The sequence below is a fragment of the Petromyzon marinus genome, chromosome 21, assembly GCF_048934315.1.
Source record: "Petromyzon marinus isolate PM22_M1 ecotype Great Lakes invasive population chromosome 21, UKy_Petmar_22M1.pri1.0, whole genome shotgun sequence".
Taxonomy (NCBI): Eukaryota; Metazoa; Chordata; class Hyperoartia; order Petromyzontiformes; family Petromyzontidae; genus Petromyzon; species Petromyzon marinus.
The window spans coordinates 5087898-5148845 of NC_133687.1; the positions used below are offsets into that span (position 1 = coordinate 5087898).

General features: G+C 54.8%; 3 protein-coding genes and 1 non-coding gene across 6 annotated transcripts; 3 read left to right on the forward strand and 1 right to left on the reverse strand.

The window, feature by feature from the left end:
• Nucleotides 1-6043: 6043 nt before the first annotated feature.
• LOC116944485 (uncharacterized) lies at nt 6044-19075 on the forward strand. 2 transcript variants are annotated; one of them, XM_032958125.2, is made up of 2 exons: nt 6044-6403; nt 15659-19075. In XM_032958125.2, the coding sequence occupies exons 1-2, from the start codon at nt 6401-6403 to the stop codon at nt 18209-18211; spliced, it is 2556 nt and encodes an 851-aa protein (XP_032814016.2). In that variant the 5' UTR covers nt 6044-6400; the 3' UTR covers nt 18212-19075. The 2 variants fall into 2 exon arrangements, with proteins under 2 accessions (XP_032814016.2, XP_075924561.1); XM_076068446.1 differs by lacking the exon at nt 6044-6403 and adding an exon at nt 14679-14717.
• A 3713-nt stretch (nt 19076-22788) lies between these two features.
• Nucleotides 22789-37437, forward strand: LOC116944513 (uncharacterized). The gene is made up of 5 exons (XR_004403114.2): nt 22789-22855; nt 22990-23224; nt 24222-24357; nt 36743-36777; nt 37044-37437. It is a non-coding gene; the product is annotated as an uncharacterized LOC116944513 (transcript).
• On the reverse strand, nt 37288-52727 carry FAM187A (family with sequence similarity 187 member A). Of its 2 annotated transcripts, XM_032958150.2 has the most exons (10): nt 52238-52727; nt 50186-50327; nt 49166-49227; nt 48831-48905; nt 46489-46553; nt 42409-42484; nt 41011-41170; nt 40575-40693; nt 40064-40196; nt 37288-38759 (listed from the first exon to the last, which is right to left on the reverse strand). In XM_032958150.2, the coding sequence occupies exons 1-10, from the start codon at nt 52460-52462 to the stop codon at nt 38464-38466; spliced, it is 1353 nt and encodes a 450-aa protein (XP_032814041.2). In that variant the 5' UTR covers nt 52463-52727; the 3' UTR covers nt 37288-38463. The 2 variants fall into 2 exon arrangements, with proteins under 2 accessions (XP_032814041.2, XP_075924563.1); XM_076068448.1 differs by lacking the exon at nt 52238-52727 and having other exon boundaries at nt 50186-51369.
• Nucleotides 52728-52901: 174 nt separating this feature from the next.
• SPR (sepiapterin reductase) lies at nt 52902-60329 on the forward strand. The gene is made up of 5 exons (XM_076068449.1): nt 52902-53040; nt 55937-56353; nt 57357-57551; nt 57983-58138; nt 58701-60329. Exons 1-5 carry the CDS (start codon nt 53004-53006, stop codon nt 58967-58969), a joined length of 1074 nt encoding a protein of 357 aa, XP_075924564.1. The 5' UTR covers nt 52902-53003; the 3' UTR covers nt 58970-60329.
• The last annotated feature ends 619 nt before the right edge of the window (nt 60330-60948 follow it).

A 60948-nucleotide genomic window follows, 5' to 3' on the forward strand; every position in this document is an offset into this window, starting at 1 on the left:
CCATCACCACCACGATCATCACCACCACTACTATCACCACTACCACCACTACTATCATCACCACCGCTACCAGCACCATCACCACCACTACCAGCACCATCACCACCACGATCATCGCCACCACTACCAGCACCATCACCACCACTACCAGCACCATCACCACCACGATCATCGCCACCACTACCAGCACCATCACCATCACTACCATCACCACCACTATCATCGCCACCACCACCACCATTATCGCCACTATCATCACAATCATAATTAACACCATTATTATCACCACTTTCTTAAACATAGATTCTCCATATAGCCGTTAATCGACTATTAGGGCACGTTATGTTAATGAAGGCCGGCATGACACACTAGGGGGTGGGTGGCCAACACCACGGCCGACCGCCTTTGTCTCCCTAGAGGCGATGTTTACTACACTACACCGCACCAGGTACTCATTTGAGGTTGAGTCGACCTCGACGGGGCCCAGGACAGGTTCAGTTAATCGCCACTGGGTGTTGTGCGTGAACGAAAATCCAACTCGGGTCGCCGGGGTTCGTAGTGCAGCGCGCTAACCACTGCGCCACCGCTCCCCATCACTATCATCAACCACTATCAACCACCATCATCTCCATCAACAATACCAAAGATCCCCCGTGTAGCCTTAACAGACTGTAGGAGCAAGTGCTCCTACCAACTCCATCACCCACCCCGCAACCAGCAGTCGTGGGTGCTATGGGGGGCGTGCGAGTGAGTGCCGCGTTGCATGGCCGCGTCTCGCTCCCCCAGTTCCATTGATATGTTAATGAGCCCCCCCTCCCATACCACCCCCCACACACACCACACACACACCATACACCACCCCACACACACCATGAACCACCCCACACGACATACACCACCCCACACACACCATACACCACCCACACACCACCCCACACACACCATGACCCACCACACACGACATACACCACCCCACACACACCATACACCATCCCACACCATGATCTACCACACACCATGACCCACCCCACATGACATACACCACCCCACACACACCATACACCACCCCACACACACCACACACCACCCCACACACTCCCACCCCTCCACCCCCCCACACTACCCCACACACACCATACACCACCACACACACACACCATACACCACCCCACACCACCACCCTCCCACACTACCCCTCACACCCCCCCCACACCACACACAGAACCCGCACAACCCCCACACCACCCCCCAAACCGCCCCCCACACCACATCATCACCCCCACACACACCCCACACCCACCCCACACCCACCACCTCCACACACACCGCACACCACGCCACACCCCTACACACACCCCACACCTCCACACACTCCCCACACCACCACCCACACACCCCTACACACACCCCACACCTCCACACACACCCCACACCACACCCCCACACCCCCCCACACCACACTCCCACACCTCCACACCCCACCACACCACCACCCCACCACACCACCACCCCACCACACCCCCACACACACCCCACACCACACCCCGCCACACCTCCACACCCCAACACCACCACCCCACCACACCCTCCACACACACCCCACACCGCCCCCCACCCGCCCCCCACACAATGCGAGACGCGTACAGACAAAGGTCCTCCCCCCGTGTAGCGCACGCGGACTGTCGGGGCAAGTGCTGTTTAGAGAGCGAGGAGCAGCCACTGAAGGCCGCCACGACACCGCCGATGAGGGGGGTAGCCTGGCCGCTGTTGCCTCCCCAGTGATGATGATGAGCTGATGATCATGATCATGATGATGATCATCATGATGATGAGCTGATGATTATGATGATGATGAGCTGATGATCATGATGATGATCATGATGATGATCATCATGATGAGCTGATGATCATGCTGATGATCATGATGATGTTCATGATGATGATGAGCTGATGATCATGACGATGATCATGACGATGAGGGTACTAATTACGAGGCTTTTAATGATGAGAGTGAAGACCGTGGTGGTGATGATGATAATGAGCCGATGATGCCGAAATAATGATCATGATGATGGTATTAATTACGAAGCTGATCATGATGACAACGAGGATAATAATAATAACCTGTTGACGATTTCGTAGCTGATGATAACAGCAGATGATAATAATTGATCGATCATGAATATGCCGAGATGACGATGATCTGATTAATAACGATGAGTTGGTGATAATTAGCAATTGATGCGGTGATGATCGGTTGATGGTAAAGCGATGAGAGTCTGATGATGAAACTCTGGCGATGATGAGGACAGTGTGGTAATGATGAGCTTCATGATAATGAAGTGAGGGAGTCTGATGATGAAACTGGTGATGGTGATGATGATGAGGACGGTGTGATGATGATGAGCTTCATGATAATGAGGTGAGGGAGTCTGATGATGAAACTCTGGTGATGATGATGAGGACAGTGTGGTAATGAGCTTCATGATGAGGTGAGGGAGTCTGATGATGACAGTGTGATAATGATGAGCTTCATGATAATGAGGTGAGATAGTGTAATGATGAGGACAATGTGGTAATGATGAGCTTCATGATAATGAGGTGAGAGAGTCTGATGATGAGGACAGTGTGGTAATGATGAGCTTTATGATGAGGTGAGGGAGTCTGATGATGAAACTGGTGATAGTGATGATGATGATGACAGTGTGGTAATGACGAGCTTCATGATAATGAGGTGAGAGAGTCTGATGGTGAAACTCTGACGATGATGGTGATGATGAGGACAATGTGATAATGATGAGCTTCATGATAATGAGATGAGAGAGTCTGATGATGAGGACAGTGTGATAATGATGAGCTTCATGATAATGAGGTGAGGGAGTTTGATGATGAAACTCTGGTGATGATGGTGATGACAGTGTGGTAATGATGAGCTTTATGATAATGAGGTGACAGAGTCTGATGATTAAACTCTGACGATGATGATGATGACAGTGTGATAATGATGATGAGGACAGTGTGATAATGACGAGCTTCGTGATAATGAGGTGAGGGAGTCTGATGATGAGGACAGTGTGATAATGATGATGAGGACAGTGTGGTCATGATGAGCTTCACGATAATGAGGTGAGAGAGTCTGATGATGAGAACGGTGTGGTAATGATGAGCTTCATGATAATGAGGTGAGGGAGTCTGATGATGAAGCTCTGGTGATGATGATGAGGACAGTGTGGTAATGATGAACTTCATGATAATGAGGTGAGAGAGTCTGATGATGACAGTGTGGTGATGATGGTGATGATGATGACAGTGTGGTAATGATGAGCTTTATGATGAAGTGAGAGAGTCTGATGATGAAACTCTGGTGATGATGATGATGACAGTGTGATCATGATGAGCTTTATAATGAGGTGAGAGAGTCTGATGATGAGGACAGTGTGATGATGATAGTGTGATAATGATGAGCTTCATGATCATGAGGTGAGGGAGTCTGATAATGAGGACAGTGTGATAATGATGAGCTTCATGATGAGGTGAGGGAGTCTGATGATGAAACTGGCGATGATGATGATAGTGTGGTAATGATGAACTTCATGATAATGAGGTGAGAGAGTCTGATGGTGAAACTGGTGATGATGATAACAGTGTGGTAATGATGAGCTTCATGATCATGAGGTGAGACAGTCTGATGATGAAACTCTGGTGATGATGATGACAGTGTGATCATGATGGGCTTTATAATGAGTTGAGAGAGTCTGATGATGAGGACAGTGTGATGATGATGAGAGTGTGATAATGATGAGCTTCATGATCATGAGGTGAGGGAGTCTGATGATGAGGACGGTGTGGTAATGATGAGCTTCACGATAATGAGGTGAGAAAGTCTGATGATGAGGACAGTGTGATAATGATGATGAGGACAGTGTGGTAATGACGAGCTTCATGATAATGAGGTGAGAGAGTCTGATGATGAGGACAGTGTGGTAATGATGAGCTTCATGATAATGAGGTGAGAGAGTCTGATGATGAAACTGGTGATGGTGATGAGGACAGTGTGATAATGACGAGCTTCACGATAATGAGGTGAGAGAGTCTGATGATGAGGACAGTGTGGTAATGATGATGAGGACAGTGTCATAATGATGAGCTTCATGATAATGAGGTCCTCACCTCAGTCTGATGATGAAACTCTGGTGATGATGGTGATGATGAGGACAGTGTGATAATGATGAGGACAGTGTGATAATGATGAGCTTCATGATAATGAGGTGAGAGAGTCTGATGATGACAGTGTGGTGATGATGGTGATGATGATGACAGTGTCGTAATGATGAGCTTTATGATAATGAGGTGAGAGAGTCTGATGATTAAACTCTGGTGATGATGATGAGGACAGTGTGATAATGATGATGAGGACAGTGTGGTAATGACGAGCTTCGTGATAATGAGGTGAGGGAGTCTGACGATGAGGACAGTGTGATAATGATGATGAGGACAGTGTGGTCATGATGAGCTTCACGATAATGAGGTGAGAGAGTCTGATAATGAGGACAGTGTGATAATGATGAGCTTCATGATGAGGTGAGGGAGTCTGATGATGAAACTCTGGCGATGATGATGACAGTGTGGTAATGATGAACTTCATGATAATGAGGTGAGAGAGTCTGATGGTGAAACTGGTGATGGTGATGATGACAGTGTGGTAATGATGAGCTTCATGATCATGAGGTGAGAGAGTCTGATGATGAAACTCTGGTGATGATGATGAGGACAGTGTGATCATGATGAGCTTTATAATGAGGTGAGAGTCTGATGATGAGGACAGTGTGATGATGATGATGATGACAGTGTGATAATGATGAGCTTCATGATCATGAGGTGAGAGAGTCTGATGATGAGGACAGTGTGGTAATGATGAGCTTCACGATAATGAGGTGAGAGAGTCTGATGGTGAAACTCTGGTGATGATGATGCCAGTGTGGTAATGATGAGCTTCATGATAATGAGGTGAGGGAGTCTGATGATGAAACTCTGGTGATGATGATGAGGACAGTGTGGTAATGATGAACTTCATGATAATGAGGTGAGAGAGTCTGATGATGACAGTGTGGTGATGATGGTGATGATGATGACAGTGTGGTAATGATGAACTTCATGATAATGAGGTGAGAGAGTCTGATGGTGAAACTGGTGATGATGATGATAGTGTGGCAATGATGAGCTTCATGATCATGAGGTGAGAGAGTCTGATGATGAAACTCTGGTGATGATGATGAGGACAGTGTGATCATGATGAGCTTTATAATGAGGTGAGAGAGTCTGATGATGAGGACAGTGTGATGATGATGACAGTGTGATAATGATGAGCGTCATGATAATGAGGTGAGAGAGTCTGATGGTGAAACTCTGGTGATGATGATGAGGACAGTGTGGTAATGATGAACTTCATGATAATGAGGTGAGAGAGTCTGATGGTGAAACTGGTGATGGTGATGATGATGAGGAGTGTGGTAATGATGAGCTTCATGATCACGAGGTGAGAGAGTCTGATGATGAAACTCTGGTGATGATGATGACAGTGTGATCATGATGAGCTTTATAATGAGGTGAGAGAGTCTGATGATGATGACAGTGTGATAATGGTGATGAGGACAGTGTGGTAATGACGAGCTTCATGATAATGAAGTGAGAGAGTCTGATGATGACGACAGTGTGATAATGATGAGCTTCATGATGAGGTGAGAGAGTCTGATGATGAGGACAGTGTGGTAATGATGAGCTTCATGATAATGAGGTGAGAGAGTCTGATGATGAGGACAGTGTGGTAATGATGAGCTTCATGATAATGAGGTGAGAGAGTCTGATGATGAGGACAGTGTGGTAATGATTATGAGGACAATGTGATAATGATGATGAGAGTGTGATGATGATGAGCTTTATGATAATGAGGAGGAGGAGGAGACTGTTTTCCCGCCAACGTCGAATGGGCGCCGCAGTGACGCCGCGAGGCCCCGCCCCGCCCCGCCCGCCCGGGCTGCTCGAGGAGACAACGCGGGGAGACAACGGCGGGGAGACACCACGGGGGACACCACGGGAGACAACGCCGGGGAGATACCACGGGGGACACCACGGGAGACACCGCGAGGAGACACGGCGGGGAGACACCACGGGAGAGACCACGGGGGGACACCGCGGGAGACAACGCCGGGGAGACACCGCGGGAGACACCGCGAGGAGACACGGCGGGGGACACCACGGGAGACACGGCGGGGAAGACGCACGGCGGCGAGACCACGGAGAAGAGAGATCGCGCCGCTTGCTCCCCGCGAATCGGTGAAGGCGGCGCCATGAGCTCGCCGAGCTCCGGGGGGAGGAGACGGCACGGGGGGATGGTGATGATATGGTGAGATGATGGTGAGGTGATGGTGTGGTGATGGTGAGGTGATGGTGAGGTGATGGGGGATGGTGAGGTGATGGGGTGGTGATGATATGGTGAGGTGATGGGTGATGGTGAGGTGATGGTGTGGTGATGGTGAGGTGATGGTGTGGTGATGGTGAGGTGATGGTGTGGTGATGGTGAGGTGATGGGGGATGGTGAGGTGATGGGGTGGTGATGATATGGTGAAGTGATGGGTGATGGTGAGGTGATGGTGTGGTGATGGTGAGGTGATTGGGGATGGTGAGGTGATGGGGTGGTGATGATATGGTGAGGTGATGGTGAGGTGATGGTGTGGTGATGGTGAGGTGATTGGGGATGGTGAGGTGATGGGGTGGTGATGATATGGTGAGGTGATGGTGTGGTGATGGTGAGGTGATGGTGTGGTGATGGTGAGGTAATGGTGTGGGGATGGTGAGGTGATGGGGTGGTGATGATATGGTGAGGTGATGGGTGATGGTGAGGTGATGGGGGGTGGTGATGGTGAGGTGATGGTGAGGTACGGGGTGGTGATGATCGGGTGAGGTGATGGTGATGGTGAGGTGATGGGGTGGTGATGGTATGGTGATGGTGAGGTGATGGTGAGGTGATGGTGAGGTGATGGTGAGGTGATGGTGAGGTGATGGGGGATGGTGAGGTGATGGGGTGGTGATGATCGGGTGAGGTGATGGGGGATGGTGATGGTGAGGTGATGGTGAGGTGATGGTGAGGTGATGGTGAGGTGATGGTGAGGTGATGGTGGGGGGATGGTGATGGGTGGTGACGATGGGGAACGGTGAGGCGATGTGGGTGACGTGATGGGGGAGTGGTGTGATGGGCTGAGGTAACGGGGTGGGGTGATGGGTATGAGGTGATGGGTGAGGTGATGGTGATGCGGTGAGGTTATGGGGGTGATGTGGTGAGGTTATGGTCGGTGATGAGGTGAGGTGATGGTGGTGATGCGGTGAGGTTATGGGGGTGATGAGGTGATGCTGTAGATGTGGTGGTGATGAGGTGTGATGGGAATGTTTGTGATGCTGTTGATGAGGTGGTGATTTTTTGATGGGGGGGGGGGGGTGCAGTTGAGGTTATCGGGAAGAGGTGATGGTGGTGCAAATTAAGTAGTGGTGTGATGAGGAACGAGTTGAAGTGACTATACATGGGGATGACGAGGAGGTGGTGGTGGTGATGTAGCTGATGAGGTTATGGAGTTGTGGGAGATCATTGATTAGAGTAAATCTTGTGATGCGGCTGATGCATGTGTGTTTGTGATGAGGTGATGTGATGCACGTGTGATGATTCTGCAGATGAGGAGCTGATGGTAGTGATGTAATTTAAGTACGGGAGGGAGGGTGGTGATGATTTAATGGGTTGATGCTATGGCGTGATGGGTATAATGTTGGATATGATGTTGGTGATATGATGGGGAAGTGGTGGTGGAATTGCATGTGACTGCATATAATTATGGTATGGTAATGGTGAGATTCGGCACCACCATCACCATCATAAGCCCTTCTCACGCCTTGTGAGGGGCGTTACCATGGTAACGCGCGCGTGATTGGACGAGGCGAGCTCCAGAGACCACGTGATATGTAGTGTGTGTGTGGTTGTGCGGTGTGTGTGCGTGGTTGTGTGGGTGTGATTGTGCGGTGTGTGTGCGTGGTTGTGTGGTGTGTGATTGTGCGGTGTGTGTGCGTGGTTGTGTGGTGTGTGATTGTGCGGTGTGTGTGCGTGGTTGTGTGGTGTGTGATTGTGCGGTGTGTTTGTGCGCGGTTGTGCGGTGTGTGCGTGCGCGGTTGTGCGGTGTGTGTGCGTGGTTTGGTGTGTGTACCTGGTTGTGCGGTGTGTTTGCGCGGTTGTGCGGTGTGTGTTTGTGCGGTGTGTGTTTGCGCGTTTGTGCGGTGTGTGTGCCTGGTTGTGCGGTGTGTGCGTGGTTGTCCGGTGTGTGTTTGCGTGGTTGTACGTTGTGTGCGCGGTTGTGCGATGTGTATTTGCGCGGTTGTGTGGTGTGTGTGTGTAATTGTGCGGTGTGTGTTTGCGTGGTTGTGTGGTGCGTGGTTGTGCGGTGTGTGTTTGCGCGGTTGTGTGGTGTGTGTGATTGTGCGGTGTGTGTTTGCGTGGTTGTGCGGTGTGTGTTTGCGCGGTTGTGTGGTGTGCGCGCACGGTTGTGCGGTGTGTGCGTGTGGTTGTGCGGTGTGTGTTTGCGTGGTTGTGCGGTGTGTGTGCGTGGTTGTGCGGTGTGTGTGCGCGGTTATGCGATGTGTGTGCGCGCGCGGTTGCGCCGTGTGTGCGGTTATGCGGTGTGTGTGTGGTTGAGCGGTGTTTGTGGTTGTGCGGTGGATGTGTGGTTGTGCGGTGGGTGTGTGGTTGTGCGGTGGGTGTTTGCGCTGGTGTGCGGTGTGTGTGCGCGCAGTTGTGCGGTGTGTGTTTGCGCTAGTGTGCGGTGTGTGTTTGCGCTGGTGTGCAGTGTGTGTTTGCGCTGGTGTGCGGTGTGTGGTTGCGCGGGTGTGCGGTGTGTGTGCGCGGTTGAGCGGTGTGTGTGCGCGGTTGAGCGGTGTGTGTGCATTTATACGGTGTGTGCTGTTGTGTGGTGTGTGTGGTTGTGCGGTGTGTGTGGTTGAGCGAATGTTTGGTTGTGCGGTGGGTGTGTGGTTTTGCGGTGGTTGTGCGGTGTGTGTTTGTGCGGTTGTGCAGTGTGTGCACGCGCGGTTGTGCGGTGTGTTTGCGTGGTTGAGCGGTGTGTGTGCGTGGTTGTTTGGTGTGTGTGCCTGGTTATGCGGTGTGTGCATGCGCAGTTATGCGGTGTGTGTGCAGTTATGCGGTGTGTGTGTGCAGTGTTTGTGCGCGCGGTTTTGCGGTGTGTGTTTGCGCGGTTGTGCGGTGTGTGTGCGCGCGCGGTTGCGCCGTGTGTGCGGTTATCCGGTTTGTGTGTGGTGTGTGTGGTTGTGCGGTGGGTGTGTGGTTGTGCGGTGGGTGTTTGCGCTGGTGTGCGGTGTGTGTGCGCGCGGTTGTGCGGTGTGTGTGCGGTTGAGCGGTGTGTGTGTGTGGTTGTGCGGTGTGTGTGCGGTTGAGCGGTGTGTGTGTGCGGTTGAGCAGTGTGTGTGCGGTTATACGGTGTGTGTGCGGTTGTGTGGTGTGTGTGGTTGTGCGGTGTGTGTGTGTGGTTGTGCGGTGGGTGTGTGGTTGTGCGGTGGGTGTGTGGTTGTGCGGTGGGTGTGTGGTTGTGCGGGGTGTGTATGCGCGCGGTTGGGAGGTGTGTGTGTGCCGTTGAGCGGTGTGTGTGCGCGCGTGGTTGAGCAGTATGTGTGTGTGTGTGCGTGGCTGAGCGGTGTGTGTGCGTGGCTGAGCGATGTGTGCGCGTGGTTGAGCGGTGTGTGTGCATCATTGAGCGGTGTGTGTTCGTCGTTGAGCGGTGTGTGTGTGCGTCGTTGAGTGGTGTGCGTGCGTCGTTGAGCGGGGTGTGTGTGTGTGTGCGCGTGGTTGAGCGGTGTGTGTGCCTGGTTGTGCGGTGTGTTGGCGTGGTTGTCTGGTGTGTGTTTGCGTGGTTGTACGTTGTGTGCGCGGTTATGCGGTGTGTGCTCGTGCAGTTATGCGGTGTGTGTGCGCAGTGTTTGTGCGGTGTGTGTGCGGTTATGCGGTTTGTGTGTGGTGTGTGTGGTTGTGCGGTGTGTGTGTGGTTGAGCGGTGGGTGTGTGGTTGTGCGGTGGGTGTTTGCGCTGGTGTGCGGTGTGTGTGCGCGCGGTTGTGCGGTGTGTGTGTGGTTGAGCGGTGTGTGTGTGCGGTTGAGCGGTGTGTGTGTGCGGTTGAGCGGTGTGTGTGCGGTTGAGCGGTGTGTGTGCGGTTATACGGTGTGTGTGCGGTTGTGTGGTGTGTGTGGTTGTGCGGTGTGTGTGTGGTTGTGCGGTGGGTGTGTGGTTGTTCGGTGGGTGTGTGGTTGTGCGGTGGGTGTGTGGTTGTGCGGTGGGTGTGTGGTTGTGCGGTGGGTGTGTGCGCGCGGTTGTGCGGTGTGTGTGTGTGGTTGTGCGGTGTGTGTGTGGTTGTGCGGTGTGTGTGTGGTTGTGCGGTGTGTGTGTGCGGCTGTGCGGTGTGTGCGCGCGGTTGTGCGGTGTGTGTGTGCGCGCGGTTGGGAGGTGTGTGTGTGCCGTTGAGCGGTGTGTGCGCGCGTGGTTGAGCAGTATGTGTGTGTGTGCGTGGCTGAGCGGTGTGTGTGCGTGGTTGAGCGGTGTGTGTGTGTGCGTGGCTGAGCGATGTGTGCGCGTGGTTGAGCAGTGTGTGTGTGTGTGCGCGTGGTTGAGCGGTGTGTGTGTGTGGTTAAGCGGTGTGTGTGCATCGTTGAGCGGTGTGTGTGCGTCGTTGAGTGGTGTGTGTGCGTCGTTGAGCGTTGTGTGTGTGCAGTGTTTGTGCGCGCGGTTGTGCGGTGTGTGGTTGCGCCGTGTGTGTGCGGTTATGCGGTGTGGTTATGCGGTGTGTGTGGTTATGCGGTGTGTGTGTGGTTGTGCGGTGGGTGTGTGGTTGTGCGGTGGGTGTTTGCGCTGGTGTGCGGTGTGTGGTTGGGCGGGTGTGCGGTGTGTGGTTGGGCGGGTGTGCGGTGTGTGGTTGGGCGGGAGTGCGGTGTGTGCGCGCGGTTGAGCGGTGTGTGTGCGGTTGAGCGGTGTGTGTGCGGTAATACGGTGTGTGTGCGGTTATACGGTGTGTGTGCGGTTGTGTGGTGTGTGTGGTTGTGCTGTGTGGGTGGGTTGTGCGGTGGGTGTGTGGTTGTGCGGTGGGTGTGTGGTTGTGCGGTGGGTGTGTGATTGTGCGGTGGGTGTGTGGTTGTGCGGTGGGTGTGTGGTTGTGCGGTGGGTGTGTGGTTGTGCGGTGGGTGTGTGGTTGTGCGGTGTGTGTTTGCGCGGGTGTGCGGTGTGTGGTTGGGCGGGTGTGCGGTGTGTGCACGTGGTTGAGCGGTGTGTGTGTGTGTGTGGTTGAGCGGTGTGTGTGCGGTTATACGGTGTGTGTGCGGTTGTGTGGTGTGTGTGGTTGTGCGGTGTGTGTGTGTGGTTGTGCGGTGGGTGCGTGGTTGGGCGGTGGGTGTGTGTGCGGTTGTGCGGTGGGTGTGTGCGCGGTTGTGCGGTGGGTGTGCGCGCGGTTGTGCGGTGTGTGTTTGCGCGGGTGTGCGGTGTGTGCGCGCGGCTGTGCGGTGTGTGTATGCGCGCGGTCGGGAGGTGTGTGTGTGCCGTTGAGCGGTGTGTGTGCGCGCGTGGTTGAGCAGTATGTGTGTGTGTGCGTGGTTGAGCGATGTGTGTGTGTGCGCATGGTTGAGCGGTGTGTGTGCCTGGTTGTGCGGTGTGTTGGCGTGGTTGTCTGGTGTGTGTTTGCGTGGTTGCACGTTGTGTGCGCGGTTATGCGGTGTGTGCTCGTGCAGTTATGCGGTGTGTGTGCGCAGTGTTTGTGAGCGCGGTTGTGCGGTGTGTGTGCGGTTATGCGGTTTGTGTGTGGTGTGTGTGGTTGTGCGGAGTGTGTGTGGTTGAGCGGTGGGTGTGTGGTTGTGCGGTGGGTGTTTGCGCTGGTGTGCGGTGTGTGTGCGCGCGCGGTTGTGTGGTGTGTGTGCGCATGCGGTTGTGCGGTGTGTGTGCGTGGTTGTTTGGTGTGTGTGCCTGGTTGTGCGGTGTGTTGGCGTGTTTGTCCGGTGTGTGTTTGCGTGGTTGTACGTTGTGTGCGCGGTTATGCGGTGTGTGCACGCGCAGTTATGCGGTGTGTGTGCGCGCGCGGTTGCGCCGTGTGTGCGGTTATGCGGTTTGTGTGTGGTGTGTGTGGTGTGTGTGGTGTGTGTGGTTGAGCGGTGTGTGTGCGGTTATACGGTGTGTGTGCGGTTGTGTGGTGTGTGTGTGGTTGTGCGGTGTGTGTGTGTGGTTGTGCGGTGGGTGTGTGGTTGTGCGGTGGGTGTGTGCGCGCGGTTGTGCAGTGTGTGCGCGCGCGGTTGTGCGGTGGGTGTGTGCGCGCGGTTGTGCGGTGTGTGTGTGTGCGCGCGCGGTTGTGCGGTGGGTGTGTGCGCGCGGTTGTGCGGTGTGTGTTTGCGCTGGTGTGCGGTGTATGCGCGCGGTTGGGAGGTGTGTGTGTGCCGTTGAGCGGTGTGTGTGCGTGCATGGTTGAGCGGTATGTGTGCGTGGTTAAGCGGTGTGTATGCATTGTTGAGCGGTGTGTGTGCGTGGTTGAGCGTTGTGTGTGTGCAGTGTTTGTGCGCGCGGTTGTGCGGTGTGTGGTTGCGCCGTGTGTGTGCGGTTATGCGGTGTGGTTATGCGGTGTGTGTGGTTATGCGGTGTGTGTGTGGTTGTGCGGTGTGTGTTTGCGCGGGTGTGCGGTGTGTGCGCGCGGTTGAGCGGTGTGTGTGTGGTTGTGCGGTGGGTGTGTGGTTGTGCGGTGGGTGGGTGGTTGTGCGGTGGGTGTGTGGTTGTGCGGTGGGTGTGTGGTTGTGCGGTGGGTGTGTGGTTGAGCGGTGTGGGTGTGTGGTTGAGCGGTGTGTGTGTGTGGTTGAGCGGTGTGTGTGCGGTTATACGGTGTGTGTGCGGTTGTGTGGTGTGTGTGGTTGTGCGGTGTGTGTGTGTGGTTGTGCGGTGGGTGCGTGGTTGGGCGGTGGGTGTGTGCGCGGTTGTGCGGTGGGTGTGTGCGCGGTTGTGCGGTGGGTGTGTGGTTGTGCGGTGGGTGTGTGCGTGCAGTTGTGCGGTGGGTGTGTTTGCGCGGGTGTGCGGTGTTTGTTTGCGCGCGGTTGGGAGGTGTGTGTGTGCCGTTGAGCGGTGTGTGTGCGCGCGTGGTTGAGCAGTATGTGTGTGTGCGTGGCTGAGCGGTGTGTGTGCGTGGCTGAGCGGTGTGTGTGTGTGTGTGCGTGGCTGAGCGGTGTGTGTGCGTGGTTGAGCGGTGTGTGTGCGCGTGGTTGAGCAGTGTGTGTGTGTATGCGTGGTTGAGCAGTGTGTGTGTGCGCATGGTTGAGCGGTGTGTGTGTGTGTGCGCATGGTTGAGCGGTGTGTGTGCATCATTGAGCGGTGTGTGTTCGTCGTTGAGCGGTGTGTGTGTGCGTCGTTGAGTGGTGTGTGTGCATCTTTGAGTGGTGTGTGTGCGTCGTTGAGCGGTGTGTGTGCGTGGTTGAGCGGTGTGTGTGCCTGGTTGTGCGGTGTGTGTGCCTGGTTGTGCGGTGTGTTGGCGTGGTTGTCTGGTGTGTGTTTGCGTGGTTGCACGTTGTGTGCGCGGTTATGCGGTGTGTCCTCGTGCAGTTATGCGGGGTGTGTGTGCGTCGTTGAGCGTTGTGTGTGTGCAGTGTTTGTGCGCGCGGTTGTGTGGTGTGTGTTTGCGCGGTTGCGCGGTGTGTGCGGGCGGTTGCGCCGTGTGTGTGCGGTTATGCGGTTTGTGTGTGGTGTGTGTGGTTGTGCGGTGTGTGTGTGTGGTTGAGTGGTGGGTGTGTGGTTGTGCGGTGGGTGTTTGCGCTGGTGTGCGGTGTGTGTGCGCGCGCGGTTGTGCGGTGTGTGTGCGCATGCGGTTGTGCGGTGTGTGTGCGCATGCGGTTGTGCGGTGTGTGTGCGCGCGTGGTTGTGCGGTGTGTGTTTGCGCTGATGTGCGGTGTGTGCGCATGCGGTTGTGCGGTGTGTGCATGCGCGGTTGCGCGGTGTGTGTATGCGCGCGGTTGAGAGGTGTGTGTGCAGTTGAGCGGTGTGTGTGTGCGCGTGGTTGAGCAGTATGTGTGTGTGTGTGTGTGCGTGGCTGAGCAGTGTGTGTGCATGGTTGAGCGGTGTGTGTGTGTGCGCATGGTTGAGCAGTGTGTGTGTGTGCACGTGGTTGAGCGGTGTGTGTGCGTTGTTGTTTGGTGTGTGTGCGTGGTTGTTTGGTGTGTGTGCCTGGTTGTGCGTGCGTGGTTGTCCGGTGTGTGTTTGCGTGGTTGTACGTTGTGTGTGTGGTTATGCGGTGTGTGCGCGCGCGGTTATGCGGTGCGTGTGAGCCGTGTTTGTGCGCGCGTTTGCGCGGTTGCGCGGTGTGTGTGCGCGCGCGGTTGCGCCATGTGTGTGCGGTTATACGGTGTGTGTGGTTATGCGGTGTACGTGGTTGTGCGGTGTGTGTGTGGTTGTGCGGTGGGTGTGTGGTTGTGCCGTGGTTGTGCGGTGTGTTTGCGTGGGTGTGTGGTTGCGCGGATGTGCGTTGCGTGGTTGAGCGGTGTGTGTGTGCGCGTGGTTGAGCGGTGTGTGTGTGGGTGAGCGGTGTGTGTGTGTGCTACGATGTGTAAACATCGCCACTGTGGAGACAAAGGCGGCCGGGCATGGTCCTGGCCACCAACCCCCTGGTGTGCCATCCCAGCCTTCATCGTTGCTCGCTGACAGCACTTGCCCCAACAGTCTGTTAGGGCTATAGTGGGGATCTTTGTCTTTGCATGTTTGTGTGTCCAGTGATGTCCTGTGTGTTGTCCGATTCTGTTTACATAGTGCTGTGTTGGTGTGCTGTGTGTGATCCTGCACATGTTAATGTTTTTTCGTGATAAGTGTGTATATTGGTGCATGTGTGGCTGTGGGCGCATGCTAGAACTCAAGCAAGAATATCTACTGAACTCTTGTGGCTAGACGGCAAATGAGAGCCCATCTTCTTGACACCAGGACTTACAGTGGAGCTGATCTGTCCACTGACCATCGGCTTGTCATCTGTAAGATGCACCTGCTGTTCTTCCACTGTGGACTGGCAATCCACGTCTCATCATGTTCAAACCAGAAATAGCCCCGTCTGGACTCGCTGTTGAAAGTTGCAAGCGAGAATCTGATCATCGCTTGCGGCTGGGGTTGGCATCGTAACCCCCCCACCTCCTCCTGAAGCCGAGGGGCAATGGGTGAGGTTCAGGACTGTGGCTCATGCAGCTGCTCTGGCTTAATTGGGCACGTGGTCGAGACCGCCCCACAAACCCTGGTTAACGGAGGTGTTCCAGCGAGCTGAGAGACAGCGACAGGCCCACTCTCACTGCTTATAACTTCCCACAAGGAGGCTCATTGCTGCCTCCTCTTGAAGGTTCGGAGAGTTATGTGGCATTGCAAGGATGAGTGGTGGTCACAGGGTTGCTTTAAATGGTTGCAAGTGAGAATTTGATCGCGTTTGTGTGGTGTCTGTCTGTGATGGTGTGGTGACTGTGCATTACCGTGTATTATGATGTGGTGGCTATGCGCGATTGTATTTGACCGTGTGTGTCGTTGGCTGTGTGTGACACTGTGTGATGCTGTGCCGTGTGTGCGTGTACACCAGGCCCCTGCGTTCGCTTCTTCGACAATGAGTGTAGTAGTAGAGGCAACTTCTATCCTTACGGGGGAGAACGGTGCGGTCCCTGGAGGTGGTGACGCCACTCACGTATCAACTCGCACCCCCACTCACCCCGTGGCCACTTGTGAAACCACCGAACCCCCCGAGCACCCGGGGGGTAGCACGGGGGGTGGGTCCGCATTGCATGGAGACACAGGACACGGGGCAGACACTGGACATGGCGGAGATACAGGACAGGGAGATACGAAACTCGGGGGGCATGATGGAGATGAGGGCGATGCGGTCCTCGCCGTCCTCACCGGGGATCCGTCTGGAGACCCCGTCGGGGACCTTGTCATCGATTCTGAGACAACGGGGGTACCCTCCTCCTCCCTGGTCCCCACTGCCCCCGTGATCCACGGCCTGCCGCCCCCCCCGTGTCTCCTCGGCGCGGACCCCGACGGCCGCGGCGAGTTGGAGGCCGCGGCCGTCCCCCGCTCCTCCTCCCCAGGGGAGCCGGCGTCCGCCTCGCTCCCGTGCCCCCCCATGTCCCCGTCCCCGCCTCCAAGTTCCCCCGCACCCCCCACAGCAAAGCCCCGGGGGGGCGCCCTGCAGCAGGGGCTGGCGTTCCTGCGCCGATCGCTGCGGCTTGACCGGGCGTTCCAGCGCTCCAGCAAGCACAAGCACGGCGCCGGGGGCGGCGGAGGCGGCCTGCTCACCTACGCGGCTCAGTTCCCCCCGGAATGGTGGCCCATGCTGGGGGAGCTGCCCACCACGCAGCACCAGCTTCAGCAGCAACAGCAGCTTCTAGGGCAGCAGCTGCACAACGCAAACCAGCTGCGCAGCGTGTCCCTGCTGCGTCTGGCGGTGGTGGGGGAGGGCAGCAGCGGCGGTGGCGATCCCGCTGCGGCGCTGGTGCTGGTGGTGCCGCGTGCCGTGGAGCTGGAGATCGTGCGGCGAATCAACCCGCGGCTCACGGAGGAGAACGTGGCGGCACACGCACGCGCGCTGGCGCTCGCCCACGCGGCGCAGCCTTTGCCGCCAGCCACCAACGCCAATCACCGAGAGCAGCATGGCGCCGCCACCGCCGGCGACGGCGGAGGCGGCCGCCCCGGTGGAGCCACCGACAATGACCCCCCACCCGCCGGGGAGCTCCACTCCGACCTCAACGCCAATGGCGAGGCCGGCGCGGACGGCGAGTGGGGGCACTACCGGCGCTACCAGGAGCGGTGGCGGGGGACCGGTCGGCGCTGGCGGGGGTCCCTGCGGGGCGGCTGGACGGACAAGTCGAGCCTGGGCCCCGGCGTGTCCGACGCCCAGACTTGCGCCACCCGCGCCAGCGGCACGCGGGGGCCCGACGATGACGACGACAATGACGATGTAGGAGGAGGAGTGTTCCACGGGGGCGGCCACGCAGACGAGGTGTCCTCCACCACCTCGTCATCATCCTCTCTGTCTGATTACGAGCGATACCACCGCCACCACCACCACCACCATGAGGGGCGGCACCATCGGCGGCAACAGCAGCAGCAGCAGCAGCTGGGTCCAAGCCACCACCAGCATCAGAAGCAGAAACACGAACAGCATCAACACCACCATCACCACCATCACCACCATCGGCAGCAGCAGCAGCAGCTGCTGACACCTTCGCAGGGACGCGCGTCTCCTCCTCCCCGCGTGCGCCCACGGGAGGCGGCAGCGGCTCCGCCGTGCCCCTCTGTGGCAACCCCCCACCACGCGGGGCCTCCCCCACCCCCGTCGCGAGCGCCGCCGCTGCCGCCCATCGCAGGAAGCCCCGGGCCCCCGTGCCGTCCCCGCCCACCCTCGCGCGACGCCAGGTCGGAGGGCCGCTCCCACGGGAGGTCGCGCGACAAGCGGGCTCGCGGGGACCGGGCCCACGACCCCGGCCCCGAGTGGCCAAGTGGTGGGGCCGCCACCGGCGGGTCACGTGACCCGGAGCGCAGGTCACGTGATCCGGCGACGGTTGGGGCTGTGGTAGAAGAGAGGAGGTCGAGGGGTCACGGATCACGGGAGGAGGGGTCGCGGGGTCACACGAGGTCGCACGGACGCAGGTCAGCTGATGACAGGTCGCGCGACGAGCGGCACCATGCTCACGGGCGGTCGCGTGACGTACGCGACGACGCGGCGCACAGACGTAGGTCGCACGGGCGCAGTTCGGCCGATCAGAGGTCGCAGGGTCAGAGGTCGAGGGACGAGCGATCCCAGGGTCAGAGGTCGAGGGACGAGCGATCGCAAGGTCAGAGGTCGAGGGACGAGCGACCGCAGGGTCAGAGGTCGAGGGACGAGCGACCGCAGGGTCAGAAGTCGAGGGACGAGCGACCGCAGGGTCAGAAGTCGAGGGACGAGCGACCGCAGGGCCAGAGGTCGAGGGACGAGAGGTCGCAAGGTCAGAGGTCGAGGGACGAGAGGTCGCAGGGTCAGAGGTCAAGAGACGAAAGATCGCAAGGTCAGAGGTCACATTCCTTGGCCCGGAGACGGAGCGGGGGGGAGGAGAGGTTCACTCTGCCCCGACCCGGAGAGTTTAGTGTGATCCTGTGATGCTCGCCCGTGCTTCAGCACCACCATGTGTTGTACCGCACCACACACCGTACGCACAGCACCACGCATTGTGGTCGGTGTATGTGGGAGATGCTATGGAGCAGGGTTTCCCAAACTTTAGTCCTCGCGATCCACCATGATACGTCTTTCCAATGTACCCCCCCCCCACCTCAAATCAACTTGTTCCACGCCCTACGCGCCTGATGATGGTTAAACACGACCTAAGTGACTCGCTAAGCAATTAACGCTGTCTGCGTCACAGAACACGTTAACACGTGAACATACACACACACACACACACGGAACATCTGTACATACGCGCACGAGATTGCGATCTTAATTTTAATACTCTATTAACCGCGGACAGCGTTCATTGTTTAGCGCGTCACGTGGGACATTCAACAATCATCGGACGCGTGCAGCGTGGAACGAGTTAATTTAAATTTGGAGTAAATTGGTTAACGCGGAAAGACGTAGCGCGGTTGGGGGTCGCGAGGACTGAAGTTTGGAAACCACGTAGTGGATGTACGGGAAGGTGACTGAGGTCACCAAACGTGTTTTTTACATCTGGACTTTGCTCAAAGGTTTAAAACCTCGCCTCAACAACAACCACCTTGATGACGTGCCAATGCCCGGGGCTACCCGAGGTGGAGTTCGATGCTGTAGGTATAGGTTGGAGATGCTATAGAGGATGGGCTGTAGGTAGCTAGAGGATGTAGGTATAGGTGGGAGGTGCTGTAGATTTTATGGAGGAGAAGGCGCTGGGTACACCCAGACTGAGCAGTATTCATTCCTCGACTGACGTCACCGCACGCGTTGTTGCTTTTCGTGACGATTTCTGCCAATAAAACTGAACTCGCGGTACACGCGGCGTGCGGGTGTCTGCGAAGGTGTCTGTGACGGTGTCTCTGTGGGTAGGTGTGGTGTTAGCCTGGGTTTAACCAGGCTGGCTTGTGTGGGTAGCTCACAAATTATTGATGAAGGCTCTGGACACATTCCCATCGGTGAGCTCCTCTGGCAGGCAAGGCTGCGTTGGCTTTCGTCATGTAGCCCGCACGCTCGAGCAGCTTCTGTTTGACCGCATCGAGGGAGCTACACGGGCACTACACGGGCTAGAGAAGAGACGGAGTGATGCGGTACAGGAGGACGTGGAGCTGAGTGGACTTGCCGATGACTGGTACCAGCGGTGTCAAGATCGGCCTCTGTGGAGGAGGCTCGTGAAGGACGCTGCTGCTACTGGACAGTTGGAGGCAGTCGCCCTCCAGCAACAACGGAGGGCAGAGGAGCGACGCTCGCAAACAACGAGCAGAGCGCCGTGTCGTTAAAACGCAGCAAGTTGCCACAGTACGGGCATTGCTGGCACAGGTGGGGCGCCACGGTCACGAGATGTTAACTACCTCGCCGGGTATACAGGAGGTCGTGCGCTCGATCCCGACCATGACGCCTGCTGTATATTTGGCGTTTGCATCTCAGTCGGCCAACCCGTGTCACCTGGGTCTGTCCCGAGACCTGTCAGCGAGCCTTCGACATTTCACCTGGCCTCAAGGTGCACCTGGCCTGGCACAGGCGCCGCGTTGACATCACCGTCACTTAGTGGCGAATGGCGGGTGTTGGTGTTAGCAACCCACCCCCTTCGTGTGCCGTGCCAGCATTCATAGGTGCTCACGAACAGCACTTGCCCCGCCAATCTGTTAATGGATATATGGGGGATCTTTGTCATGTAGGTAGGTGTGGGGAGCGGTAGTGTAGCGGTTAGCACGCTGGGCTACGAACGCGCTAACACCGAATCCTGCTCACGGACAACACGGTTATCTTAACCGGTCCGGAGCCTCCCCTGGGTAGACTCGGCTTCAAATTAGTACCTTTTACGATGTGTAAACATTGCCACTCGGGAGACAAAGGCGGCCAGGCGTAGTGCTGGCCACCCACCCCCTCGTGTGCCCTGCCGTCATTCATAGGTGCTCGCTAACAGCACTTGCCCCAAAAGTCTGTTACGACTATACGGGGGATATTTTCTCGTGTGCGTGTGTGTAAGTGAGTGAGGAGTCGGGCGGCATCTTTTCGTCAGCTGTGTAACGCTGTATTGGAAGCTACCTGGCCTATCGCTCCACAGATATACCCCTCTCTTCTCTCTGCTTGTGAATTGTGGACCTCTCCAAATGAACATCTTCGCTGATTTGAAACATTCAGACTGGCCTGCCCACGATCCATCCTTGGTTTGACCAGGTTGAGGTACAGTGTGAGGAGCTCAGAGATCCTTTAAATATCTGGACGCAGTCCCATGAGTGAGCTCCTCCGGCAAGGCGAGGAGGCTGCTTTGGCTGGGACACGCAGCCCGCATACTCGGCCACCGCAATCCTAAGCAGCTTCTGTTTGGCCGGATAGAGGGGGCTACACGGACGCCGCACGGGCTGGAGAAGAGATTCAGCTGATGCGGTACAGGAGAATGTGGAGCCGAGTTGATTTTCCGATGACCGATACCAGCGGTGTCAAGATCGACCACCGTAGGGGAGGCTCGGGAAGGACACTGCTGGGCAGTTTGAGGTAGTCGCCCTCCAGCAAAAGCGGAGGGCGGAGGAGCGACGCTCACAACAACAAGCCGAGCACGGAGCGGCTAAAACGCAGCGAGGTGGCACGTTGGGGAGCACAGGTGGTGCATCGGCCAGTCGACCCATGGCAGCTGGGTTTGCCCTGTGACTTGTCAGCGAGCCATCGGCACTTGCCATGGCCTCAAGGCGCACCTAGCCTCAAGGCGCACCTAGCCTGGCAGAAGCGCCCTGGTGACGTCACCACAACTTCGTGGTGAACGGTGGCATTTAAGTCCGGGGGGGCGTCACCCGACCCTGACGTTTCCTGACCCAATTTGACCTCGACCTTACGAGACTCAATGTTACGGCCATGGACCGTGGAGTGAAAACCACTGCAAGGCTGCCCTCCTTCAGCGGGAGAAGGCAAACGGCAACACTAGACGGGGACTTTCTGCTGAAGCCCTCTCTGACCTCGGCACTGGTATCTAGCTGCTGCTGTCATCACACGTGATAGAATCTCTATCTGACCCCACTTGAGCCAATTGGACCTGACCCTGATGTCATTTCACCTCACCTTGTTGTCTCACCTGACCCCGATCTCATTTGACCTCACCATGTTGCCTCACTTGACCCCGATGCCATTTGACCTCACCTTGCCTCACCTGACCCCGATCTCATTTGACCTCACCTTGTTGCCTCACCTGACCCCGATCTCATTTGACCTCACCTTGTTGCCTCACCTGACCCCGATCTCATTTGACCTCACCGTGTTGCCTCACCTGACCCCTATCTCATTTGACCTAACCTTGTTGCCTCACCTGACCCGGATGTCATTTGACCTCACCTTGTTGCCTCACCTGACCCCGATCTCATTTGACCTCACCTTGTTGCCTCACCTGACCCCGATCTCACTTGACCTCACCTTGTTGCCTCACCTGACCCCGATATCATTTGACCTCACCTTGTTGCCTCACCTGACCCGGATGTCAATTGACCTCACCTTGTTGCCTTGACCCCGATCTCATTTGACCTCACCTTGTTGCCTCACCTGACCCCGATCTCACTTGACCTCACCTTGTTGCCTCACCTGACCCCGATATCATTTGACCTCACCTTGTTGCCTCACCTGACCCGGATGTCAATTGACCTCACCTTGTTGCCTTGACCCCGATCTCATTTGACCTCACCTTGTTGCCTCACCTGACCCCGATCTCATTTGACCTCACCGTGTTGCCTCACCTGACCCCTATCTCATTTGACCTCACCTTGTTGCCTCACCTGACCCCGATCTCATTTGACCTCACCTTGTTGCCTCACCTGACCCCGATCTCATTTGACCTCGCCTTGTTGCCTCACCTGACCCCGATCTCATTTGACCTCACCGTGTTGCCTCACCTGACCCCGAGCCCCTCCCGTGACGTCGACACGTCCGTCGTGCGTAGCGACGTTCCTCGGTCCCACAGTGCGTGATGACGTCATCGCAAAGCGTGCGTGGCCGCGTGGCGTCGCGCGCTACGGTGCCCGGCGGCGGCCAAATTGAAGCCAGGCGAAACGCGATTCGTAAATAAACAGCGGCAGGGCCGAGTGACGGCTGATTCAACTTTTTCAACAGCGACGTCAACAACAACAACTGACACAGCAGCAGACACACATGATACCACCACAACAGTCACATCAACAGTCATGAACCAGCATTGACACATCAGCATCAGGTATCAACAGAGCAGCAGCAGCAGCATCATCATCGCCGCCATCGGTGCCGATGTCCCGCGGCCCAGACTCGGTTGAACGGCGTCTCGCCGAGTACAGAAGAAGGAAACGCGACCCGGGCACCATGGGGAGCCCCGCGCAGCGCGAGGGACCAGCGGGAGGTCCCCCCCACGCTGCTGCTGCTGCTCCTGCAGGAGCGGGACACAACTCCTGGCTCCGCCGCCTTCTCCCGCCCTGGGGGCACGGCACGCCGCAGAGAGCGGAGACCCCGCGCGGTGAGAAGGTGAGGCGGAGGTCGGTGGTGGGGGGGGGTGGTTGCTGATGATGATGGTCGTGGTGCTGATGGCAGTGGCGATATCACGGTGGTAGTGGCGGTGGTGCTGATGGTTATCTCGTCATCGGCTGCGTAAGGCTGTGTTGGAAGCTACCTGGCAGCCCGTCGCTCCACACGAAGCTTCTCGTTCGCATGGACGCCCTCCACACTCTCTCTCTGTCTCTCCCCTCTCTTCCCCAGGATTTACCGCCTGTCTCTCACCGCAGGAGCAGCCGCAAGGTGGGGATCCCTTGCGAGGAGAAGGGGTTCCTGCCGACGGCGCCGCTGGTGGTGAAGTTGGTGGTGATGGAGTGGGGCGCGGAGCCTCGCCTCGCTGGGCCGCTTGGCTCCGCGTCTCCATTTGGCTCCTGCTCCTCGGCCTCTTCCTCCACCTGCAGCTGCTGACGCCGTTCCTGCTCGTGTCCGTTCTCATCTTCCTCCCGCTCGCCTCCTCCCGCAGGGGTAACCATGGGGATGACGCCGGGGTCACGAGGGTGTAACCATGGGGATGACGCTGGGGGTCACGAGGGTGTAACCATGGGGATGACGCCGGGGTCACGAGGGTGTAACCATGGGGATGACGCTGGGGGTCACGAGGGTGTAACCATGGGGATGACACCGGGGTCACGAGGGTGTAACCATGGGGATGACACCGGGGTCACGAGGGTGTAACCATGGGGATGACACCGGGGTCACGAGGGTGTAACCATGGGGATGACGCTGGGGGTCACGAGGGTGTAACCATAGGGATGACACCGGGGTCACGAGGGTGTAACCATGGGGATGACACCGGGGTCACGAGGGTGTAACCATGGGGATGACGCCGGGGTCACGAGGGTGTAGCTATGGGGATGACACCGGGGTCACGAGGGTGTAACCATGGGGATGACGCCGGGGTCACGAGGGTGTAACCATGGGGATGACGCTGGGGGTCACGAGGGTGTAACCATGGGGATGACACCGGGTCACGAGGGTGTAACCATGGCGATGACACCGGGGTCACGAGGGTGTAACCATGGGGATGACGCCGGGGTCACGAGGGTGTAACCATGGGGATGACGCTGGGGGTCACGAGGGTGTAACCATGGGGATGACACTGGGTCACGAGGGTGTAACCATGGCGATGACACCGGGGTCACGAGGGTGTAACCATGGGGATGATGCCGGGGTCACGAGGGTGTAACCATGGGGATGATACCGGGGTCACGAGGGTGGGTAACCAGAGGGGTAACACGGGGGGCTCTGACTCCTCCAGAGTGCAGGCACGGGGGAGGGGGGGACGCGACTCCTTGGTGCTGCCCAGGATCCCCATTCTGGTTTGTTGTTGTAACATTCTGACCTGCCTCGACTGGACATCTGTTAAATATTCTGATTTGGGTTTGATGCGTTGACCTGTGTGACCCAATGACCGCCAGTATCTCTCTGTGGTGCCCCCCCCCCCCCCCCTGTGTCCCCACAGCACGTGGCACCCTAAGTGCATACTCGGTGTTCAACCCCGGCTGCCGCCCCCTCCTCGGGGCCATCACCACGGAGCAGCTCGAGAGGGAGATGGGCTACGGAGCCCTGTGATGCCACCACCACCACCACCCACACAGGTGATGATGATGAGCAGGGGTCTGCAACTACAACTAACAAGAAGAGACCATCTTCGTTTTCAAATTCGGTACAAAAGTCAGTATTTAAAGAGCCGCAATGAATGTGACTACGGTCCTTAATAAATAACGTCACGCATCAGTCCTTAAAAAGCCGCATGTGGCTCTGAAGCCGCAGGTTACCGACAACCGATGATGATGATGATGATGGCAGTGATGTGTGTATGTACGTCGAACTTCTTTCGCACCGTACGTAGCCGAACCGTATTCATCGGAGGTGCGGGGGTAGGACAACAAACTAAACACAAAAATCAGTTCTAAAGACATGAGTTTTAAGTTGAGCCTTAAAAAGTGCAAAGCTCCCAGTGGCTTCCTAACATCGGAAGTAAAGGGCGCTCAAGACGGCCGCAGTAACGCATCTGAAAGTGCGCGATGCAGTGATCACAATTGTGGTGATGTTGTCAGTAGTGAAGGTGGTGGTCCCAGCCTGAATCATTTCTATCTCACCCTCGCCACCACCGCCTTCACCACGACCAGTAGCGCACGGTGCTGGTTGCTTGAATCATTTCTATCTCACCCTCGCCACCACCGCCTTCACCACGACCAAGTAGCGCACGGTGCTGGTTGCTTCCTCCAGACCAGCCCGTTCCGAGTTCGCATCTTACGCGCCTCTCTAACGCTCTCTGGTGGCCGCATCACGGCCCCCGACTCCAAAAGTGAATTATAATTCACTGATTTCTAGAGCTGACATACGGCCACTTGTTCAGCAGAGGGATGGATGCAATGGCGGAGCCAGGATTTTCAGGTAGGGGAGGGGGGGGCAACCCCTCCAGCAATGAAAAATGAATAGGGGAGTTGTTAGTAAGTAAGGACTATTGTCCTATCATCTCATAGAGTCCCTGGCACGTAATAATATGCTACACAGTGGCAGTGGGGGGTCGCAAAATGCCGATTTGTTACTAATAAACTCCAATGATCCGATCGAAATTAGGGATTTCGATCGGATTATTGGGGAGGCACGTGCCACCCCCCCCCCCCCCCACTGGCTCCGCCAGTGGATGGATGTAAACCTAGTTATGATTGCATCATCCATGACATCTAGGAATAACGATGCAATTCATATCATGTATAACACAATACCAGGTTCAGATGGCATCATTCATTATTTTGCTCAAAAAGCAAGTACTGTCCAAATCCAGTCATAGATTTATTCATAGATCCAGTCAAAGATGTATTTGAGTAAATTCTGGTTTAAATTGAAACCCCTTCCCTTTGTAACTCAATTATCTTCCGCCATTCCCAAGTCAAGGGTCGTATATACTGACGCGGTAGAATATCTTGATAACTAGAGCCAATCAACAATTTTAAGCATCATTTTCATTCTCAGTGACCCAGAATTAGTAGAGTTGGACTACATTTATAACATTTCCGCTGTAGACCAGTGTTATCGGTTAAACCGGGTGAACAATCGGGAGACCAGTATAGGAGTCCCATTTGCACGAGTGAGTGGGCGAATTAGTGAGTGTGTGAGTGAATGAATGGGTAGAGTGAATGAATGGGTGCGTGGGGAAATTAATGAATCAGATGGTGGGTGAGTGGGTAAACGATTTGAGTGAGGTAAGTTCAAGTTTGAAGCTGATTTTGTGTGACCAGGTGAAAACTTGACTTGGGTTACCAAAATTACAAAAACAACAAAAAGAACAGCAATGAATGGCATAGAAACCAGGACTAAAGCAACTGCAGCATCACATGAGAAATGGAGCATACCACGCAAATCATTGTTAAATAATGAATTCCCTGTAGCGTGAGTCAGCTCGGGCAGATGATGAGAATGATCAGGGCACGATTAGAAATTATTATCTCAACACGTATGAAAGGGCACCCCTAGTGGCAGCGATCCCTGTGCAATTCGACTGCCACTCGGGAGCGACGATTTCTGCTCTGTGTGTGTGAGATCCGAAATAAATAATTCAGAGTGCCATATTTCAAATTTGGATTTGGCGCGGGCACACAATGGCCTACTCTTGTGAACTAATCCACAGGATCTTTAAAGTCCACTTTGAGCAGGGAACACGTTGTATCATGGTGAATTCACACGACAGTATTCACCGGGTTGACTGCGGCTGTGGTCTTGTATTGTTTTTGCTGCTGTTGCTTTACTTCCTTTGCCAAGCTTGGGAATTGATGCAATTTGAACGTAGAGTACTCTTTGGTTCTTTCGGTAAAGTCACGTAGAAAGACAATAAATTAAATAATAGAAAACGACGTTTCGATTGCAACACAAACAACCATCGTCAGGTACGAATGAATGGGATAACAAACGTAGCGAACTTAGAAATGTAATGCAATACAACACAGAGAGTCGGCTAACACAACAGTCAACACCCTACCTGGTTGATTAACGTTCTTACAAAGAATGCTAAGTTTGAGAGAGAGAGAGACAAAACACAGACACGGAGACACAGACAGACACACAAGCGGAGAGAGAACACACAGAGACACACAGAGAGGGACACACACATAGACACACAGACACACAAGCGGAGAGAGAACACACAGAGACACATAGAGAGGGACACACACACATAGACACACAGACAGACACACAAGCAGAGAGAGAACACACAGAGACACACAGAGAGGGACACACACACATAGACAGACACACAAGCGGAGAGAGAACACACAGAGACACACAGAGAGGGACACACAGAGACACACAGACAGACACACAAGCGGAGAGAGAACACACAGAGACACACACATAGACACACACATAGACACACAGACAGACACACAGACAGACACACAAGCGGAGAGAGAACACACAGAGACACACAGAGAGAGACACACAACATAGACACATAGAGAGACACACAAGCAGATAGAGACACACAGAGACACACAGAGTGGGACACACACATAGACAGACACACAAGCAGAGAGAGAACACAGAGACACACAGAGAGAGAACACACAGAGAGGGACACACACACATAGACACAGACAGACACAAGCAGAGAGAGAACACAGAGACACACAGAGAGACACACACATAGACACACAGACAGACACACAAGCGGAGAGAGAACACACAGAGACACACAGAGAGACACACACATAGACACAGACAGACACACAAGCGGAGAGAGAACACACAGAGACACACAGAGAGGGACACACACACGTAGACACACAGACAGACACACAAGTAGAGAGAGACAACACAGAGACATACAGAGAGGGACACACACACAGACACATAGAGAGACACAAGCAGAGAGAGAACACACAGACACACAGAGAGAGACACACAGAGACACACAGACACACAAGCGGAGAGAGAACACACAGAGACACACACATAGACACACAGACACACAAGCGGAGAGAGAACACACAGAGACACACAGAGAGAGAGACACAGAGACACACAGACAGACACACAAGCGGAGAGAGAACACACAGAGACACACAGAGAGAGACACACAGAGACACACAGACAGACACACAAGCGGAGAGAGAACAGAGACACACAGAGAGGGACACACAGAGACACACAGACAGACACACAAGCGGAGAGAGAACACACAGAGACACACAAAGAGAGACACACACAAAGACACACAGACACACAAGCAGAGACAGAACACACAGAGACATCCAGAGAGAGACACACACATAGACACACAGACACACAAGCGGAGATAGAACACACAGAGACACACAGAGAGAGACACACAGAGACACACAGACAGACACACAAGCGGAGAGAGAACACACAGAGACACACAGAGAGAAACACACAGAGACACACAGACAGACACACAAGCGGAGAGAGAACAGAGACACACAGAGAGGGACACACAGAGACACACAGACAGACACACAAGCGGAGAGAGAACACACAGAGACACACAAAGAGAGACACACACAAAGACACACAGACACACAAGCAGAGACAGAACACACAGAGACATCCAGAGAGAGACACACACATAGACACACAGACACACAAGCGGAGATAGAACACACAGAGACACACAGAGAGAGAGACACACAACATAGACACACAGACAGACACACAAGCGGAGAGAGAACACACAGAGACACACAGAGAGAAACACACAGAGACACACAGACAGACACACAAGCAGAGAGAGAACACACAGAGACACACAGAGACAACAACAACAACAACCGCCATTCGCCACTAAGTGGCGGTGATGTCACCACGACGCTTGTGCCAGGCTATGTGCACCCTGAGGCCACGTGAAGTGTCGAACGCCCGCTGGCAGGAGGTCACGGGGCAGACCCAGGTGCCACGGGTCGCCTGACTGAGATGACTGGCTGATGCACCACCTGTGCCCCCTACTGTGCCAACCTGCTGTGCTTTAGCCACCCGGCGCTCCGCTCGCTGTTGTGAGCGTCGCTCCTCCGCCCTCCGTTGTTGTTGGAGGGCGACTGCCTCCAACTGCCCAGTAGCATCCTTCACGAGCCTCCTCCACAGAGGCCGATCTTGACACCGCTGGTACCAGTCATCGGCAAGTCCACTCAGCTCCACGTCCTCCTGTACCACATCACTCCATCTCTTCTCTAGCCCGTGCCGCGCCCGCTTAGCCCCCTCAATCCGGCCAAACAAAAGCTGTTTCGGCATGCGGTGGCTGGGCATGCGGGCTACATGACCCAGCCATCGCAGCCTTGCCTGCCGGAGGAGCTCACCGATGGGACCCTGCCCAGATCTTTCAAGGATTTGTGAGCTCACACAATCCAGTCTGGTTAAACCCAGGATGGATCGTAGGCAGGCCAGCCTAAATGTTTCTAACCGGCGAAGATGTTCCATTAAGGGGGTCCCCGTTTCGCAAGCGTAGAGAAGGGAGGGAATGACCGTGGCCGAGAAGACCTGAAGCTTAGTGCGGAGCGACAGACCAGGTAGCTTCCACACAGCGTTACGCAACCGATGAAAAGATATTGCCGCTCGACTGATTCGGAGTAAGACCTCTGCTGTTAAACTGGAGCCGGTCATAAGCATGCTGCCCAGGTATGGGAAACTCTCCACTCTCTCCACAACTGCCCGATCACCGATTGGGAGTTGTGGGGGTGGAGTGTCCGATGGTACAAAATACCCAGGCAGGTGCTTAGTTTTGGTGGGGCTGATGGTAAGGCCCCACCTCTTAGTGGCATGCTCCAGTCTCAGCAGCAGCGTCTCCAACTCCTCCTCTGACTGAGCAGCTATTACCAAATCATCAGCATACATAACGTGGTTGAGCAATAGGGAGCCATCCCTTGACCGCACCCGGGCATCGATTAGCCTCCCATTATATCTGTACCATATGGAGATTCCCCCGGTACAGCTATTGAAGGCTTCACGAACTACGTGGTCAAAATAGATGTTAAATAATGTGGGAGCCAGAGGACATCCCTGTCGCACCCCAAGGTGTACAGGGAATGGCTCTGACTCCCGGCCACGTAGTTTTACCCGGGCCCGCTCACCATCATGAAGGTCCTTAATGATCGTGAGCAGAGGGTCAGGTACTCCAAAAGCACGAAGAACGACCCAGAGCCCAGGCCTACTGATGGTATCATAGGCCTTGACCAGGTCAATAAAGCAGAGATGTAGGTCTTGTTGGAATTCCCTACACCTCTGCTGTAGCAGACGGACAGAAAATATGGCATCTGTGCAGGACCGCCCTTTCCTGAAACCGCATTGGGGCTCCGCAAGCCTCTCCTCAGCGTGCCTGGCAAGGCGATGCTGAATAATCCTTGCCAGGACCTTTCCAGGCACACTGAGGAGTGAGATGCCCCTGTAGTTGTTACAGTCTGTGCGGTCCCCCTTCTTAAAAAGGGGGACCACCAGGGCATCCTTCCAATCCTGCGGAACCCGTCCAGTGGTCCAGACTGTTGTTATGATGTCATATAGGGCAGTCTGTGCACAAACGCCACCCTCCCTCAGCATTTCGCTTGGGAGATCATCTCTGCCCGCTGCCTTTCCTGGTCTCAGACTCCGGATCGCCTTCAATACTTCCTCAGCAGATGGCACCTCAGCCAGCCACTCACAGGGGGTGACTTCATCCAATATTTGAGGCACCGCAGCCTCAGCAGGGTCATCCTCACTTTGTGCCACGATGTTTTCCTGGCTGAGGGATTTTCCCTCCCCCAGGACCTCACAGAAATGCTCGGCAAATCTGCGAACCTGTTCCTGGGGGTCGGAAATTGGATCACCGTTTTTTCCCCTAATGATGGTAATAGGTGTGGCGCTGCAGGTTACTTTTTTGATGGAGTTAAATAGAGATTTGTGATCACGGGCCACTGAGGCAGACTCCATCTCCTCAGCAACCCGCGACCACCACCCATCCTTGCAGCGCCTCACGGCTCTCCGAACCTCCGAGCGAAGGCTGCGGTAAGCCTCCTCATTCTCTGACGTGGGATTCTGTAGCCGATGACAGTGGGCCTGTCGCTTTTTCTCAACCATCCTGAACAACTCCTCTGTCAGCCAGGGTGTCTGGGGAGGTCTGGACCGCGTACCCAAAGCAGCCATTGCAGCTGCATGAGTCACAGTCCTAAACCTCGCCCATTTACCCTCGACATCAGGAGGAGTCGGGAACGATGCCAATCCCAGCCGCAAGCGATGATGAAATTCTCGCTTGCAACTTTCATCAGATAACTGAGACCAGGCCACTTTAAGTTGGAATGGGGTCCTGGGTGTACACCCACCACCGGAGTGGAAGAATGGCAGGCGCATCTTACAGATGACTAGTCGATGGTCAGAGGGCAGATCAGCTCCACGGTAGGTCCTGGTGTCAAGGACATGGGCTCGCATTCGCTGGTCCGTCACTATGTAGTCCAGCAGATGTTCTTGCTTGGACCCGGCATGCATCCATGATGTTGTGTGGATGCGCCGATGCCGGAACAGCGTGTTGGTAATTACAAGCCCATGGGCTGCACAAAAATCTAGCAGCCTCCTACCGTTGTTATTGAGCTGATCTGGCCCATGCCCTCCAATCACTCCAGACCAGGTGCCAGTATCATGACCAACTCGGGCATTTAAGTCACCCAACATGATGACTCTATCCCGAGGGGCCACTTTAGCCAGCACCTGTGACAGGAGGTCATAGAAGGCATCTGACTCATCGGCTTTGCCTGCATCCCTCCACGGATGTTCATCTTCGGTGGGGGCATAAGTAACCACGACCACCATTCCTCGCCTCCGGTTGATGGGAAGGCGAGCCCAAAGTAGCCTGGGGCTTACAGCTTCCCACACCTCACCGCCATGCTCCCACGCCCCCTTCATTCTTTTGTTCAAAAGAAGACCCACACCCTGTTGTTTGGCAGTCTGCTGCCCCGAGTAGAGGACTGTCCACCCCTCATGGTGGCAGGAGCCAGAGCCGGTCCACCGGACCTCCTGAATGCCGCATAGATCCAGGCGGTACCGGTCCAGCTCCCGACAGAGGAGTGGCAGCCTCTCCTCTGCAGTGAGCGTTCGAACATTCCACGTGGCCACCCGTAGTGGCTTTTCGTTGTTTCTGGAGTAGCCCCGAGGGTAGGTATTCAATCTCCTGGCTCCGCCAATTGGGGTTTGGCCAGGAGACGTCATAGACGCCTGGCCCCCCGGGGCCTCCGGCACAAGCTTAGTTGTTACATATTTCAGTTTAATTCGTGGTTTCGTGGTAATTAATTGAAGGTGAAGGGGTTACCAGCCCCTCGCACCCGTCCAGAGCCCCCGTTTAGCCCCTGTGGTGGACACATATGCCATGAGGGGAGGAGCCAATCAAAATTGGATCTCCCCCCACAGCGCTGTCCACGACAGAGTTGTCCGTCCGGCACCGCGAGGAGGTAGGGGGTTGTTTTGCCGGACTAGAGACACACACATAGACACAGACAGACACACAAGCGGAGAGAGAACACACAGAGACACACAGAGGGACACACAAACAGACACACAAGCAGAGAGAGAACACACAGAGCCACACAGAGAGAGACACACACAGACACAGACAGACACAAGCAGAGAGAGAACACAGAGACACACAGAGAGGGACACACAGACACACAGACATACACACAAGCGGAGAGAGAACACACAGAGACACACAGAGAGAAAGACACACACAGAGACACACAGACAGACACACAAGCGGAGAGAGAACACACAGAGACACACGGAGAGACACATACACATAGACACACAGACAGACACACACGCGGAGAGAGAACACACAGAGACACACAGAGAGACACATACACATAGACACACAGACAGACACACAAGCAGAGAGAGAACACTCAGAGACACAGAGAGAGAGAGAGACACACACATAGACACACAGACAGACACACAAGCGGAGAGAGAACACACAGAGACACACAGAGAGAGACACACAGACACACAGACAGACACACAAGCGGAGAGAGAACACACAGAGACACACAGAGACACACAGAGAGAGACACACAGACAGACACACAAGCGGAGAGAGACACAGAGAGAGACACATACACATAGACACACAGACAGACACACAAGCGGAGAGAGAACACACAGAGACACAGAGAGAGACACACACATAGACGCACAAGCAGAGAGAGAACACACAGAGACACACAGAGAGAGACACACACATAGACACACAGACAGACACGGAAGCGGAGAGAGAACACACAGAGACACAGAAAGACGATACCTCTGTGTCGCGGCCTTAAATAGAGAGAGATGGGGGGGGGGCAGAGGGGGGGGGGGTTTGTTGTATAAAACGGTGAGAGAGTTGCGTGGAATTCTACCGAAAGCCTCAAGTCGTATATACTTTACGTGTATTTCTTTAAGGGGCGCCATGGTGTAGTGGCGTTATCTTGCTCACCTGGAATGCAGATCGGGCTTCAATCCCGACCCTGACGCTTGTGTATTTGGAGTTTGCATGTTCTCCCCGTGGTCACGTGGGGTTTTTCTTTCTCTGGGTCCCCTGGGTCCTCTGGTTTATTTCCTCCACATTTAGAAATATGCATTGAGATTATTGTGCCGCTATACATTTCCATGTGATAAGCCACTTTGAAAAATAAGTTAATACCTCCCGTGTGCTTTGCCTGATAGGATGGGATGGTTGAGTTTTTATTCGTATATTTTTGGGTGGATTATTTGCCTTTCCTGTACTTTTCACGACTATTTTGTTTTTGTATTGTTTGTTGTAACATTCTTACCCGCCCGTGCTGGAGGTCCGTGAAAAAGAGCTTTACAGCTCATCGGATTCCTCCAGTATAAATACATATTCTGAATCTGGCCTGTCATCCTGCACTGTAGAGGAAGCAGCCAATATCCTGGCTCACCAAGAGACGGTGGTACAGCAAAGTGCAGACTAATCCCCATCTGTTCCATCTGTACGGGATATAGCGTTTCCCCCCCTTGCGCACGTACGTTTTCTGGAGATTTGTGAAAAAGAGCTTTACAGCTCATCGGATTCCTCCAGTATACATATAGTAATTCTCCTCGTGCTCCAGTCCCCTACCGCACGTTTACACAACTCACTGATTGGCCAATAACGCCCTCGTTTTTTTGTTTTTTTTGTGTTGCACCCGATTCAAGAGCCGAATGGCTCACAGGGCCATACCAACATAAATGAAATGAAAAGTGGAGGACCGCAAAACTTGGGAAAGCGTAAGCTCGCCGCGCGTCTTGTGTGCATTCACGGCCACGAAACCCCATCCTCATCGTGGCTTTGCGGATCGCAACTTTAGCCGGAGAATCACGATCCTCGCCGTGGTGTCACGGTGGCTATGAGATGTTAACTACTTTGCCTGGTATCCAGGAGGTCGTGGGTTCGTTCCAGACCCCGATGCCTGCTGCTGCTGCTGTATATTTGGAGTCTGCGTGTTTCACCCCCATGGTTGTGCGAGTTTTTTTTGCCTCCACGTTTAGAATCGGCGAACGTTTAAGAGTAATTGGCTGCTATAAATGTCCGCATGATAAGCCACTTCACTTCGTGGAGCTTTCGTTTGTGGCCAGGTCGCTTCTGAAAAAAGAGCTACATCGCTCGGTGGGCCTTAACCTGGTAAAATGACCTTAACCTGGTCACTGGTTTTTCGGTAAAGTCACGTATGTAGAAATACAATAAAATTATATTAAAACAAAAACAATCACGACGTTTCGATCACAACGCAAGCGATCTTCATCAGGTGTCAAGAACAAATCACGGAGGTAAATACAACAACAAAAAGATGAGAGACGAGAATTCAACAAACCTGAAAAAAACATTATGTGAAGCACAGCCAGTCAGGCCAACAACACAGTTAGTAGACACTTCCTGGCGGACCACGAATTTCAGAAGTGTTACATTTCGTGTTCAACCTTTCGTGTTCAACCTTTGGATTGCACATACCAGCATGCTGGTATGTGCATGCTGGTATGTACCAGCATGCTGGTATGTGCATGCTGGTATGTACCAGCATGCTGGTATGTGCAACCTTTGGATTGCACATACCAGCATGCTGGTATGTGCAATCCAAAGGTTGAACACGAAATTTAACACTCTTCTGAAATTCGTGGTCCGCCAGGAAGTGTCTGTGTTGTTGGCCTGACTGGATGTGCTTCACGTAATGTTTTTTCAGGTTTGTTGAATTCTCGTCTCTCATCTTTTTGTTGTATTTACCACCGTGATTTGTTCTTGACACCTGATTGAAGATCGCTTGCGTTGTGATCGAAACGTCGTGATTGTTTTAATATAATTGTATTGTATTTCTACATACGTAACGTTACCGAAAAAACAATGAGTAATTTTATGCAGTCACGAAAGCTTTAATACTTTATTATAACCTTAACCTGGTCAAATCAAATCTCGACTGGTAAAATAAAATTTGAATTAAGTTTAAAATCGATCCAGATGCGCGTGTCACGAGGAAGTCACAAAATCGATTCCCGAATCGTTACTCGCCCGGCGAGCGGGGTTTCCGGGGCGTGGCCACGAAGTCGGACGACCATTTTCGATTCCTCAATGACTAATCGTGCTCCCGATTCCGGATGACGAGGATTTTATTTAATTGTCGCGATTAAAATTCACGAGCGTGCGAATACCACGGCCACCCGCCCGCCCGGGCTCCGTTGATCGACAGGCGCCGCGGTTTTGTGTCTTCGCCTCGGGGGCGCGCGAAGCTGGCTCGACGATTCTCTTGTGAATCGATTCGAATGCGCGCCGCGCAATTAAAGGGATCGATTCCTCGGTTTAGCGGCTATATAAGAGGCGGCGCGTGGACCTGCGGGTTCTTTCCGAGCCACGAGGTGAGTGGTGCGGTTCGCGCGACCCTCGTCGGATCCGATCCCCCCCCTGTTCTTGATCCCTTGTAGAGAAGATGACGCGGAGATTATACTGTGGGATCCGCTGCGTTGGCGGTGGGAGATTTAACTGGGAAGGCGTGTGTTAACGGAGGCGTGGCAAAAGGGGGTAACTTTGCCCCGAAGCGTCACTATTTTTTTAAATGTGCGCGCGTGTGTGATCACGGTGCTCACGAGAGAGAGAGACGTCGAGTGCTATATAAAGGTTCTATTAAGCGCCAGAGACGAGAGTGGTTAACGAGAGACGACGCCAAAGGCCTCGTGTATGATGACATCACCGACGGGCGGACTGAAGCTCACGGTGCGGATTTGTCGAGTTCTGACGCGAGGCCGGGAGCAAGGGGGGCGCGACAAAACCGACGAGGCAGCGATCCCCTTCGGCACCCCCTCCACCCCCCCGGGTTTCCCGACAGGCTGCCGGGGCCAGGAGTGCTGTCTAAGGAGGGAGCCTCCGTGTCCCGGCGGGGGGGGGGGCGGCTCTTTGTCTCCCCCAGAGGCGATGTTTGAGGCCGCTTCGATCAAGGGCAGGCCCAAGACGGAGTTTGTGGACGATCGGTGTTTGGGGGAGTCGCCGTGAGCGGGAATCGAACCCCCACACAATTGCCGTGGTGATTGATGGTTGCGGCGGTGAAGCAGGTTTCGCGCTGCAAACCCCGGCGACCCGAGTTCGACTCCCGCTCACGGCCCCGTTCAGATCATCATCCGAACCGGGCCTTCAAATGAGTAGCTGGTGCGGTGTTTAAACATCGCCACTGGGGGAGACAAAGGCGGCCGGGCGTGGTGCTTGACCACCCACCACCCCCCTCGTTGTGCCGTGCCGGCCTTCATGATAATGTACGAGGGATCTTCGTGTTAATGATGACGAGATGCTGCTGATAGGTGGCGATGTAGCGAGGGTTGAAGGCGATGTGATGGCCTCAAAAGTGCACCTAGACTGGCACAGGCGTCGCGTGGATGACGTCACCGTCACTTAGCGGCGAATGGCGGCTGCCGTTGGGAGACGATGTTGATGCTGGTGATGTTGGAGGGGTTGTAATCTGTCTCGTATCCCCTTTGCCCGCCCCCCCCCAGCTCGCCGGGATGAATCGGGGGTCTGCAGTCACCAGGTACTGAACTCGACGTGGTGGGGGGAGTTGGTGGTGGGGGGAATGTTGGGGGGTGGTGGTGGGGGGAATGTTGGGAGGTTGGGTGGTGGTGGGGGGAATGTTGGAAGTTGGTGGTGGGGGGAGTTTTGGGATGTGATGATGAATTACGTGTTAGACTTCTGATCTCCATGAAGACCAAACGTAACTGATCCCGTGCTCTCCTACACACAGTCGCAGGTCACTGGGTCGTGGGTCATGGACTTAACATCGTTGTGTGCCTTTCACAGGCACCGTCGGGGAGGAGATGGAGCCACGTGGATCGTGGCCGTTGGATCGGATCGCACAGAACTCTACATACAAAGATGTATGTAGAGTTCTAGCATTTGACAGACTGTTGGGGCAAAGTGCGGATGGGCGAGTAGCACTTTATGAAGGGCTGGGACGGCGGCGGCACACTAGGGGGGTAGTGTGAGGGGGGTAGTGTGTGCGTACCACCACGCCCGGTCGCCTTTGTCTTCTTCATACGCACACAATCGGTTTACTTGTAAGGGCAGGGGTGCAGTAGGGACACTTGTGCACACAACACTCTTTTGCGTGCGCACACACATGCGTGAATATGCAAGTGCGCGTGGAGATGGTGATGTCACCGTCTCTCTGTAAATAAACGCTCGCTTGTCAGCTCTTGGGTGTCTGGCCTCGGTTATCATTTTGAACGGGACGAGCCATCTCTCACAGTATGTACGATTTGAGGATCAGGTGAGAGAAGATGAGTTCCCTCGCAGGGGTCCGTGTGTGTTGGTGTCGAGGACCCCTCTGCATGCGTTCGCAAGCGGCACATGCCCCAACATTCTGTTAAGGCTGTACTGGGAGGCGGGGGGGGGTCTTTGTTGTCCCTGTGTAAGGGTTTCTCTCTATTTGGCCCCCTGTACGTGTGTTGGTGTGTAGGGGTCCCTGTGTGTGTGATGTAGGTACCCCCCCTGAGTATGGGGTCTGTTGGTGCACGGATCCCCTGCGTGTTGGTGTAGCATGGGTGGGGGCCGTGTAAGGCCCGCGAGATCGGTTGGACTGGCCCTGCCAAGGCAAGCGCACGACTCGAAATTCAATCAATCTCGGCACTTTTTTCCATAGCAACAAATTTGATTTTGCATGGCCCGCGAAATGATGTTATAAATATCAAAATGGCCCTTTGCAGAAAAAAGGTTCCCCCCACCCCCGCCGTAGCTGGTCCCAGGTGTTCAGGCTTGGTCCCAGGTGTTCAGGCCTGGTCCCAGCTGTTCAGGCCCGGTCCCAGCTGTTCAGGCCTCGTCCCAGGTGTTCAGGCCTCGTCCCAGGTGTTCAGGCCCTGTGTGTGTGATGTAGGTACCCCCCCTGAGTATGGGGGTCTGTTGGTGCACGGATCCCCTGCGTGTTGGTGTAGCATGGGTGGGGGCCGTGTAAGGCCCGCGAGATCGGTTGGACTGGCCCTGCCAAGGCAAGCGCACGACTCGAAATTCAATCAATCTCGGCGCTTTTTTCCATAGCAACAAATTTGATTTTGCATGGCCCGCGAAATGATGTTATAAATATCAAAATGGCCCTTTGCAGAAAAAAGGTTCCCCCCACCCCCGCCATAGCTGGTCCCAGGTGTTCAGGCTTGGTCCCAGCTGTTCAGGCCCGTTCCCAGCTGTTCAGGCCCGGTCCCAGCTGTTCAGGCCTCGTTCCAGGTGTTCAGGCCTCGTCCCCGTGCCACGCCCCCCTCTTTCCATGCGGCGGCGGCGCCAGCGAACCCCTCCAAGCGGTGCGGGCGACGGCCGCCCGCACGCGCAGCGCCAGCACCACCGCCGTGACGGCGCCAAGAGCTGCGTACAGGCGCCACAGGGTGGCCAGCGCCGCCTTCACCTCGGGGTCGTGGGGGTCCAGCCGCCGCCGTGACCGATTCCTTGGGTTCACCGTCACCTCCAGCTCTGCCACCATCCGCCCGGCGAGCCAGCAGGTGTAGCGGCCTGCGTCGCGCCGCTTGGCGTCTTGTGTGCACGCACGCGGCGAGAGAGGCGATGGTACAACATCGCCCAGAAATGCCCTCTTCCCCATGACGAACGCTCGCGTTGCGATCGAAACGTAGTTTTTTTTTGTTATTTTCTTTGAACCTATCTATGTGACTTTACTGATGAAAGACCCAAAGAATATGAATTCCTGCAGTCACGAAAGCTTAAAGTTGGGATTTAACCCCCTTCCACTAGTCTTGGGACTCCTCTCTATAGGCGGGTCTTGACAAGTTTTGTCGCAGCGGTAGGGGGTGATGTTCCTGTTGCTGCTGTGTTTCTCCCAGATGAGTGATTTACAGGTTTGTCAACATTGGGGGAAGTGGTTTGGTTGACAAGTTCCACGAGGTGTGTGGATTTAGCCATGGGAGGAAACTGTGAGAACCTGGGGGAAGGTGCGATGTTAACTCCCTTCCCCGGTATACAGGAGGTTGTGGCTTTGATCCCAACCCTGATGCCTGTATATGTGGAGTTTGTATGTTCTCCCCGTGGTTACGTGGATTGCTGTCCAGATCCTCCGGGTTTTCCCTCCGCATTTGGAACTAACATGCGTTTAGAGTATTTGGCTGCTATACATTTCCACGTGATTAAGCCAATTCTAGATTTGAAGCTTTCGTGACTGCAAGGATCCATACTCTTTGGTTCTATTCGGTAAAGTCACGTAGGTAAAAAATAAAACAAATCACGACGTTTTGGCCACAACACAAGTGGCCTTCATCAGGTGAAGGGACCAGCCTGTCTCGAAGACTGTGCTGGAGTGAAACAGAGCCAAGCTCAGACTGCGACCTTTAAGCTGTGTGAGAGGGACTAAGGTGCCTCGACAAAGGAATTAGCATAAATTAGCATTTGATTGGTGGACTTAACATGATGAAAGGTGTAGCACACGGCCAATCAAATGCTAATTTCTTATGCTAATTCCTTTGTCGAGGCACCCTAGTCCCTCTCACAGCTTAAAGGTCGCAGTCTGAGCTTGGCTCTGTTTCACTCCAGCGCAGTCTTCGAGAGAGGCTGGTCCCTTCACCTGATGAAGGCCGCTTGTGTTGTGGCCGAAATGTGATTTTTGTTTCTTTTTTTACCTACGTGACTTTACCGAATAGAACCAAAGAGTAGTGATTAAGCCACTTCGTTGAGCTATCATTTGTGGCTAGGTTGCTTCTAAAAAAAGAGCTTTTTCGCTCGGTGGGCCTTCAAAGAAAATAAAGTTTAAACCCATACAGAACAGGGGGAGAGAACACAAACTCCTCTCGCTCCCACTGGCACGCTCTCTCACATTGGCTGCCACTCACTCAAGATGTGCAGGTGGTTGTTGTTGTCCAATGTGACCCGGCCGAACTCTGTGGCCTCGAGCTCGCGACCCCGTGTCCTCGAGAACACGGAGCGGAGTAGAGGCTGCCCGTCCCGGTCCCAGGCCACGGCGCTCTGGGGAAACACGTCACACCACGCGTATCACACCGCACTCGGAACACCACACCGCATGCAGAACGTCATGCCGCACGCGGAACTTCACTCCGTGCTAAATAGTACACCACGTCACGCTGCTACACACGAGGAAATGCCACCCTAAACTCAATTATTTTTCAGAAGCGACCTGGCCACATGATAGCTCAACGAAGTGGCTTATCACGTAGAAATGTATTGCAGCCAAATACGCTGAACGCGTTTTTATACATGGAGCCACCACGGCTCTCCACACGCTTCACAGCCCACTCCACTACACACGGCTGCACACCACCCGCGTCATAGCACAGCGCACAAGGTCACCCCCACTCGCTCCTCAACCCATGTCCCCACCGTCACCTGTGGGGAGCCCCCGGGGCACGAGAGCTCCACGTGTCTCGCCAGGGTCACGCGATTCTGGAGCCTCGCAACCCCCACGGGTCCCAGGCCCATCAGCTCCCGCAGCGCCGCATGAACGTCTACGGGATGGGGGGGGGGGGTATACTGGGTGTGGTGTGTGCTGGGTGTGGTGTGTGCTGGGTGTGGTGGGTATGCTGGGTGTGGAGGGTATGCTGGGTGTGGTGGGTATGCTGGGTGTGGTGGGTATGCTGGGTGTGGTGGGGTATGCTGGGTGTGGTGGGTATGCTGGGTGTGGTGTGTGCTGGGTATACTGGGTGTGGTGGGTATACTGGGTGTGGTGTGTGCTGGGTATACTGGGTGTGGTGTGTGCTGGGTATACTGGGTGTGGTGGGTATACTGGGTGTGGTGGGTATACTGGGTGTGGTGTGCCGCGTACCCTGCACGGCGCTGCCCGTCGAGGCGCACGTGTCACGGCAGCTGCGCACCAGGATCTCGGGGGGCCGGGAGCGCGCAGCCAGGAGCGCGAAGCGGGGGGTGGCAAGGGAGCCGCATCCCACGGGACCCCCAAGAACCTCGCTCACATAGCGGGGGGCCCCCTACAGCATCACATCAATCATCACGACATCGTCATACCGATCATCGCACGAGCCCCCTCACCTCAGTGTATTTTTACATTGCAAACACAGAGACCACCAGTGTAGTATTTAACAGACTGTTTTGGCAAGTGATGTTAGCGAGTAGCAACATGAAGGCCGACACGGCAAACGAGGCGGGGTGGGGGTGGGGAGCAGCACCACGAGCGGCCCACCACCTCAGCTCAACACGTGGCACCAGGTATTCATTTAGGGCTGAGGTAACCGAAGGGAGGAGGCCCAGAACAGGTTCAGATAATCACCGGTGTCAGTGGTGGCCTTGAGTGGGAATCGAACTCGGGGCTCTGCCGGGTTCGTCGCGCAGTGCGCTAACCACTACACTACCGCTCTAACCACCACCACCATCATCACAACCACCACCGTGGCTCTGCTTAGATCACACAGGAAACGCCTCGTCGAGTCCCAACACTCCTTGTAAGGAGGATCCTGACAGGTTTTGTCAGCAGTAGGCGTGGGGGATGCAGGAATACAATAACATTGCATTGATTTGGGATGTGGATATGGCTCAATCACAGTTCTACTGTGTGTGGCCAGGGGCTAGAGCGCCATCCCGTGCACAGGGGCTTTAACGCCCACTAGTAAATAGCACGCCATCACACACACGTGCACAGACTACACACACACCGCACACAGACACCACACACAGACTAGACACACACCACACAGACACCACACACAGACTAGACACACACCACACAGACACCACACACAGACTACACACAGACTACATCACACACAGACCACACACGCACACCACACGCGCACACACACCACATGCACACTACACATGAACACCACACACACAAATGAACACCACACGCGCATCACATACACCACACGCACTACACATGAACACCACACACCACACGCACACTACACATTAACATCGCACATGCACCACACTTCACATGAACACCACGCATGCACCACACACTACACATGAACACATACGCACCACACGCTACACATGAACACCACACACATCGCTCGCACACTACACATGAACACCACACACGCACCACACACACACTACACATGAACACCACACACGCACCACACACACTACACATGAACACCACACACACACTACACATGAACATCACGCACGCACCACACACACACTACACATCAACACCACACACACACCACACACTACACATGAACACCACACACGCACGCGCCTGCTTGGCAGAGGTGATAACGCTGCCGGACACCATGCACACCCCCGCGTTGATCATCTCCCCGGGCCGCCCACACCTGGGGGGAGGGGTGGGGGGCCGAGGTGTGTTGATTGGCGGTATGTGCCTGTAATGTGTGCTGTGTGTGTGCGGTGTGTGCCTGTAATGTGTGCTGTGTGTGTGTGCGGTGAGTGTGTGTGTGCGGTGTGTGTGTGTGGTGTGTATGTACGGTGTGTGCGTATAATGTGTGCTGGGTGTGTGCGTGTTATGTGTGCTGTGTGTGTGCGTGTAATGTGTGCTGTGTGTGTAATGTGTGCTGTGTGTGCGGTGAGTGTGCTGTGTGCGTGTAATGTGTGCTGTGTGTGTGTGTCCGGCAAAACAATCCCCTACCTGAGTTAGATGCCTTCTATGACCTCCTGTCACAGGTGCTCGCTAAAGTGGCCCCTCGGGATAGAGTCATCTTGTTGGGTGACTTCAATGCCCGAGTTGATCATGATGCTGGCACCTGATCTGGAGTGATTGGAGGGCATGGGCCAGATCAGCTCAATACCAACGGTAGGAGGCTGCTAGATTTTTGTGCAGCCCATGGGCTTGTAATTACCAACACGCTGTTCTGGCATCGGCGCATCCACACAACATCATGGATGCATGCTGGGTCCAAGCAAGAACATCTGCTGGACTACATAGTGACGGACCAGCAGATGCGAGCCCATGTCCTTGACACCAGGACTTACCGTGGAGCTGATCTGCCCTCTGACCATCGACTAGTCATCTGTAAGATGCGCCTGCCATTCTTCCACTCCGGTGGTGGGTGTACACCCAGGACCCCATTCCAACCTAAAGTGGCCTGGTCTCAGTTATCTGATGAAAGTTGCAATCGAGAATTTCATCATCGCTTACGGCTGTGGTTGGCATTGTCTCCCACTCCTCCTGATGTCGAGGGTAAATGGGCGAGGTTTAGGACTGTGACTCATGCACCTGCAATGGCTGCTTTGGGTATGCAGTCCAGACCTCCTTAGAGACCCTGGCTGACAGAGGAGATGTTCAGGATGGTTGAGAAAAAGCGACAGGTCCACTGTCATCGGCTACAGAATCCCACGTGAGAGAATGAGGAGGCTTACCGCAGCCTTCGCTCGGAGGTTCGGAGAGCCGTGAGGCGCTGCAAGGATGGGTGGTGGTCGCGGGTTGCTGAGGAGATGGAGTCTGCCTCAATGGCAAATCTCTAATTAACTCCATCAAAAAAATAACCTGCAGCGCCACACCTATTACCATCATTAGGGGAAAAAACGGTGATCCAATCTCTGACCTCCAGGAACAGGTTTGCAGATTTGCTGAGCATTTTTGTGAGGTCCTGGGGGAGAGGAAATCCATCAGCCAGGAAAACATCGTGGCAGAAAGTGGGGATGACCCTGCTGGAGGTTGCAGTGCCTCAAATATTGGAAGAAGTCACCCCCTGTGAGTGGCTGGCTGAGGTGCCATCTGTTGAGGAAGTACTGAGAGCGATCCGGAGTCTGAGACCAGGAAAGGCACTGGGTAGAGATGATCTCCCAAGTGAAATGCTGAGGGAGGGTGGTGTTTGTGCACAGACTGCCCTATATGACATCATAACAACAGTCTGGACCACTGGACAGGTTCCGCAGGATTGGAAGGATGCCCTGGTGGTTCCCCTCTTTAAGAAGGGGGACCGCACAGACTGTAACAACTACAGGGGCATCTCACTTCTCAGTGTCCCAGGAAAGGTCCTGGCAAGGATTATTCAACATCACCTGCCAGGCACGCTGAGGAGAGGCTTGCGGAGCCCCAATGCAGTTTCAGGAAAGGGCGGTCCTGCACAGATGCCATATTTTCTGTCTGCTACAGCAGAGGTGTAGGGAATTCCAACAAGACCTACATCTCTGCTTTATTGACCTGGTCAAGACCTATGATACCATCAGTAGGCCTGGGCTCTGGGTTGTTCTTCGTGCTTTTGGAGTCCCTGACCCTCTGCTCACGATCATTAAGGACCTTCATGATGGTGAGCGGGCCCGGGTAAAACTACGTGGCCGGGAGTCAGAGCCATTCCCTGTACACCTTGGGGTGCAACAGGGATGTCTTCTGGCTCCCACATTATTTAACATCTTTTTTGACCACATAGTTCGTGAAGCCTTCAATAGCTGTACCGGGGGAATCTCCATTTGGTACAGATATAATGGGAGGCTGATCGATGCCCAGGTGTGGTCAAGCGATGGCTCCCTATTGCTCAACCATGTTATGTATGCCGATGATTTGGTAATAGCTGCTCATTCAGAGGAGGAGTTGGAGACGCTGCTGCTGAGACTGGAGCGTGCCACTAAGAGATGGGGCCTTACCATCAGCCCCACCAAAACTAAACACCTGCCTGGGTATTTTGTACCATCGGACACTCCACCCCCACAACTCCCAATCGGTGATGGGGCAGTTGTGGAGAGAGTGGAGAGTTTCCCATACCTGGGCAGCATGCTTATGACCGGCTCCAGTTTAACAGCAGAGGTCTTACTCCGAATCAGTCGAGCGGCAATATCTTTTCATCGGTTGCGTAACGCTGTGTGGAAGCTACCTGGTCTGTCGCTCCGCACTAAGCTTCAGGTCTTCTCGGCCACGGTCATTCCCTCCCTTCTCTACGCTTGCGAAACGTGGACCCCCCTAATGGAACATCTTCGCTGGTTATAAACATTTAGGCTAGCCTGCCTACGATCCATCCTGTGTTTAACTAGGCTGGATTGTGTGAGGAGCTCACAAACCTTTGAAAGATCTGGGCAAGGTCCCATCGGTGAGCTCCTCCGGCAGGCAAGGCTGCGTTGGCTGGGTCATGTAGCCCGCATGCCCAGCCACCGCATGCCGAAACAGCTTTTGTTCGGCCGGATCGAGGGGGCTAAACGGGCGCGGCATGGGCTAGAGAAGAGATGGAATGATATGGTACAAGAGGACGTGGAGCTGAGTGGACTTGCCGATGACTGGTACCAGCGGTGTCAAGATTGGCCTGTGTGGAGGAGGCTCGTGAAGGACGCTACTAGGCAGTTGGAGGTAGTCGCCCTCCAACAACAACGGAGGGCGGAGGAGCGACGCAACAACGAGTGGAGCGCCGAGTGGCTAAAGCACAGCAGGTTGGCACAGTAGGGGGCACAGGTGGTGCATCAGCCAGTCATCTTAGTCAGTCGACCCGTGGCACCTGGGTCTGCCCCGTGACCTCCTGTCAGCGGGCGTTCGACACTTCATGTGGCGTCAAGGTGCACATGGCCTAGCACAAGCGTCGTGGTGACGTCACCGCCACTTAGTGGCGAATGGCGGTTGTTGTTGTTGGTGTGTGTGTGTAATGTGTGCCGTGTGTGCGTGTAATGTGTGATGTGTTTGTGCCGTGAGTGTGTGTAATGTGTGCTGTGTGTAGTGAGTGTGCGTGCTGTGTGTGTGTGCGGTGTGTGGGTGTAATGTGTGCTGTGTGTGTGTAATGTGTGCGGAGTGTATGTGTGCTGTGTGTGTGTAATGTGTGCTGTGTGTGTGTGCGTGTAATGTGTGCTGTGTGTGTGTGTGTAATGTGTGCTGAGTGTGTGTGTGCGGTGAGTGTGTGTGCTGTTCGCTACATGTGTTGAGTGGCATCTGGTGAGTGTGTGTTGTGTGAGTGAGGTGTGGTTATGTGGTGTCTGTGTTGAGTGGTGAGCGGTGAGCGTGGTGTGTAGTGAGCGTGGTGTGCAGGCATGTGTTGAGTGGTGTGTAGTGAGAGTAGTGTGTAGTGAGAGTAGTGTGTAGTGAAAGTGGTGTGTAGTGAGAGTGGTGTGCGGTGAGCGTGGTGTCTGAGAGTGGCGTGTGGGTATCTGGTGTATGTGTTGAGTGGGGTGTGGTGTTGTGTAAGTGAGGTGTGGTTACGTGGTGTATGTGTTGAGTGGGGTGTGGTGTTCTGTGAGTGAGGTGTGGTTACGTGGTGTATGTGTTGAGTGGGGTGTGGTGTTGTGTGAGTGGGGTGTGGTGTTCTGTGAGTGAGGTGTGGTTACGTGGTGTACGTGTTGAGTGGGGTGTGGTGAGTGGTGTATGTGTTCAGTGGGGTGTGGTGAGTGGTGAGGCAATACTCACCTGTCACACGGAGTCCACCCACTCCAAGCCGTGAACACCGTCACCTTGTTGTGCACACCCTTCACCTGCACTCACCACACTCACCACAATCACTCCCCACACACCACAACAACCACCATTCGCCACTAAGTGGCGGTGACGTCACCACAGCGCTTGTGCCAGGCTACAGTGAGGGAAAAAAGTATTTGATCCCCTGCTGATTTTGTACGTTTGCCCACTGACAAATAAATGATCAGTCTATAATTTTAATGGTAGGTTTATTTGAACAGTGAGAGACAGAATAACAACAAAAATCCAGAAAAACGCATGTCAAAAATGTTATAAATTGATTTGCATTTTAATGAGGGAAATAAGTATTTGACCCCCTCTCAATCAGAAAGATTTCTGGCTCCCAGGTGTCTTTTATACAACTAACGAGCTGAGATTAGGAGCACACTCTTAAAGGGAGTGCTCCTAATATCAGCTTGTTACCTGTATAAAAGACATCCACAGAAGCAATCAATCAATCAGATTCCAAACTCTCCACCATGGCCAAGACCAAAGAGCTCTCCAAGGATGTCAGGGACAAGATTGTAGACCTACACAAGGCTGGAATGGGCTACAAGACCATTTCCAAGCAGCTTGGTGAGAAGGTGACAACAGTTGGTGCGATTATTCGCAAATGGAAGAAACACAAGAACTACATTTTGATTTAAAGCTTTCGTGACTGCAGTAATTCATATTCTTAGCTCTTTCGGTAAAGTCACGTTAAAGGGAAACAATAAAATATAAATGTATATTTTATATATAATATAAAAATATATTTAATATATATTTTATTATTTTATTGTTTCCCTTCAACGTGACTTTACCGAATTAGCTAAGAATATGAAACACAAGAACTGTCAATCTCCCTCGGCCTGGGGCTCCATGCAAGATCTCACCTCGTGGAGTTGCAATGATCATGAGAACGGTGAGGAATCAGCCCAGAACTACACGGGAGGATCTTGTCAATGATCTCAAGGCAGCTGGGACCATAGTCACCAAGAAAACAATTGGTAACACACTACGCCGTGAAGGACTGAAATCCTGCAGCACCCGCAAGGTCCCCCTGCTCAAGAAAGCACATATACATGCCCGTCTGAAGTTTGCCAATGAACATCTGAATGATTCAGAGGACAACTGGGTGAAAGTGTTGTGGTCAGATGAGACCAAAATGGAGCTCTTTGGCACCAACTCAACTCGCCGTGTTTGGAGGAGGAATGCTGCCTATGACCCCAAGAACACCATCCCCACCGTCAAACATGGAGATGGAAACATTATGCTTTGGGGGTGTTTTTCTGCTAAGGCGACAGGACAACTTCACCGCATCAAAGGGACAATGGACGGGGCCATGTACCGTCAAATCTTGGGTGAGAACCTCCTTCCCTCAGCCAGGGCATTGAAAATGGGTCGTGGATGGGTATTCCAGCATAACAATGACCCAAAACACACGGCCAAGGCAACAAAGGAGTGGCTCAAGAAGAAGCACATTAAGGTCCTGGAGTGGCCTAGCCAGTCTCCAGACCTTAATTCCATAGAAAATCTGTGGAGGGAGCTGAAGGTTCGAGTTGCCAAACGTCAGCCTCAAAACCTTAATGACTTGGAGAAGATCTGCAAAGAGGAGTGGGACAAAATCCCTCCTGAGATGTGTGCAAACCTGGTGGCCAACTACAAGAAACGTCTGACCTCTGTGATTGCCAACAAGGGTTTTGCCACCAAGTACTAAGTCATGTTTTGCAGAGGGGTCAAATAACTGATTTCCCTCATTAAAATGCAAATCAATTTTTGACATGCGTTTTTCTGGATTTTGTTGTTGTTATTCTATCTCTCACTGTTCAAATAAACCTACCATTAAAATTATAAACTGATAATTTCTTTGTCAGTGGGCAAACGTACAAAATCAGCAGGGGATCAAATACTTTTTTCCCTCACTGTATGTGTACCTTGAAGCCACGTGAAGTGTCGAACACCCGCTGGCAGGAGGTCACGGGGGCAGACCCAGGTGCTTGACTGAGATGACTGGCCACACACCACACTCACACATTCACTCACCATACACCACAAACTCACCATATGCCCACTCACTACACACTCACCACAAACTCACCATACTGTATGAACACTCAATACAGCACCCTCCTGAAAAAGAGTCCGGGCACTCTTGCATGGCTTCCCTGGATAAAACGCAATGGTATTGTTCACTCGCCACACAGTCTCCACACTCGCCCACACTCACCCACACCACCACCATCCCGACTGTAACGTCATGACCATGACACTCCACCCCCCACCCCCCTCCCCCCTCGTCCCCTCTCCCCCACCGTGAGCTCCGCCCGCGGTTGCTCCCCGCGGTCCAGCAGCACGAGGCGGGCGCTGCCCGTGAACTGCACCACGACCTGGGGGGGGGGGCACGGGGGGAGGGGCGCACCTCGTCACAGGGAGGGGGGGTCACCTCGTCACAGGGGGTGGTGGTCACCTCGTCACAGGGGGGGTCACCTCGTCACAGGGGGTGGTCACCTCGTCACAGGGGGGGGGGTCACCTCGTCACAGGGGGGGGGGGGTCACCTCGGCACAGGGGGGGGTCACCTCGTCACAGGGGGGGGGGGGGGGTCACCTCGTCACAGGGGGTGGTCACTTCGTCACAGGGGGGGGTCACCTCGTAAGCGAAGTAGAAGTCTCCATCTGACGAGCCGCAGATGTAGTGACCCGAGTCCGACGCTGCGAGGTGACATCATCACACACACAGTCACATCATCATCCACATCATCACACACACAGTCACATCATCATCCACATCATCACACACACAGTCACATCATCATCCACATCATCACACACAGTCACATCATTATCCACATCATCACACACACAGTCACATCATCATCCACATCATCACACACAGTCACATCATCATCCACATCATCACACACACAGTCACATCATCATCCACATCATCACACACACAGTCACATCATCATCCACATCATCACATCACATCATCATCCACATCATCCGCATCTTGATTTAAAGCTTTCGTGACTGCAGTAATTCATATTCTTAGCTCTTTCGGTAAAGTCACGTTGAAGGGAAACAATAAAATATATATAAAACAATAAAAATTCTCACGACGTTTCGACCATAAACGCAAACGGTCATCATCAGGTGTGAAAAACCAACGGCAAGAAACACACCTGATGATGACCGTTTGCGTTTATGGTCGAAACGTCGTGAGAATTTTTATTGTTTTATATATTTTTTATTATTTTATTGTTTCCCTTCAACGTGACTTTACCGAAAGAGCTAAGAATATCATCCGCATCGTCACATCATCCTCCACATCATCCGCATCATCACCTAAACATCTACATCAGGTGGTGAATCATGTGAGCGATGGGGTGAGTAAACTAAAAACGAAACTTATTATTTGTATGTTACCAGGTAAGGCCCACTGAGCTATAAAGCTCTTATTTCAGAAGCGACCTTGCCACGACTGACAGCTCAACGAAGTGGCTTACCCTGGGGAAATTGATTGCAGCCAAATATTCTAAACGCATCTTTCTAACGAGGTGAGTGATGAGGTTGGGCGATGAGGTGAGGAGTCCCTCAGGCCTGGAGTGGAGGATGAGGAGGCTGAGTGGAGGAGACGAGTGACGAGGTGAGGAGTGGTCTTCCTCACGGCGGGTCTCGAGGACGACGAGGTTGAAGAGGAGAATGCTGAAGCGGCTCGTCAAGTCGGCGCTCATGGCGTCGCGGTCCAGGACCCGCGAGCCAGAGCGATCCGAGAGAACCACGGGGCGAGACGAGAACCAGCCGGGGAGCTGTCTCCACGGAGACACGGGGAGACACGGGGCGAGACGAGAACCAGCCGGGGAGCTGTCTCCACGGAGACACGGGGGGACACGGGGAGACACGGGGCGAGACGAGAACCAGCCGGGGAGCTGTCTCCACGGAGACACGGGGGGACACGGGGAGACACGGGGCGAGACGAGAACCAGCCGGGGAGCTGTCTCCACAGAGACACGGGGGGACACGGGGAGACACGGGGCGAGACGAGAACCAGCCGGGGAGCTGTCTCCACGGAGACACGGGGGGACACGGGGGGACACGGGGAGACACGGGGCGAGACGAGAACCAGCCGGGGAGCTGTCTCCACGGAGACACGGGGGGACACGGGGAGACACGGGGCGAGACGAGAACCAGCCGGGGAGCTGTCTCCACGGGGAGACACGGGGGGACACGGGGAGACACGGGGCGAGACAAGAACCAGCCATAGAGGTGTCTCCACGGAGAGACACGGGGGGACACGGGGCGAGACGAGAACCAGCCGGGGAGCTGTATCGACTGGAGGACGAACACTCTCCCTCCCCCAGGAGCCGCACTCACCACCTGCATCTCCTCTACCGCCCACGCTCCCCACTATCGGTCCTGAGTAGAACCACGTGACCCACTGGAGCCACCCTCAATCCCTTCCCCTCTCGAGCCCCCGCGCTCCCAGGACCCCCACCAGCCTCCCCCTCTCTCTGTAGTAACCCACGTGACCCCCCCCCCTCCACCGCTATGTTGTAGAACCACGTGACCCCCAAACTTTCTGTAGTAAACCACGTGACCTCCACCTCTCTACAGTAAACCACGTGATCCTCCCCCTCTCTCTGTAGTAAACCACGTGACTCCCCCCCACCTCTGTCGTAAACCACGTGCCCCCCCCATCGCTCTGTAGTGGAACCACGTAACCCCACCCCCCGACTTTCTGTAGCAAAGCACGTGACCCCCACCTCTCTGTAGTACACCATGTGACCCCCACCTCTCTATACTAAACCACGTGACTCCTCCCCCAAACATTCTGTAGTAAACTACGTGACCCTCTACCTCTCTGTAGTAAACCACGTGCCCCCCCCACCTCTCTGTAGTAGAACCACGTGACACCCCCCCACCTCTGTGTAGTAACCCACGTGACCCTCTCCCCCACCTCTCTGTAGTAGAACCACGTGACACCCCCCCACCTCTGTGTAGTAAACCACGTGACCCCCCCCACCTCTCTGTAGTAGAACCACGTGACCCTCCCCCCACCTCTCTGTAGTAGAACCACGTGACAACCCCCCACCTCTGTGTAGTAAACCACGTGACCCCCCCCCCACCTCTCTGTAGTAGAACCACGTGGCCCTCCCCCCACCTCTCTGTAGTAGAACCACGTGACCCTCCCCCCACCTCTCTGTAGTAGAACCACGTGACAACCCCCCACCTCTGTGTAGTAAACCACGTGACCCCCCCCCACCTCTCTGTAGTAGAACCACGTGGCCCTCCCCCCACCTCTCTGTAGTAGAACCACGTGACCTTCCCCCCACCTCTCTGTAGTAGAACCACGTGACCCTCCCCCCACCTCTCTGTAGTAGAACCACGTGACCCCCCCCCACCTCTCTGTAGTAGAACCACGTGACCCCCCCCCACCTCTCTGTAGTAGAACCACGTGGCCCTCCCCCCACCTCTCTGTAGTAGAACCACGTGACCCTCCCCCCCCCACCTCTCTGTAGTAGAACCACGTGGCCCTCCCCCCACCTCTCTGTAGTAGAACCACGTGGCCCTCCCCCCACCTCTCTGTAGTAGAACCACGTGACCCTCCCCCCACCTCTCTGTAGTAGAACCACGTGACCCCCCCCACCTCTCTGTAGTAGAAGCACGTGACCCTCCCCCCCACCTCTCTGTAGTAGAACCACGTGACCCTCCCCCCCACCTCTCTGTAGTAGAACCACGTGACGCCCCGGAGCGCTTCCTCGGGTTTGCAGCGGCAAGGCAGCTCCATGGCGGAGCCGCTGAGGAAGGCGGCGCTCACGAAGCTCAGCGTGGCGGGGCAGCGGGGAGGGGCAGCCGGTGGGGGGGCGACACGGGGGGCGATGACGGTGGGGACGAGTAGGAGCAGCAGCAGCGGCGGCGGCGTGGGGTGTGAATGGGTGTGCATGCTCGGTGTTGTGGTGTTATTGTTGTGGCGTTATTATTGTCGTGGTTGTATTGTTGCGGTGTTATTGTTGTGACGTTGTTGGGGTTGCAAAGTCCGTTATGGAGGTGGAACCGTTACGTCACGTGACCCAATGCGATGGGGGAGGGGGTGGGGTGCCGTGAGAGGCGGGGTTAGGGGTTGGAGGGGTCTCACAGACACCGCCCACCCACGCTCGCACGCCCCGCCCCGCGCTCGCACGCCCCGCCCCACGCTCGCACGCCCCGCCCCGCGCTCGCACGCCCCGCCCCGCGCTCGCACGCTCCGCCCCGCGCTCGTACGCCCCGCCCCGCGCTCGTACGCCCCGCCCCGCGCTCGCACGCCCCGCGCTCGCACGCCCCGCACCGTGCTCGCACGCCCCGCCCCGCGCCCGGACGCTCCGCCCCGCCCGTCCCGCGCTCGCACGCCCCGCCCCGCGCTCGCACGCCCCGCCACGCCCGCCCCGCGCTCGCCCGCATAGTCCCCCTGCTCGGTCGCCATCAATCAGCAGCAAGGCGAAGTGGCGATGAGCGAGACGGAGTCGGCAGCCTCGCTCCCTCGGGGTAACTACGGGGCACGTGGGACGGGCGGGCGACGACGCATGGAGGTTGCGCGATCGTTCGTTGCAGTTGTAAACGCTCCGAAGCGTGACGAATTTCTGAACCGGTCTCGGGCCACTCCTAGGTCGACTCGGCCTCAAACGAGTACGGTAACCTGGTGTGGGTGTGTGTAAACATCGCCAATGGGGAGAGACAAAGGCGGCCAGGCGTGGTGTTGTCGCTAACAGCACTTGCCCCACGGGGGACCTTGCTCTATGGCGCCTTTAGAGGGACGTGTGAGGGCGTTTTGGTGAGTTTGAGGGTGAGCGGCACGTGCTGTGCGGTGAGCCTCGTGGCGGCGTTATCACGAAGACGCCGAGCGGTCGCGGTGACAATTTGGCAATCATCAAACGGTGAAAGGGCAAAGACTTGTGGGGGGGGGGGGGGGGGGTCTGGGATGGCACGCAGCCCGCTACTGACGGCAGACGAACGCGTCCGACCTTCGCGATCAATGTCCATAATCAGGGACGTGCGGTCATGGGCGAGGCAGGCGAGGGGCAGAGCCTTCACCCGGCATACGCCAATGAAAATAGCTGTTTTGCGAAAAGTGAACAAATCATAATGAAATTGACGTTACGATTTTTCCGCTGATCTGTGCCATGAAATGTCGCCTCTGTATGACTGCAATCGTTTTTTTTTTAGAGTCAAAATCGCCAAATTTGCGGAGCTCCGCTGTAAATACAGGGAGAGACGAGAGGTGAGGCAGCGACGGGCTCAGCCTCCCCTCTGATTGCGCAATAAGCGCGTGCCTGTTACTGTCTCTCAGTGTGTCACCGATGTGATGTTTGTAGACCCCTTAATTACATGTCCTCGCCTTCCATAGTCCACGTAACTTATTTCACGTATGTGTATATGAAGATTTAAAGACCCACAGACACGCACAGAGACACACAGACACGCACAGAGACACAGAGACACGCACAGACACACAGACACGCACAGACACACATTCACGCACAGACACAAACCCAAATACTCGCATAGAGACCCACAGACACGCACAGACACACAGACACGCACAGACACACATTCACGCACAGACACAAACCCAAATACTCGCATAGAGACCCACAGACACGCACAAAGACCCACAGACACGCATAGAGACCCACAGACACGGATAGAGACCCACAGACACGCATAGAGACCCACAGACACGGATAGAGACCCACAGACACGCATAGAGACCCACAGACACGCATAGAGACCCACAGACACGCACAGAGACACAGACGCACAGACACACAGACACGCACAGAAACCCAAATACTCGCATAGAGACCCACAGACATGCACAGAGACCCACAGACACGCATAGGGACCCACAGACACGCACAGATACCCACAGACACGCACAGAAACCCAAAGATCCGCATAGAGACCCACAGACATGCACAGAGACCCACACACTCGCATAGAGACCCACAGACACACATAGCGACCCACAGACACGCATAGAGACCCACAGACACGCATTGAGACCCACAGACACGCATAGAGACCCACAGACACGCATAGAGATCCACAGACACGCATATAAATTCACACGGGCTCAGATACCCACAGACACGCATAGGGACCCACAGACACGCATAGGGACCCACAGACACGCACAGATACCCACAGACACGCACAGAAACCCAAAGATCCGCATAGAGACCCACAGACATGCACAGAGACCCACACACTCGCATAGAGACCCACAGACACACATAGCGACCCACAGACACGCATAGAGACCCACAGACACGCATTGAGACCCACAGACACGCATAGAGACCCACAGACACGCATAGAGATCCACAGACACGCATATAAATTCACACGGGCTCAGATACCCACAGACACGCATAGGGACCCACAGACACGCATAGAGACCCACATACACGCATAGAGACCCACAGACACGCATAGAGACCCACAGACACGCATAGAGACCCACAGACACGCATAGAGACCCACAGACACGCATAGAGACCCACAGACACGCATAGAGACCCACAAACACGCATAGAGACCCACAGACACGCATAGAGACCCACAGACACGCATAGGAACCCACAGACACCTATCAGGACTCACAAACGCGCAGAAACCGACAGACATACACAGAGACCCACGGACACGCTCAGAGACCCACGCGGACCGAAGCTCCTCTTCTCAGATGGCGGTGGAGGGAATCATGAATCCCCAAGAAATTACTAGAGAATCCCCTCTCTAGTAATTTATTCCCATTTCCAGCCCTACTCACCTGGTCACTTGAAATTGTGGTGAATATTATGGTGAAAGAGTATCGTGGTGAGTGTCATGGTGAATGGCTGAATCTCCTGGTGAGTATGGTGTGTGATTGAGTATCGTATCATGTTCTTAGCTCTTTCGGTAAAGTCACGTTGAAGGGAAACAATAAAATAATATATATAAAACAATAAAAATTCTCACGACGTTTCGACCATAACACAAACGGTCATCATCAGGTGTGAAAAACCAACGGCAAGAAACATTTGAAAGAAGTGGCGGTTCTTTCAAATGTTTCTTTCAAATGTTTCTTGCCGTTGGTTTTTCACACCTGATGATGACCGTTTGTGTTATGGTCGAAACGTCGTGAGAATTTTTATTGTTTTATATATTTTATTATTTTATTGTTTCCCTTCAACGTGACTTTACCGAAAGAGCTAAGAATATGAATTACTGCAGTCACGAAAGCTTTAAATCAAAATTTATCGTATCATGGTTATTGAGTATGGTGGTTGAGTGTGCCATGGTGTTTGAGCAACGCGGTATCATGGTGAGTGAATGAATGTCGTGGTGAGGAGTATCGTGGTGATTGAGGGATGCGGTATCATTGTGCCGTGCCCCGCAGGCCCCTGGCTCTGTATCCTCACAGGGGCCTCGCGGGGGTTCGGAGCGGCCTTCGCAGCGGTCCTGAGTGCAGAGATCCTGGGCCCTGGCTCCCTCCTCCTCCTCTCCGCGCGCTCCCTGGGGCCCCTGCGCCTCCTCGCCCACCGCCTCCTCGCCCAGCGACACGGGGGGCCCCCGCGGGAGCCAGGGGGGCAGGGATGCGTGGGGGGCGAGCCCCTCGAGGAAAGGGGACCCCAAGATGAGAAGGGGCCCCAAGAGGAGAAGGGATCCCTGTTGGTGAGCTGCCCTGGGGGCTGCCTGCGCTTCCTGTGTGTGGCCGCTAACCTGGAGTGCCCCGAAGGCCTTCAGGCAGTGGAGGCCACTTTGAGGACCCAGGACCCGGGCCAATACAGGCGGCTGCTGGTGCTGAACAACGCTGGTAGGGGACGCCCCACACATTGCCGCGTCACCATTGATCCGTGCTGGGCCTGGCCTGGCCTGTTCCTGGGATGGGCATTCTCGCCCCTGCCATGGGAATGTTGAATTTCCACCACTGCGCCAATGGGTGCGGTTACGCAGTGACCCGGCCGCAGCTTGTTTTACCGCTTGTCCCAGAGGTTCGCGGTTTATTAACCGGTTCATACCACGGTTGCGTGTGTTAACCCTAAACATAATAACCACTACACACGCCGTCTGCTCGACTCACAGAGGACCTGAAGTATCCCAGTGATGTAATTCGCAAGAGCAGCCGTTGCGTGCCGGTCCAGGTAGCTCAATTGTGGTACCACAGTCAAAAGATCCCCCGCAAGCACCTATCTAGGCCAGAATGGGGTGACCAGCATCGTGCCCGACCTCCTTTGTGTGTGAATGTGTGAGTGTACACAAATACACTTGCACACATTCACACACAACAACAACCGCCTATCACCACTGAGTGGTGGTGACGTCACCACGGCGCACAAGCGCCTCGTGAAGTGCTGAAGGTTCACTCCTGACAGGAGATGATCGGACAGACCGAGGTGCCATGCGCTATTTGACCAAAATGACTGTAAGATGCACTATCTGTGCACCCCACTGCGCCAACTCGCTGCGTTTTAGCCGCCCGCGCTCCGCTCATTGTGAGCGTCGCTCCACACTCTCACCGCAGAACGGAGAGAGAACACGCAGGCTCCACACAGGCACCCGAGTCGGGAGTTAAACCCAGGTTCTTCTCGCTGTTGGGACGCGGGCATCGCCGCCACCCCCACCATAATTATATTGCCCCCCTCACTGTGGCCCCCTTACTGTGCCCACCACTCTGCTGTGTCCCTACCGGCACTGTGCCCCCCTCACCACGCCCCCCCCCCACCCCGACGTGCTCCTTTCACTGTGCCCCCTTCACCGCGACCCTTTCACCGCGCCCCCCCCCCCCCCCCTTACTGTGACCCTCCCCACCCCCCCAGGGTCGCTGGGGGACGTGAGCCGGCGAGTGAGGGACGTGACGACCGCCGAGTGGGCCCCCCTGTGCCGCCACCTCCAGCTCAACGTGGCTGCCCCCCTCCTCCTCGCAGGAGCCGCACTACGCTGGTTCCAGGGCCCTGAGGAGTCTGAGGGCACCGGGGACACGAACACGTGGACCGGGGATGAGGGGCCCTCAGGTGAAAGGATGTGAGGGTGTGTGTGTGTGTGTAGGGCAATGTTTTAACGGTGGTTAACGTGAGCTCTGTGTGAAGGGCGTGTTGCTACGGTGATTAATGTGAGCTGTGTGTGTGTAGAACGCGTTGCCATGGTGATTAACGTGAGCTCTGTGTGTGTGTAGGACGCTTTGCCATGGTGATTAACGTGAGCTCTGTGTGTGTGTGTAGGACGCGTTGCCATGGTGATTAATGTGAGTTCTGTGTGTGTATGTGTAGGACGCGTTGCCATGGTGATTAATGTGAGCTATGTGTGTGTAGAACGCGTTGCCATGGTGATTAACGTGAGTTGTGTGTAGGACGCGTTGCCATGGTGATTAACGTGAGCTCTGTGTGTATGTGTAGGACGCGTTGCCATGGTGATTAATGTGAGCTGTGTGTGTGTATGTGTGTAGGACGCGTTGCCATGGTGGTTAACGTGAGCTCTCTGTGCGCCCTCACTCCGTACCCGAGCTGGGCTCCGTACTGCTCGTCACGCGCAGCCAGAGACATGTTGCACGTCGTCTTGGCAACCGAGGAGCCGCACGTGCGGGTCCTTAACTACGCTCCTGGTGCGGTCGCCCTGCTTGCAACAGCATTGAACACTCGTACCAACACACACGCACGCACCAACGCTCGTACCAACAGACGTGCCGATACTAACAAACCAACAACAGTCAGGTTTTGCCTTCGAATCCAGTGGCTGCCCTCGTTAATACTGCGTTGTGTATTAACCATATGCATAGCATGCACCGTTTGCTTTACTCACAGTGGCCATCAACATTTACACTGCAAAATACACAACTAGAATTATACACAAAGCAGCAAACACCGCCCCCTACTGCGACAAACTTGGCAAGACCCTCCTTGAAAAAGTCACGGGACCGAGTGAGGCTTTCCTGAGTAAACACAAGGGGGCCAACACACACCACGATCTCCTCACCGCGACACCCGATGACTCACCATGATACCGTGCTACTCAATCACCATACCACACGCACCACGATACTCACCATATCAGTCATCATGTTGAGCCACGCTCACCAGGACAGAGTTTGTGACAGCACCAGGGGAGCTATCACGGTTCTCATAACCCCTCACCTTCTCCCCCATCATGCCCCTCCCCCCCCACAGGTCCGATGGACACAGACATGCAGGCGGAGGCGTGCGTGCGGACAGGCGACGCGGGGCTACGGGGGCGGCTGGAGAAATCTCGCGCTGGAGGGGCACTCGTGGACCCCCGCGACTCGGCGCATGCGCTGCTGCGCCTGCTGCGGGCAGACTCCTTCCGCAGCGGCGCACACGTGGACTACTACGACGTGCCAGGGCCACGCCGCGGGGGAGACGGCGCGGAGACGGCGGCACACCGCGGGAGAGACGGCGGCACACCGCAGGGACAGTGATGGCACAGAGACGGCACAGAGATGGCACACCGCGGGAGAGACGGCGGCACACCGCGGGAGAGACGGCACACCACGGGAGAGACGGCACACCGCGGGAGGGACGGCGGCACACCGCAGGGACAGTGATGGCACAGAGATGGCACCGCGGAGACGACACAGGCCACACAGGGACAGCGATGTCAGACCGCGCAGAGGCAGCCGGTGGCACTGATGACTAGAGAATCGCGACGACTGAGACTCGTAGCGATTGTGGCTGCAAACACGTCACGCGCTGAACATAAGACACTCCGACGCGGGCTACGTCACAAACTACGCCGGGGCAATCGTCCTCAACACTAATGGCGTGGCCCGGCATCACACCAGTACGAGACGGCATCACACAGAACGAACATCTTAATCACGAGGCCGGCTTAAAGCAAAAGTATACAGTAGGCGACGTTTCAGGCAATGGCCCTTCTTCATGGCACATGAATCAACACAACAGCAGGGTCCTGCATCCCAAACACTACTGACGTCATTTCTCTTGCAAGGGTGCCGGAGGGCGCCGTGGCGTCATGCTACACACAGGGCTTTTAGTGTCATTGCCTGAATTACTGAAGTCGCGGCTACTTGACCAGGCATCAAAACACTACGTCATCACCAGCGAGGCTATTGGTTCATATTAAGAGTCTGGCTCTGCGCGAGTCTGTGCCTCTCTGTGTGAGTCTGCGGCTTTCTCTGTGTGAGTCTGTGCCTCTCTGTGTGAGTCTGTGGCTTTCTCTGTGTGAGTCTGTGGCTGCCCTCTGTGTGAGTCTGTGGCTTTCTCTGTGCGAGTCCGTGGCTTTCTCTGTGTGAGTCTGCCTCTCTGTGTGAGTCTGTAGCTGCTCTCTGTGTGAGTCCGTGGCTTTCTCTGTGTGAGTCCGTGGCTCTCTCTGTGTGAGACTGTGGCTCTCTATGAGTCTGTGGGCTCTATGTGAATCTATGGGACTCTGTATGTCTCTTTGGCTCCCTGTGTGAGTGTGAGTCGGTGAGTCTTTGTGCTAGTCTGTGGGTCTCTGTGAGTCTATGATGATTGAGAGTTTGGCTTCATCTGGGAGCAAGCCGGAGATTCCCCATTGTATACGAGACGAAATCAACTGCCAATGCACCGTCTTGCTGTACTGCCATTGTCTGGCCTTAATCTGGTAGTGCAACGAGGATTTATCCGCCGAAACTTTATTTTCTTGCGGCGTTTCATGATCGCTTTAATGTATTGATTGCCCAGCCTCGCCTTTCCAGGGGTGATCCATGATCGCTTTAATGTATTGATTGATGGTAATTTAATTAGTAGCTGTAGCTAATGATCCGCGTTCGATTTGTAATCAATAAACATTTAAATGTCCTGTGTGGTGAGCGAGACTGGTGAGTGTATTCCAGGTGTGTGAATCAGGTGAGTGTATTCCAGGTGTATGAATCAGGGGAGTGTATTCCAGTTGTGTGAATCAGGTGAGTGTATTCCAGTTGTGTGAATCAGGGGAGTGTATTCCAGGTGTATGAATCAGGTGAGTGTATTCCAGGTATGTGAATCAGGTGAATGTATTCCAGTTGTGTGAATCAGGTGAATGTATTCCAGGTGTGTGAATCAGGTGAGTGGATTCCAGTTGTGTGAATCAGGTGATTATTCCAGGTGTGTGAATCAGGTGAGTGTATTCCAGGTGTATGAATCATGTGAGTGTATTCCAGGTATGTGAATCAGGTGAATGTATTCCAGTTGTGTGAATCAGGTGAATGTATTCCAGGTGTGTGAATCCGGTGAATGGATTCCAGTGTGTGAATCAGGTGAGTGTATTCCAGGTGTGTGAATCAGGTGAGTGTATTCCAGGTGTGTGAATCAGGTGAGTGGATTCCAGGTGTGTGAATCAGGTGAGTGTATTCCAGGCGTGTGAATCAGGTGAGTGTATTCCAGGTGTGTGAATCAAGTGAGTATTCCAGGTGTGTGAATCAGGTGAGTGGATTCCAGT

Bases quoted from the DNA above. Each gene is read 5' to 3' on its own strand.
- FAM187A (XM_076068448.1), bottom strand. From the start codon at position 50,780: ATGGCTGGTTCTTGTCTCGCCCCGTGTCTCCCCGTGTCCCCCCGTGTC. The intron at 46,554-48,830 runs GTGGGGGAGAGG...TGGTGAGTGCAG, and splicing joins AACCGCGGGCGGAGCTCACG to GTGAAGGGTGTGCACAACAA. The intron at 38,760-40,063 runs GTGAGTGGCAGC...CGTGCACACAAG, and splicing joins CAACCACCTGCACATCTTGA to ACGCCAAGCGGCGCGACGCA.
- SPR (XM_076068449.1), top strand. From the start codon at position 53,004: ATGAGCGAGACGGAGTCGGCAGCCTCGCTCCCTCGGG. The intron at 53,041-55,936 runs GTAACTACGGGG...CGTGCCCCGCAG, and splicing joins GGCAGCCTCGCTCCCTCGGG to GCCCCTGGCTCTGTATCCTC. The intron at 56,354-57,356 runs GTAGGGGACGCC...CCACCCCCCCAG, and splicing joins GCTGGTGCTGAACAACGCTG to GGTCGCTGGGGGACGTGAGC.
- LOC116944485 (XM_076068446.1), top strand. From the start codon at position 14,694: ATGGTCCTGGCCACCAACCCCCTG. The intron at 14,718-15,658 runs GTGTGCCATCCC...CGTGTACACCAG, and splicing joins TCCTGGCCACCAACCCCCTG to GCCCCTGCGTTCGCTTCTTC.